Source organism: Melitaea cinxia, chromosome Z (assembly GCF_905220565.1).
Source record: "Melitaea cinxia chromosome Z, ilMelCinx1.1, whole genome shotgun sequence".
NCBI lineage: Eukaryota > Metazoa > Arthropoda > Insecta > Lepidoptera > Nymphalidae > Melitaea > Melitaea cinxia.
This window is the reverse complement of record NC_059424.1, coordinates 8071660-8143748: the sequence shown is the minus strand read 5'-3', so window position 1 is coordinate 8143748 and position 72089 is coordinate 8071660. Positions and strand designations below refer to the sequence as shown.

The following is a 72089-nucleotide window of genomic DNA, read 5'->3' as shown; positions in this document are numbered from 1 at the left end:
ATACACAATCCAGTATAAATACAAATATTATTCGCAACGGAAACTTAATCAAGTTCATACAAGCACTCTTGTAGTCGGTGCAATAAGTCCGATGAATGGTAATAATGCTCGATATTTAAAGCATTGAAAAATTTCAGTAAAGGATACCAAATTCAAATACACTATAAATAAAAGATATTTAAATTTCTCATAAAAGAATTCTTTATTATATTAAAAAAATACATGACAGTCACTGCTATGTATCGGAAATATGCTATACTAATTGCAATGTATATTTTTAGAAAGTTGGTTGGTTATTTAATTTCGATAAAATCAATTATTGCATTATATAAATTTGAAGTACGTAAGATCTGGGCTCGTGTGTGATATCAAAGCTAAGATGATCCAGCGGATAAAATACATAATATTATCTACCTAGCTTTCCCCGGTTCATCCCCGCGCTAGCAGCGTGGAGTTTTCAAGACTTTAATTTATCTTTTAGATTCATCTAATGTTCTGCGGTGAATATTAAAGGAAAAAGTTTTCATAATTTAATTCTAAGGACCAAAAGCTTATACTTATTTATATATATTCTTAAGACAAAAAGCTTATATACTTTTTATAGCCCGATACGTCTATCGAAATGGAATAATTTCGGGCTTCTACAAATACAAACTGCTGCGTGTATAGAGTGGTAAATACACGATGATTAAGCACTTTATGCTACATAGTATACTATGTATAGCATTCCTTCATCAGTAGAGCATTGGTAACTTGACTTGATGAATTCGTTTCTACGTGAAATGACACGACGATGACATTTAACCTTAAGCAAAGCTGGCATATTAACCAAGAGGAAATATCCGAACATCATACACGGCTTACATAGTGGTTATGATGCTATAAGATCTAAAATATGTTATTACGATTTGATTACGTTAAAAAGATTTTTATTCCAGGACAGTTTTAGCCTACAATAATTTAACCACAAAGACTCAGGTCTTCCACATTGCCTCATCAAAACATATTCATACATTCTTAATTTTAAAGTATACTTTCCTACTTTGACAATAATATGACAAATACAATCACATCGTCAAAATGTGTAAGATTCTTATTATTTGTGTGTTTTAAAATCATAAATGCCCTTTTTTCTTTCTGAGATATTTGTGAAGGTATGTGTGAAAATATGTAACTCATACATGACAAATAAAATCGATCAAAAGTATGTGACATATATAGTAAATTAAAATGTTACGGTTTTCGATATTCTCTATACTAAACAATCTCTTCCTCTAAAAGAAGCAAATCGACAATTTAGTTTTAATTTATTTAATTAGTTTTTAGGTACTTTAAAAGCCATTAACTAACATATCTCAGTCATTGGCTAACTAGCTAATTATTGCTAATTTAGTGATCTGAATTTAAATATAGAATATGATATGTTTGCGGCGTTTTAGACGATAGCTGGCAATAATACAGAAAGCCTATTTAAAGCCTATATATAATCGTAGATAACTACAAACTGATAATAAACACATCTTGAACTAAAATTATTTTAAAAATGCTGTTTTAAAATATTTTTGTGGTTTATTAATGTACTTTCTTAAATATAATATCTCGTTTAAGATAGCTATACCGATCGATCGATTCAGCCTGTAACATTCCACTGCTGGCTACTGCCTCTTTCTCTGTGTAGGAGAAAATTAGAGCTTAATCCACCAAGCTGCATCACTGCGGATTGGCAGTAAAAAAAATACAATTTTGTTAGCTGAACTAAAACTATGTCTACTTTCCTAACTTAGCATTTAGATCGTTGTGTTATTTTCAAATTTAATAAATGAACTGTATTTATATTGCAAACCTTAACAGTTCTAAATCCTTATATAATATTCTGCTACGGTTCTCCAGATCGATTAACTCGGGACGTCACAAAAAGGGTCGAGGCGCACGTAAAGATCGAAAGGAAATGAAAATACGCTACATGAATTCGATTGGAGAAATAAAAAAGGTACTGCCTTTTTGAAATCTGTTAAATAAAAAACAACAAATACGTTTGGTGGTACCCGTTCGAAGAATGAATGAATAATTGAGTTTTTATCGGATAAAACAATACTTAATAATTTTGCAAATAAAATCTTTGCTTTAAAATAAAACCTTTTTTAATTTAAAATATTATTTTTGCATCAGTAGGCGCTATGAGCGGTAGTAAGATGTTAATGAGGTTGTTAGGTAATTATGTTTTATGAAATTAAATGTTGACGCAGTGATATCATCTGATAAAAATATTAATAACTACACTGTTCCACATTTTTACTGTTTTTACTTCAAAAGAAAAATAAAAATCCCACCAAAAACATTTTCATGTAAAATGTTGCCAAGACGAGATCATATGGCTTGCACTGTCAAAAAGTTATCAGATCTCATGTAGAGCCAAGCTTCTAACTCTACACGTCCTAACTCTACAAGCCATAACTTCACAAACTCTACACCTTAGTCGAAATATGTGGCTTGGCCGTTTCGCTACCTTCACGTGGGCATAAGGTGAAAAATTTATTCACTGTTTATTACTTTTCTGTTATACAATAGTTCTATTAAAGAAAAAATAAAAAGAAGAAGAATAATTGATATACATATAATACAAATAAAAATAAAAAGAGAAAATATATTTATATAAATGAGACAGGAAAGTCGTCATCTACAACATCGGCAGCCGGTAGTAACGAAACGGCCAAGCCACATATTTTGACTAAAGTGTAGAGTTTGTGAAGTTAAGGCTTGTAGAGTTAGGACGTGTAGAGTTAGAAGCTTGGCTCTACATGAGATCTGATAACTTTTTGACAGTGCGAGCCATATGATCTCGTCTTGGCAACATTTTACATGAAAATGTTTTTGGTGGGATTTCATTTCTTTTTGTAAGTTGCTTATGACAATATTATAGCTGCATTTTACCTCCGACACATTTTATACCATAAATATCATCCAATCTTCACCATAGTCGGTTTAAGCACGCTGTTTTTGATTTTATGTTGAACTGATATGCAAACGGACCTCCGCCAAAACTTAAATACCAAAATTACACAATGTAAATTTTCGACCTAAACTAATAACCGATTTTTATTTTTTATGTATTTTATTGTTATTATCTATAACAAGGAGTAACTAGGAGTCCCTATATCAATTTTCAGACCTCTAGCATCAAAATTTGCGGAAGTCTCATACAAACTTCCATCCCCTAGTTTAAGGGGTTGGGGGGTAAAAGTTCCAAGTTTTAGAATTTTTTTGTTGTTTGTGTACTAATACTAGCTTACATACCAAATTTCAGCTTTCTGGGACTTCAGGAAGTACTCTAAGAATTTTGATGATCATCAGTGAGTGACGAAATCGGGGTTTTTTAGATATCAATAAAATCTAAAGTATAAGAGCTATGCAATTGAAACTTTATATGTTTAATAAGTCCGCTATTGTCATCATATCCCCAGAATTTTGTTTATCTGGTATAATCCAAACCCAAGTTATGAGGGTTCAAAAAAACGACGAAGCGCTTCGAGAAAAGATAGGTAGTGCTTTTCTTTTTTTTTTTTTTTTTTTGTCTCGTCTTGGCGGGCGCACTACCGTGCCCCCAGATATATAATGATTTTACAATTATTTTCACATATCAATAAAAGAAATAACGAAATGCATATATGATTTCATATAAAAATGGACGTTACCTAAATAAGTTAAGCTTCCTTCATAAATGTAATCTTTGTAAAAGATTGAAAAAGCTCTCAACGAATTTAACTTTAGCGTTTTGTTGTATGCAATGTAAAAAAGTGTACGCACATTTTGATTAAGTGTTTCAGAAATAACAATTTCTCATTACAATAATTTTGAATAGTAAAAATAATTTTAAAAAATAAAAAATAATTAATTATTAAATTTCTGTGAGCTGATGATGATGATGATGATGAAAAATTAATTACAACAAGTTACGATATTTATCAGTCAAAAAATTAACAAAATAAAATTAAAATAACTTTAAAATTAACTACGGGAAACAAATAACACTATCTATTTATTACAATAATTATATTTATTTTCCTATATTCGTAACGCAATTCTTGTTTTTTATACCTTTTTACCGCCTCCGGTGTGGTGTAAAAAGGTTTGATACGGATGTGTTTGTTTATTTATATTTATCAGTTTCTAGGGAACGGTTCCACTGGTCGGAATAGTTTACGATATTTTATTAAGGTGGATGTCGAAATAGACCATAAATATCTGCCTTCACTTTTAGATCCAATTTAGGAAGTACGTATTGAATATTTACTGCAGTAAAATAATAAAGTAAGTACATAAAATGTTAGGTTATATCTATGAAAAGCATACATACGAATGTTGGGTTTTTATAATTTTATATTGAAAAAATGCTTCGTTCTATTCTCTGCTGTCAATTTTTTTACTTTATTTTTTATATATCCGTTTAAAAAAAATTCTAATAATTTTTTAACCCGTGAAATTTCATATCGGCATTCGTATGATTTCGTTACTACTCGTATAAGTGACTCTTTTAGCATGATTTGACAGTTATAAAGAAAGTCCTTACTAAACCGAGAACTATTTTTAGATTGTACTAGAATAATTGTGTTTGCAGGAAAACGAAGAAAAACCGACTTCAATTATATCGACAAGTAGTACAACGTAGGTAGACAAAAAAAATAGTCAAGTAAATACGCATTATCAAAGATTACTCCAAAAGTTGTAATCAGATCTCGATGAAATTTAAATGTGACCACATGATAAACATCGGCTTTCGATTAAATTAAAAATCATCAAAATCAGTACACCCAGTAAAAAGTTATGCAGATTTTCGAGAGTTTCCCTCGATTTCTCTGAGATCCCATCATCAGATCCTGGTTTTCTTATCATGGTACCAAACTAGGGATATTTCTTTTCCAACAACCAAACCAAAAGAATTATCAAAATCGGTTCATAAACGATGGAGTTATCCCCGAACATACATAATATGTATATATATTATTTAAAATATATATACATACTATATTATTAATGACTTTAAAAATACGAGGAAATAACAAAAAATAAATAAATAAATAATCAAATCTATCAGCATATGTATATTTATTATGCTCTTTGATTTTATCTAATAAAGATTGAGTTTACTGGTTAAGACGATGCCCCCAACAAACTTAGGATATTTTTACATAGCGAAAATCATCGAATTACTGTAAGTGGTAGAGGACTACTAACATTTCTTGCAACCAGACTATAGGTAGGTTTTCAAAATAAAACTGCCTGAAAAATCTTTAAAAGATCTCTTGTTATTATCAACTTTTCTGTGTCAGCATTAATACTATCGACACCAATATCCAGAACAGTCACCAGAGAACTAATCAGAAATTATGTCGTTTTAATATAAAAAATATGCGTATTTGAAATAAAAAACACTTAGAAAGACAAATTTATAATTTACTGATTTGAAATTAACGGAACTGGAATATGTGTTGACAATTGCGAATGCCAATCACACCGATATTGGGTCAAACCTGACACATTTATTTTATGATATCTAATATGGTTAAGTACTTGTATACAATGTATGGTATTTTTTATCGGAAAAGTAAAATGACTAAATATATTAGATCATATTTTTTGTTCAAAATAATTTAAAGTCAACAAATTATTTTCATAAAAATATTTCCACAGCCGTTGTGTTTTAATTAGGACGTGAATGCCTTTTATTTTTTAGAAGGCTTTGTAATTAAAATTTGTAAACAGATCTCACCATTTGTCATCCAGTACGCTGCCAGTTTACCTCGAAGTATCTCAAGTTTTATAAAAAAAAAAAAAAAAAAAAATTGCCGCTAAAAAAGTATGTCACTGCTTGTGTTAGTTGGCACTCTCATTTCTTTAAACATTTTAGACACCAAATTACTAACGAAAATTAACGTGTATGTAATACAAATGTAGATTTTACGTATTGTGTAATTTACGAATATTTTGAAAAGGAAAAAACTGATAATACAATTGAAGCGTATCTCATGAGTCAATTTATAGTTTCTAGCTTGCGAATAGGTTGTTATTTTCAAATACATCGGAGTTTAGAGTTATATAAAAGTGTATATTTGGAAACACGTCGTTGAGTCATCAAATTTTATCGCAGTCGATTATATTTTATGTATAATCTAATATATAAAATTCTCGTGTCGCGGTGTTTTTAGTTAAACTCCTCCGAAACGGCTTGACCGATTCTCATGAAATTTTGTGTGCATATTGGGTAAGTTTGAGAATCGAACAACATCTATTTTTTTATACCCTTAAGTTATAGAGGGGTGGATAAACGAGGTTAAAAACATATATAGCAAAAAAATGTTTGCGGGGTCAGCTAGTATATATATATGACTCATGACTTCATGACTGACTGATGATTTCATGACTTTCTTATATATACATATGTATAAAAAAGTCATGAAATAATAAAATATTATTAAAAGTGAAAGGTACAAGACAAAAACTAAGACAATTTTGACAAAGGTTTAACTAACTATATTGGCGACGGCTGATAAAAGAGAATGGGTAAAATAACATAATTTACCGCCCCTATATAAATTGAGATCAAGAAAGGGAAATACAACTGCGAGTATTATGACGCAACATACAGCGTTTTAACATTATTGTTTCGCCCACATGAAAACTTTTGTATTGATGTTGACGAAACTGTGCAATTTCATGAACATTGATTTCATGAATATTAATTAAAAGCTTTAACGTTTTCATTCGACATCTGCCCAGGTAAACTGGCAAGCTAAACATAAATAAAAGTCAAAAACAATGTTTTTGGTTGTTGGTTTACCGAACCTTGAAAATCTTCAGACCTATTTTCAATCACGGTTGCCATAATGGTTTAGACTGTGGCACAATTAATATAATATTCTTAGCTTCTTTTATCACCGTAATAAAAATAGTATACTAACAACCAAGACTAACAATTGTTATCGCAAACCGTAATGTAGTTTTAATCTAACACGGTAAGACTTCTATTCTTAGATACTAGATTTATCTCAACACATTTCAATACTAACTGCTTCGAACTCCGTTGGTATTTCAATTTCAACATGCTTTTCAAAACGAAAGGTTTTCTGACAAAGAACGATTCTTAAAATAGTAAAAATTATAAATAAATTCTAGAAACTCATTAAACACTTGTATGGCCTATATAAAAGTTTGCGATGTGCGGGGATCGAACACATCACAACAACACAGCCAGTTTTCCATTTATGTAAGGACTTTGCTACGTGTTAAAAAATTGCTGCTGGGTTAGAGAGACACCCACAACTCCTAACACGAGACACAAGAGAGAGAGTAAAAAAATCCTACAGAAACTTAATTAATTTTTTTTTTTTTAAACTCACAAAATCAACTACACTAAAGCAAAGCTATTACCTAAGAACTACAACGACTCACCCACAACAAATCGCAACTAGATCCCAAGACGGCGAGAGAATCCAATCCAAAAAAGAGAAGAGCAAAAAAGGCCCGCAACACACGTCCTGAGCCTTATATACAGCAAACCCAGTGTGTCGCGACACAACTACCCCCTAAGGTGCACCGCAACGTAATACGATACGAGGGTATTCCAAAAAATTAAATCAGTCGCCTAGAAAAAGTAAATAGCAACGCTAATGCATAACTGTGCCACTATACATCAGCAGGAACGAAACCAGGCGCTATTAAAAATATATGCTACAACTTGGAGACCTACTTTGTTGTTATAAAGCTTAAAAATGTTTAGAACAAATAAAATTATTAGAATTCTGCTTTTAGATTAGTAAAAAAATACATAGACATCTAAGTGTGAGTAAATTTTGAAAGTAATGACAGCTTTAATCATCGCCATAAAAAGCACCAAGTTCACTCTCCGTGCATCGTAATATACTCATAGTAACCATTTCCTGCATTCACTTGTCGTTACTTTTATTAAAATCGTTTATATATCTTTCTTAGAAATGAAACTAGTTATAGGTAAAAGTTTAATTTAAAAAGTTTTCATTTCTTTAGCTTATGACCATAAGTTTAGCAATAAAATTGCAATGTCGCGTAATTGCTCATCAATCTGACGATATCGCCGGTAAAGCCACTTACTGGTAATAAACGACCGTTTTATAGATTCCCATAAAATAGATACTTCAAGCCACAGCTAATGTGGTTAATCTAAGCTCGGGGCCTCATATTCGACAAAAATTACGTAAATAAGTCGTTTATACTTTGTCAATACTCAAAACTTTTCTGTCACTTGCGAATTTGGTATGCAGCTTCCTTAAGATTATTTCAAATAGTTTTATTTTAGTTAATTTACCAATAACATAAATACTATTATACTTTACAATAATTTACGTGATCGTGTTTATATTAATGTATTGTTGGGTATTTTGAAACAATAGCTTAACATTTAAAAAAAAATGCTTAACGATCACCATCTGGGATCGACCGTACTTTGCACCACTACGAATGAACGTGTATACAGCACACGCATAATATCCGAACGACGACACTTTTAAAAACTTTTTTTTTATTGTATTAGTTATAGTTAAGTCAAGGTTTGTATAAAAAAATGGATAGATTGGTAACAAAAAATGTATGAAGTTCGCAAAGTCAGTTAGTAATCTATATTTTCAGACTGTGTGTGCTTTTATATAGAAGCATACAGCATACATGGTAAGTGGTTACCGTAGCCTATAGGCGTCTGCGACACCAAAGCATCGCAAGCGTTATCCACCGACCCTATACCATGTCTAACGGTTAACAGTTAATGTTTTTGAAACCAAAACGTAGCGCTAACTACTGTAAATTTTAACCATTGAATGATTAATTTAAACATATTTTTTGAAGTGAAACTTCATTAGGTGTATGAGGTGTAAACGTTGATAACTGTTACTGATAGCCTATCAGTAACATATTTATGGGATAAACTCCACCAACAATCGGCGAAAATACACAGTTTTATTTGCATTTTTGCCTTTTTAAAACTTTAATCAATACAATTAAATAAATTTTAATTATATTTCAACACAGACCGTAAAGGTTTTTTATAATACATTTTACCATTCGCGTTGTATGAATAGACAGCTTAATAATTTGACATCTATTAGCGTTTAGGTTATGTTTTGTTTTCTAGTGGTGGAACGAAATTACTTTCATCAGAATTTGTTCCGATTTATAAATGATTTCCTGAGTGAGGTCTAGTTTAACTGTGTTTTGACATCATTAATCTAATTTGATATTCTATCAAATTCATCACTCACATACATAAACAGATAAACTTATTCAGTTGAATTAATTAAGTACGTAGGTAACTACGAGTATATCTTGAGTATCTAAGCTGTTTATATTCGCGTTAACATCCCTCTATAGCTCTTCTGCTACTTATCACTTTAATAATTCCACGTCTTCTATCTTTACTGTTCATGGTCAATAACCATCCTATCGTTCATGCCACGATCTTATATTTGATTTATATAAGATCCACCCTAAAATATTGTATTCACAAGAGCAATAATTACGACAAATTGATAAACTTAAAGTAAAAATTGTAATTTAACATATTAAAAATCGGTTAAGCACCCAGAAATGTACGTGTGTTAAAATGAACTTATACTGTTTTACCTCAATGGTGATTGATTTTTTTTTCAATAAATATGCCTCTTAATATTGAGTTAAACAAAAAAAAACTGTATGCCTACCCGTGATAGCAAAAGTCTCGTTTAAGAAAATTCCCGCCTAACACAATTTAGTTCAGCACAAGTTACTGCGCAACTGTTCCAATAAAATGTTTCTTGAATTGCAACCTTATTTAATCATGCCACTAGAGCCACGTTAAATCTATTGACATTGAAAAATGCTCAATATTTCTCAACTCAACTTTCGACTTTATATAATTTCAAAAAATCTAAAACCGATTTGGATTTACATTGTTGATCATGTCTTAATTTAAAATGTAAAAAAAAAATTGTTTGCAGATTTTTTCGCTGTTCCACCCTCGCTAAAATCGTTCCTTACAAAGAACTTTGTATCCTTTTGAGAGAGCATGTGAATATAGCACCCTGCGGGTGCAATATAACAAGGTTGCTGCATATTGACAGAGCATCAGAGATGTTTGTTGAAGCGCGCGTTACCATTTTACACTACTGCGAAAGAGATGTTCATTCTTGCATAGAGTTCAGACCAGCTCCAAAAGTGTTTTGAGTAAATTTGATAGCGCCGATTGTTTGAGTCACTGTTTTTTATTTTAACTTACTCGCAACATTTCCTGTCCTAATTCAAAATGTGTCAAATTTTACTAAAGAACAAGTTTAAATTATTTTTATTTACTAATAGTTACATGATCCTTGTCTATTGAGAATTATTATATAATATGATATTTTGAATTTATTTATCTTTATGTGTTCTTTTGTTTAAACATCAGTCACAAAGGGGAACATTAATTCATATAATTATAAAAAAAACTAAAAAAAACACGCTTTTATAAAGAAACCAAACTAAAAAAGAATAACCTAACAAATCAGTGTATTGTCATCGGTCGTCGACAAGTCTACTAAACTTAAATGAAATCAATATGTTCGAAGTGGGTCAAAATGAAGTCCAAAGGAGTCGGTTAGAAGTATACAAAAATACAGGTGAAGCTAATAATAAAATAAAATAAAATAAAAAACGTGTATTTTGTTATAAATATTGCTGTCAATTCGTCTCGTTCTTCTAGAACTTCTTCCCCTTACTCGCTTTTAGTCCACCTACGCTATTTACTTTTATGCATCTATTTCCTTTTACTTATTACCATTAATTCAAAGTTTAGCATCATAATTCTTGCCAATATTGACACTAGGACTAGAAGTAGTAGAAAATGAAATCTTACGAGTATTTTTATTAATTGACTTCATCAATATATACATACATTAAAAAAATACGATTATTAATGGATGTCGATACAGCTAGATTAGTTTATTTCAGGTACTTCCATAGTATAATGTCCTGTGGCATTCATGTGGCATTATGCTATGTAGCAATGCGCCTGATATTAATGTCATTCTAATTCTGCAGAAAAGGGCTATCCGTTATATTTACAAAATGGGATGTAAAGAATCTCTGAAAGGGAAGTTCAAAGAAATCAACATCCTGACCTTTGTATCGCAGTATATTTATAAAAATTTAATGTACATACGGAAAAATAAGCATTTATTTGTTAGTCGTAGTGATCGGCATGCCTCAAATGATGTAACAATCAGGAACGACCACAAATTAACACTTCTTAAATGCCGGCTCAGAAAAAAAGATCGTTCCTTTATAGGAATGTCTATTTTAATATGTAATAAGATTCCGGCTGCAATTCAATCTCTACCTTTACTGAAGTTTAAAAAATTATTAAGTGAACTTTATATAGTAAAGTCTATTATAACAATGAATACCTTGTGAGTTAATCAAGCACTCAGGCTATGTCTATAAACCGACCTGTAAATAGATACAGTTACAAATATTGGGAGCAGGTTGCATGTGGTGGGCCCGCGACATAACATTTTTAATATATTAATAGATATAAATATCTGTTAATATATTACAAATGTTTTATATATTATTTCAAAAGGTCATGTTCTTTATCTATTTGTAAGATATTAGACATAAAAAAAATGTAACAGAATGATCAGGAGATTTATCATGAGAGGATGTCATGTCAGGATGTATTTACATTACTATGACATATAAGCTTTATATTATATAGGTACATAACTACATATGTATTTTCAGTTCAGTTCAACCTATTGCAGTCCACTGCTGGACATAGGCCTCCCCAAGTTCGCGCGAGACATCCCGGTTTCCGCAATCCTCATCCAGCCCACACCGGCAATCTTACGTAGATCGTCGATCCAACGGACAGGAGGACGTCATATGTATATACATTAATAAATATATGAAGGGGGCATACAAATTCAGAATCGTTCAACACATTTAATATCTCCCCAACTTGTATTGGGCTATTTTACAACAGAGCTTTACATAACAGCGCTTTAATATTGCCTTTCAACTCAGTAATAGTCGTTGTTAGACGATCTTGTGGAGGACTTATCTTAACGTTTCGTTGCCGCACTTGCCGACTCAAAACGCTTTTGAAATACGACTGAAACGATGAAATAACTTGATAAAATTAATGCACCGAAAATAATCTCACAATGACTTATTTCAGTAAAGATTTTAAAACAATAATCTATCGATTATTTTTATTTACGTAACCGATTTATTGATTTAATTTTTTTGTGACAAGTGGCAAGAATGATGACTGATATGACATTTTTCAAACTAATGAAATATGATTCTGTTGACTGTCCGCTTGTTGCTTGTGCTCAATGCGGATGCGTTTTGTATATTAAAATAAATAATAATTTTGTTAGCAGAGATGCAATTGAATTATATTATTGCAATTGCGTAGGGAAACGCACGTTAGATAAGATAATAAATACGTAGTATAAATGTTATGCCAATCTATAATGGTTAAAAGATACTGTGGAAAAAATCTCTTTTATTTCAAAACGCACCAGACTTTTTTGTCAAACTTAATAAGCTATATTTGAAACACACCTGTTGTTATACTCAATATCTTATTATTATAAATTATTACATACTTGGTAGCTATTTTCGGGTAGAACAACGTCTGCCGGGTTCTGCTAGTAAGTATATATATAGTATACCCTATAGTATACCTTCGCTCCGTATTCAGTGAATACGAGAGACGAAACACTAATACCCCTATACACTACACCCCGTTTCTTCATACAACATACTTCGTTGTGATCAAATGTGATTACGATATAATGAGCGACGATAATCACTAGATGTTAAGTGACTTTGTATGGCTATTAGCAAATTAAAGAAACAAGCGCTTCCGAAATCTGAAATATTTGTAAATGTATCTCAACTACGAAAATACAGAATGAACAAATTAAAAGATTGATAAAAAATGAATTAACTAATATTTTTCATTAATTCAAGCTTAAACTGTAAACATATTTGCGATGAAACTTGCTATGTAAATATTTGAAGAAGCATAATACCTTTCTCAATGTTTCCACAAAATTGAAACGCAAAAAGTAATACAAAGGAATACTTCTTGTAAGAAGGAAGACTTCTTGTATATTTGTCTTAAATAATAAAACATATTTAGAGTTATTTTTAAAATTTTATAAGAAGCTTCACATTTTGTCTTCCTACAGCTTCTTCTTTCTACATTTTTTTTTCACAAGTTTAAAAATAGAGGTATCATAAGAATTTAATATAAAGGCGTTTCAACATTTTTATTATAAAACAATTTTTGACTCGAGAACAAAATTTTTACATAAACTTTATTTTTATACTCTTTTAACCTGTCTGCTACTGTGCCACTCGTGGAATATTTAGTTTTTAGTACAAATGACAAAGTCCATGCTACATAGACACTAGTGCATTATTATAAGCCCCTTGTGATATACGCAGTAATTACTGAACTTGAATTATTGACATATGGCAATATATTTTACTCAATACATAATATAACTCCACATTGTATATGGCTAGTATTACGTGGTCGTTTCATACAACTTCATATTACACTTTTCAACGTTTTGTTTAGATATTAACTTTATGAAATAATATAAGTAACATTAAAGGACGTTAGGTAGCATCATTTTATTTAAAGTTAAAATAAAGTCATATTAATCTAAACAAGAAAAAAGTTAACATCATAGAAGAATGTAGAATAAAAAGTTATTTTAATAGTGTCGTGTTTCTGCCACTCTCTAACGTTATGCACCTTATAAGCGTAAAATTTCTTAGGTATTTGATAAGGTTAACACTTAAAACTATGTCAACGGATAATTTTGTAGAAAATTAGTTTCATCTTGATGTCGTCCGTAAACTATTTGGCTAAACTGATAAACTTCTAACAAAAATATATATAATATCTTAGGTAACATATTTAAAACACAATTTGTGAGGGTCAATATTACGATTTGTTATTCTAAAAGTTAAAAAACAACCTGAGACCTATATTATTGTAATCTGTTATATTTATACTATTTACTTGCAGCCTTTTATTTGTACATAGTATTTATAATTGATATATTCAGTAGTAAAAGGTGTTTTCGCATATTTATTACAAGATTGATTGATAATTCACAAACCTATTTTTGAAGAAAGATAAAAGATATAAAAATATCTAACAATTCAGCTCTTTTAATAATAATAATAATAATAATAATAATAAATGTATTAACAACAATTATTATAAGATAATCTTCGTATTGTACGCTTCCTATCCGTCGCTACTATATCGTGTCCTGTGCCCAAAGGTTACATTGTTATCGCGTGCATCACCCTAAGTCATCGGTCATGAGACTGTACATCCCGCGAAAGTGTGGTGGTCGAGGCATGTTAAGCGCTAAGACCATGCATAACCGCGAGGTGTGCAGCCTCAGGGCCTACTTTGAAATGAGGCTGGACAGCACTTTGCATGGTGTCGTTGTAATATGTGACAAAGGACTGACCCCCCTATCCTTGGCCACAGAAAATTTACAGAAATCGGTCGTACTGAGCGCTTCTGACCGTATGGATAGAGAAGGAGTTCCATGGACGATTCTACAAGGCGCTTCACGCGCCGCACGTAGACAGTAGAGCCTCCGTGCAGTGGCTGCGTTTGGGTAGCCTTTCTGTTGATAAAAGTGATCTTTGATTTAGTGTACAAATATGGAGTATTTGAATGGGAACCCTTCCATAACGGGCGTCCCATTCAAACTCTTATAATAATTTGTTCAAATATTTCTTTTATTACGACAATATAATATTATTTCTTCATTAATATTAATATTCTGTTATTTTTTGTTACAGTTACAGAAAAGGAAATAAGGCTGTGGTAAGATTATGCTTTTTTTATAACATTCTTGTTCAAACTACTTTTTATATCATTACCACAAACAACTGATGAATGTATTACTATACGGGTTAATTGAATCAGTTTAACTTTTAAGTAAGCATATGTAGAAAATATATCTTGAAAAGTATTGAAATTAACGCGTAACAAAACAATTGTATATTTATTATTAATGATTATAAAAAATATTACAAAATCGAAACCTTAGCCCCATTTACAATTTAAAACAATATTTATATTACGTCGGTTTTTGTTAGTTTTAATGTTTTAAGGTATGTTTTCCTCTTACATTTATTACATTAATTGTAATATGAACAGTCCAATCCCTACGAATTTAATATACACCATGAATATGAATTACGTACAAAAAAATGCTTGAAATATATTCGTGTTATTAATTGCTATATTTTTTCCTTTTTAGGCATAAAGGCTTCTTAAAGGATTGCCCGAATGGCTTGCTCACGGAACAGGTGTGTTTGTATTAATATTCGTAAAATATATGCAGGAATTCGGTTACGTTATTATCTGCTATCCGAAATAATGTTCGTCTACACAGAACATTCTCGTAGTATTTCTTAAATACTTAAATTTCACTGTTGCCCGTAATAAAATGTATTATATTATTATTTTAATTAAAAGCTTTTGTACTACTATTTAAATAAGTTCATGTTTATTGATTGAAAGCGCCATATTATAAAATATTTTAAAATTTTGTTTTATTTTATATTAAAATATTAATTAATTATTCACAGAGAATTAGTTTATTTTATGCCTATTATTTTTATTAATATTACATAAAATTATTTATTTTCATAAAAAAATAATTAGAGAATAACAATATCTTAAGAATATCAAACCGCTTAGTTTCTCATTATTTATGTTCTTTATTTCAGGGCTTCATTAAGATTTATAAGCAGTTCTTCCCTCAAGGTGACCCCAGCAAATTTGCTTCGTTGGTCTTTCGGGTTTTCGACGAAAACAATGTAAGTAACTACTTTAGTCATCGAAAACCAAGCATGCCCATATACATTTATAATGAAATGTCCATAATATCTGTATCTTAAAAATATATACACGCTACACACGTAAGTACCTAAAATGTCATACATTAAAATTCGTGAATGAAAATCTTGTTAAATACATATTATAAACTTATCACCACACTCACTACAGCCTTTTACAGTCCACTGCTGGACATAGGCCTCCCCAAGTGTTTTGCCCATAGTCACCATGTTGGGCAGGTGGATTGGTGACCGTACTTGTCACCGTCTTGTACCGCCTTGTCGCACCGAAGACGCTGTTGCCCATCTTCGGCCTGTGTATTTGAAAGCCAGCCGTTGAATGGTTATCCCGCCATCAGTTAGTTAAGTTCTAAGGTGGTAGTGAAACTGTGTTATCCCTTAGTCGCGTCTTACGACACCCACGGGAAGAGAGGGTTTGGCTATATTCTTTACTGCCGTAACCACACAGCAAATCAATAAGTTCTAGTATGTTCTGTATGTTTATGTAGTCTAATATGTTCTATAAATAATGTCTAATAATAATGTCCTAATTTTTAAAACTACGCAACGGATTTTGATGCGGTTTTCTTTCGTAAATAGAGTGATTCCAGAGGAAGGTTTACATGCATAACATATTAGCGGAACACTGATAGTTGTAGAGGTTTCTAACATGATGTCGTAAATAAACACATTTGGTTGCGCGTATATTACATATTATATTTATTTTATTTTGTATTTAGTATCAGCATTGCACCCGTGCAAAGCCGGGGCGGGTTGCTAGTATAGTTATTAACAAAACTTAATAATTATGACTTAATCCCAAGTACGGAACTTAAAAAATTTGTGCTTTATGTACCTATTTCAAATTTTGAGAAAGGCAACAAGTTCCCTGGAAATAAGTCGAAGTTTCAAATGATATAAAACATACGATTTGTGTAGAATTCACGTAACTACATTAAACCATATTATGGTTTTTCTTATCGTATCGTATTCGGCTATATATGTGCTTCAAACGTTTAAATAGGTAATAATAACTACATGTAATTGCAATAACTGCATAAGATTTGCGAAGATGCAATGAATAAAAGCTAGTTCTCAACTGATAGTATATTGAACAAAACAAGGGTTTTTATAGCAGGTTTTCAAGTACACTACAAACAAGCTGCTTTTATTTCATGCAAGATATTACTAATTTTGTACTAAAACACGGTTTATACCTATATTATTTTCAAAAGACATTCTAATAATAAGAATTATAAACACTTTTTAATATCATATCAAAAATCAACCGTGCCAGCGGTTAAAAAATGTTAAGAATTCCCTAATGTGTGTGTAACACAAAAATAAAATCATACAAACTAAATTTTAAGCTAAGGTTGCATTATATTAGTAAAAACCACATCTAAATCAGATAAGCCGTTTCTGAGAGTAGCGTGAACAAACGCACAGACAAAACTTCTGACAATCATTGTTGTGGTTGCTATTTGCGTTTATAAAGGTCCCAATAATATTTTTTCTCACATATTTTAAATTTACAGACAGCGACCCGTTACATTTTTATTATATGTATTGATGATCTATTACACCTACAAAAGCCCTCATTTGAAGAAACGCAGTTAGAAGTCGAACGCCTTATATACATAGTGTTTTTTAATTATTTATTTATTAATACTTTATTGCACAATACATTAATGAATTGTACAAAAGGCGGGCTTAATGCTAAAAGCATTCTCTACCAGCCAACCTTAGGACGTACACACCAGACGTTTGTAGGTGTACAATATTGAGTATTAGTAAAATTCACATTAAGAAAAAAAAGGAAGGAAATATAAGGTAACGTTAGTGGCAATCGTTATATTATATACACGAGCCAATAATTCATATATATACCATAGAGTCTTTCATAATACTTCCGTGATATAGATGAAGATTGATATATACCTTCGTTCTTCTTCTTCGTTCGTATATTCAAAAAACGATCCGTTTTGCTTACTAAACGTTAAATTTTAAAGATGTCGTTTTCAATGTATAGTCATGTCTAAATTTCCGTTAATATTTCTAACAACTACCGAAGTATGTATTGTCAGTAATTTACATAAATACATTTTGTTAACAGATTACTAACAATTACTTTAGTGTGTAACTATAAAAATATTTCCATAGGTTTAGATGAATTAGTAAAGTTAGGTAGTTGTTAGGCAACAGTTTACGTTTGTTTAATATTCATGAGCTGATAAATTCAACGTTAACCACAACTACGTTTCGTTAGGCTCCAAATTCAGATTCACATACGACCTCGTTTTGAATGAATGACTCGTGATGTTACTTTAAAATTAGTACCTGGGTGACCGAGCTCAGCTCGGTATTTTTTAGTAAATTATGAAGGATTAGTAGAAGAGAGAGTTAAAATGATTCGGTGCCGGTTTGCATGAAGTCTTTTTTAACCGCCTACAAAAAAGGAGGAGGTTACTCAATACGACCGTATATTTATTTTATTATTTTTAATGTGTTCAGGGATAACTTCGTCGTTTATGAAAAGATTTTGATAATTCTTTTTTTTTGTTGAAAAGGAGACATTTCTGGTGTGGTATCATGATAAGGAAACCAGGATCTGATGATGGGACCCCAGAGAAATCGATAAAAAAAATCAATATTCTTGTAAATATATATAATATTCTTATATTAAAATTATGGAAATAGCTAAAATATATTAAACATGAGTAGCAAAATCGGTCAGTTGTCGTACTTTTCTAACTGAAAATGCTGCGAAGCTGTCTCCACCATTCAAGTCTGACAAATGAGAATTCCACTGAAGTTTTGTGTCCAAATTCATCCCTAAGAAAACTGTAGTATCATTGACAATAAGCCTCTCGTTATTTGTTTCGAAATTATAATTCGAATGCTTAACATTGGGCAACGCAAACACAACGCACTTAGTTTTTATGACATTCAAATCCAAGTTGGTTTATCAACCAGCGTTGTCCATGTTTTCTTAACATTTTTTTTTCAAATATGCCGATTTTAGTTAAGTAAAAATGAACTATACATACTACTGCTTCATTTTTTCACGTATAATTTCAGTTATTGTATACCACCATGTATGATATCTCTACATATATATTATTGCCCTTAACGGAAGAACGTCAGTTTAATAATACGTTGTATATCATTCGTACTTGAAAGATAAAATGGACTCATTTTTATATCTTTAGGAACTTCGACATAATAACATAAACCTGCAATGTATTTCTTTTAATATTTTTTGGCTTAATAAAGTAAATTTCAGTATTGTGAATATTTTTATTGGTAGGTAGTATTTTATTCGCCATTGTAATATTTCTGCAATTTTATTGCCAAATTGATTAGAATCTTAAACATAGCTTTGTGTAATATTTTTACCAGTAAAGTGAAATTGTCTACTAGAGATTGCTAATACCAATTAGACCGCCTTTGTGCACATATCTTGTGTATGTTCTGTATTTTCCTTTTTTATTATTTGCTGTTATTGAAGTGATTGCAATAAAGTTTATCTATCAGCTAGCTTCGCTGTAAGTTTCTAAGAATTCGTTGCTTCATTTTTTACGTGATTTATTAAACTATGAGCATATACAACGAAATTAATTCATTTATACTACGTAAGTAATAATTACTACAAGGCCAAATATTTTTTCTAGTACGAAACTGATTCCTTATTGATATTGATCTGAATTATTTTCAAGAAGATATTTATGATACGGACCTCTGGTAACATAACCACTACAAAGTAATTGTCGACATGTTTTTCTTGTTATTCTAGGACGGATCTATCGAGTTCGAAGAGTTTATTAGAGCTCTCTCGGTGACGTCACGGGGTAATCTAGACGAGAAATTACATTGTGAGTACACTCGCATTGACATATATTTTCTATGTTTGCATATGAATAATGAATAATTATGTTTTAGAACAATTTATAAATGTTTTAAGTGATATTTTGTACCAAATAAATGTTGCTGCTGCCATTTTATTTTTTGAATGTATACATGAAAATTATATAAATATACATGAAAATATTTAATGTAATTATTTAATATTTAATGTAAGAAAAAATTGCATTTGCTAAATATTCACTTCTTGTATTCTTCTCGGATGCTGGCGTAATCAAATCACTTTCTAAAATGCGCTACTATTCCGTCCTGTGGGTAGGAATTCTAGATTACAGTGCTATATTGATATGTTACAGGGGCATTCCGCTTATACGATGTTGACAACGATGGATACATAACACGAGATGAAATGTACAACATAGTCGACGCAATCTACCAGATGGTCGTAAGTTAATCTGTCTTCAATATTATCCGAACTGTAAATGGTTAAACATCAGGATGAGTTATACTCATAGCGTGAATACTATATAATAAGACCTGTAAAAAATTATTTTATTAATCATAGTAAATCATGTTTTAAAAACAATAGACCAAGAGCCCCTGAGGCCAATAAAGTGTAATAAGTACATTTATAAAGTGAATAAAAGAGATGAAATGAAGAATCTCATGATTCTCACGATCATTACTCAACTCAAGATTTAACTCGTACCTACTCGTTATACATAGGTATACTTATGGTTTTCCACTCGAATTCAAAGCCAACCTCAATGTTTGTGTTGCCACTTTTCGAAAATGTTGAAGTGATTTCTAATATTACTTCGAACAAAATATTAAAAAATTACGTTTTCGAAAATGATGAAAATTAAATGGTATTTTGTACGAATTTGCTACCTGTTTTCTCCCAAAAACAATATGAGTCGAACTTTATATTTGGTCAATGTTTCTACCTGAGTTCAGAGCACGCCCTGAGAAACTAACAGCCTTTATAAAATGAATAAGGAATGGTCCTCGAGGGCTCTTGATCTACTATGTTAACTATGTTTTAACAATTTTATAGTAAATAAAACAATTAGTCATTTAAATAATGTAAAAAGAGGCTTTGTACTTTCTAACGTGATTGGGCCTAGCAAAAAGTGTGGTTTGCCTTTACAGGTTACAACATAAGTTTCATCTCTACTATTATGAGGAGAGTACAAACACTGTTTTGAAAACCTTCCATTACCTGACTGTAGTAATAATTTGAAATGGCGCAAAATCTTTAGGTGCAACGGCAATAAATGTGCCCACATTTTTATAGATGATAGACAGATGATTGATGTAATAGATGTCGTGATGTAGAATTTCTTTTGATGTTAATTACCTAATAACATATCTATTTATAGAAAGCCTAAATAATTATGCAATCAGGCAATAATGTAAAAAATATATTAAGTATTCTCTATTACATCAATAGAAACGTTTGTAAATATGCATAATAAATAATTTCAGGGGCAAACACCACAGCCAGAAGATGAGAACACTCCACAAAAGCGCGTCGATAAGATCTTCGATCAGATGGACAAGAATCATGATGATCGCCTCACGCTCGAAGAATTCCGCGAAGGAAGTAAAGCTGACCCTCGTATTGTCCAGGCATTATCTCTGGGAGGCGATTAATCGACGATCATCCTCTCCCCGGATTTCTCATTATTCCCTGAAGATTAAAGCACCTCTTTCAGTCTTCTATTAATGTTAAAATCTTGTTTTTAAGTATTATACGCTGTGTACAATTTCCCATTAATTCTTAATTAATTTCGTATTTGCCAATATGAACAAAAATCAGAATTAAAATAGTCTTTTGAAAAAATTACCGAAACTTACACCTAGCAAAAGCTATAAATATGGTAGACAACTATGGTACCTATTGAAGATAGGTATTTTAGCTGCTTCAAGATAAAAATTTAGGTATGCGGCACTATGCCAATTGGATGACCTGTTCTTGAGTTTACATCTTCACGAGCCAACAACCTGGATAGTTTACTACTTAGAAAATATATTTTTAATCAATTGTGTTTTCTTTGGCAACGTTATAAAAATTTTAAAACTTGATTTTGATTAATTGATTATCGGAGGTGATACACCTGTAAAAGAAGATAATGAAATCATTGTTAAATTATAGTACCTAATTATCTTATTATAAGAATTGTACAAGTCATATTTTAGCCAAAAATATATTTTTAATTCGTCATGAAATATAATAATTATGTAGTGTAATAAAAAAATGATACAGAAAACCTATAATAATCAGTTCCAATATACTGCATCGTATATTTCGTGTTGGCAAATTTACTATATAATGTCTATGTTTTAATTTCCTTAAATACATTTCGACCCCTATGTCTAGTTTTGCCGAAATAATACCTTTCCAATAATGAGATAAAATTCGTGCGAGAGTGTGACCGTTGATAAAATTACCAATATTAATACTACAAATCATTAGATTTGTTTCGATAAAACCTTAAGATACAGTAAAAGTAGCACGACATTCACCGATACCACCGCTCAGTACGAAGATACAAAGTTTTCATGATACCATAAATGTACGACAACAATTAAAATCACGAATTATATATAATCACTTAACGTAATAATTTTTCAAATATTACATGTACACATAAATCTTCGTGCTACAAATCAAAAATATGACGAGTATTTTATTATTTCTATATAAACTATATTATAATCGATAAACATTCCCTGAAACGTGTACTTCTTAAAACCAAACAAACCGATCACAATCGTTTCTGGTTATTCATCTAAGAATATTTTGTTGTTAAGCGATTTTTTAAAATAAAAATTGTTAATTGTTGATTAATACTTAGGTTTTAAAGACTTGGTCCCATTATCGTTAAATTATATTGGGGACAATATAAAGTAAAAATAATAAATTTTCGCGTATAACAAATGTTTTGGGTTTTTACAGCCCCATAGTTAATAAATAAAATTTTCTCAAAATGCTGCGTAGCATCAATACCATAATTGCTAACTAGCTAACAACTTTCGATTTAAAACAATATGTTGAAATTGTAAAAATGATTAGTGATCTTTATTGTTTTACAACACGTAGTACCCACGTGAATGTGGGTAGAAAGACTAGGAAGTCAGTGGAAGTCAATAAGACAATAGCTGCACATCAAAAGTAAAAAAGCTTTGTAATTACTAGATGTTGTTACTTCTTATCTACTTCTTACAAATAAGTTTAAGAATTCTAAAGCTTAATGTGACATGTGACAACGCATTTAACTTCAACTTAGTTAAGCCTTTTTGAACACTTAAACTTCATTCTTCTTCGGGTTTATAATGCCGACTCTTGTTTGAAAATAATTAGGTGTATTTTAAATATATATAACTACATATATTTGTGGCATTTTATACTCAGTTTATTCATCTTTAAAAATATAATGGCAAATACTGATATTTTTTTGATTTCTAATAGAATGTAAAGTGCTTTTCAACATTGACAAATATTTTCTGAAAAAATATTGATTTCGTTTAAGGTACAAAAGGTTCTGCACTGGTCAAATAAATATAATATGTGGTTTATTAAGAAAAATACTATCCATAATACCGCTTTTCTTTTGGAATTTATATAAATAATAATTTAAATAGTGGAATATTGCCCTTTATTTGTCTCAGCATATTTTGTAAGTAAAATGTCTAAAAACAGTAAAGAAAACTACAATAATGAATTTTTCTCGAAACAAGGAAATCATAAAAATCTAAACAGAAAATAATACACCCATCACTTGGAAATTTAAATGTAACAAAGCTTATATGTTTTGTTTTTCAATAAAATTTTCTTATAATCTTTTGTGCCTTAAAGTACTTTGGTAGAAGGGATAATATAAGAATAAGCCATTAATCTTAATGGAAACCGGTTAGATATTACTGTGTTGGTTGTTTCGCGAGTAAATTCTTTCGTATGAGTTCGTAGGAAGTAAGACACGTCCTAGAGATGGACTAGAGTAAAATTATTTGGGCTGTGTATTCCATCTAGAATTTAAGTACTTGAAGATGATACAATTCGACTTAAATACTTATACAAGAGGGTCCGGTAAAGTAGCCCAGGTGGGTAAAGTGGTCACTAACGTTTCTTTTTGAATTAAACCAATGAGTACCATCTCTTGACAATGCACTGAAATATTCGTTAACCGACGCCATAGTGCTCAAGTAAACATTAGCACGCTTAGTTTGCGAAAACATTTTTATTGTAAAAAAAGTGTTTTTTTTTTGTCTCTGATCCAAGGTGAGTGTAATCCAAACATCATATTAGTATAATGATCACTATAAATTAAAAATAGACACTCTACCGGGTTAGCCCCTAACAAACTATTCATTCGTTGCAAAATATAACAACATAACCTCATTTGTTAATGTGGTTCTTCTTTTTAATTACGTTCCGTTTTGGATAAAGTAGTATCCTGTCAGTAGGTAAAGTAATCCAGTGGGTCACTTACCCATCTTGTCGCTTAATTTTACTTGTTTTAGATAATACCAAATACGTATCCGCCCAAGTCTCAGCGGCAGACATGAGACCCAAAAGCGATAGAAGCAGATATAAGAGCTGTAAGAAATGAGAAAATGGGCTTTCTCAAAGCTAGAAAAACATTCAATGTTCCTCGACTGACTTTCAAACGTCGAGAAAAAGAAACAAACCAATATCCTATTTAAAAAAATTGATTTCTCGACGTCCTATTTTTAGCCCAGAGCAATAACAAGAATCAGTGCAGCACATTTTAGTACTTAAAGAGCGATTTTACGGAGTGGATACTACCATCCAGAGAAATGCTCTAAAATTTTTGCAAAAAAAGGATAAGAAACAGATGGGTTCTATCACCTCTGCAGAAAAGGGTGTATTAAGAAGCACTATATTTCCCCGTAAAAGAATGAATGTGTCTTTCATCAAGTCAGATCCAGTTGGACGTTTTTAGGGACTGAAAATTTTTAGAAATTCGCAAAGCCGCCTGAAGACGATCCAGCTCTTCTGATTTTAGATGGACATAACACACATACAAAAATTTGAATTTCATTGAACTGGCATGACAAACTCACATCCATTTTATGTTTGCCCCCACAATGCAACCACAGGAACTGCAACCTTTAGACGTGTCTTTCATGAGGCCGGTGAACAAGTATAACATAAGTGTAGCTGTGAAATATCTTTGCAATAACCCAGAAAGAGCAATAATTGTCTTTCAATTCAGCAAACTCTTCGGTAAAGCTTACAACGACGCAACACAAGAGGCCAGAGCCAATAGACTGGATAGTCATAAAGGATTGTGCTTTTTTGCCTGCAGACACAACAGATTTGATTCTCCCATAACCAGAAACGCGACAAAATGACAAAGAAAATGAGAACCCTGTTAGAGAAGAGTCTCCATCAGTTCTGGACTTCTTGGAGGAAGTATTAGCAGCTATGCCACTAATAATCGATTCGCAAGTAAAACAACCCTAAATAAGCCTAGTGATTTTTTCACCAGTGGATTCGCTGGTCAACACAGTTCTTCAGGAAATACCAGCAAAACCCACACCAGTGTTAAGCCCACATGCACTTATTTCAATGCCGCCTATATTGGATCCACAACCGAAAACACCATTCGCAATTACACCTAACTACTTATTTCCGATTCTTAGAGCATTGTCTAAAACCAAACTAAATAACAGAGAGCGGTAGAGCAGTCTAACTAACATTCCATATAAAAGAGAATCGCAAGATTCATAAAATCACAGATAGAACAAAAAAGGGCACCCAAAGAGTAACCGAAGATGACAAAACTGGTAAAACTGCAAGGGCACCCAAAAGAGTAACCGAAGATGGTAAAACTGCAAAAAGCTTAAAATTAAAATTAAAAAACGTGCCAGTGATGCAGATAACGATGATGTAGATTTTTTTTTTAATAACTAGGTCGGCAAAAAAGCGTACGGCTCACCTGATGGTAAGCGATTACCGTAGCTTATAGACGTCTCCAACATCAGTAGCGTCGCAAGCCTGTTGCCAACCCTCTCCCAATTCTCTCCGGGAGCTCTGGTCACCTTACTCACCAATCAGGAACACAACACTGCTTGAAAACAGTTTTATTTAGTTACGATCTTCTGTAAAGTCAAGGCTACTACCCCAGTCGAGCTGATCCATATTTTGAGTAGGATATTTTCTGCTGTGCCCTACCTATGTTGAATAACAATTACTAGATAATGTTCCTCGAGTCTTTCACTGCGGGGAAGTTTGGTCTAAGTCAAGATAAAAAGATGGTTAGATACAGTGTTCTGTTTGTAAGCGATGCGCTCATGAATCATGCTCGGACTGTGATGACGAAGATGATATAATCCTTTGCGAATTTTATTTTTAAGACAAGTTATTACTTATAAATAACAATTAAAAGGCTGATCTAGTACCTCTGCTCAAATGTGCAATTACTTAAAAATGTGATTAAATTGGTGATTTTAAAGATTCTATGTAAAACTGCAATAAAACTTAATATCTAACAAAATAATATATAATAACAAAAATAATGTATTATTTAGACTAGATCACTTTATCTATGTCACTTTAGATTCATGTAGACCACTTTGCCTGGACTGGATAGGTAAAGTGGTCACTTTCCTGAATCTGCTTTAGAGAGAAAAAAATCTAAAATAACAATAATGTGTTAAAATTATATGTACAAGACGACTTAAAATAGCGTGAAAAATGATATTTACAAGAGTAGCAGTCATTCAAAGCTTAGAATGACCACTTTACCCAACCTTACCCTGAAACAGATTTATATTATGATAATTATCAATTCATTTTGCTTATAATACAAATATTCAGTATTGCCACTAACCTTTATTTGCTTACAGAAATATCTGTTTATAATTCACAAAGAAGTAAATGCGTAATTAGTAATATTTTATACAATAAACTAGTTAACGTATATAATGTTTGTGTAGTAAAATATCATAATTAATTTGCATAAAAACCGACTTTAATTTTAAACTCGTTTTTAAAATATCGTAGCTAAAATACTTCACTTAAACTGTCGAAACTTTTGAAAATTTTACTCTTCCATTTATTTTCGTAATGGCAGCGAACTGGATAACTTTAATTAATACGTATAATTAATATAATTATTAGTCAACTCTTAGATAAGTAACTCAAGTTAACGAATGGGTATAATGTTGGACTTACGACTTCTTTTAGCAACGCGATATGCTTTAAACGTAAAAATGGTTTAAAAAAAGATGTTAAAAATGTTTTCACGTAAGCCTAACAATATACGAATTTTGTTAGTTTAACATAAGATTACTTTATTGTATATCAGTTAGGCTTCAATTTTCTCAGAGGAGTTACATCAAGGCGACTTGTGGTGGAAAATGCAATTACACAAAAAGTGCTATGAATTTCAAAAATTAAATTATTTTGATATTAGAAAATTAAATAAAATTTCAAGCAAGCCTTCAACTTTTTTTAAAAAACTTAAGAAATCGTCCTTAAAATTATCAAATAAATGTGTTGTATGTCGATAGTTGCTATCTCTTTATCTCTGTTTTGATGATACTTAACATTTTGAAACTCCTGATATTTCGATGACTTTGCAGACACCATGATGACTGTTAAATTGTTATGTATAGCCATTTTCCACGTCGCGACATTAAATTTTTCCTCCTACCCGCGCACTCATAATATACTTATGGATATTTACATTAATCGTTTTATTACTGTTAGATGTAGATAAATGTTAGAACCGTTGATGATATTAAATCAGAACTATGTACCTAAATGTTTAGTATTTATACTATTTATTAAATAAAATTTCGCGTTGTCTAACAAACATAACTTGCTTTAAACTAAGAGTTTGCTTATTATTTATTAGTTTATAGCAAATTTGAGTAGAAACTTACAAAAATAAAACGAGTCAAATAAAAAAAATAAACATAGATTTATTTTTCATCGCCACGTCAACCTAAAAATGTCTTATAATTAGATAAGATAAATTCTAGGGATATGAAATTTTCTATTATAAACGTGTTTTATTTGAGCATTTTTTTTATTTTTTATTATTATTTAAACTATAATTTATCGAAACAATAGCAGAGAAAATCGAAATATTTGTAAACCAGTGAAATATTGATATAACGGTTCCAATATTCAAAAAACTATATATAAATAAAACCGGCTAAGTGCGAGTCGGACTCAGGCACCGGGGATTCCATACAAACAAAATTATTAAAAAAAATTAATTATATGGTGTAACTAAAAATGTATGCTTTTCACAATTTTTTCTCTATCTGTGCTATAAGACGTTGCATCGTACCAAATTTAAAGATTCTGAGTTCACGGGAAGTACCCTGTAAGTTTTGATTCCCTTGCGAGTGTCGAAAATTTGCAGCCTAAACGGCTGTATCTTTTGATTGCGTTGACTTCGAAGTTTATTTTATTAACAGCTCCAAGGGACAGAGGGGTAGAGCTGAGTATTTGATATGAATATCATCTTAATACCTCCAAGCATTCTTGAGAAAAAGGGTCTTAACAGACAGACGGACAACAAAGTGATCCTATATAAGGGTCCCATTTTTAATAATAATAATAATAAAAAGCTTTATTGCACACAGCTTTATAATATATAACAATTACATAAGAATAAAGCTTAAAGGGAAAAAAATATCACATCGCATGCAACGGACGATCTTATCACTAGATAGTGATCTCTTCCAGACTACCCATTTTTTCATTTTAAGGTAAGGAACCCTAAAAATGGTGTCGTTTCTATGGAATATGGTATAGTTAAGAATATTAAGCACAAATTTTACATAAAAGTGAAACTCTCTCGTCTCGAGACTATGTGGGTTAATTTACAGTTTTTGAATTCTCAGAAATCGTTAATAATATTTATCTGCTTATCAACTCAACTAACCAACTTTTTATCTATTAAATTTTGTGAAATTAATTTTAAAGTAAAATATTGAAGAAATATTAAAAATTGATTTGAAAATTTTTACAGTTCGTCACTAAAAGCTGACCTTCAAATTTGCGGTTTCTTTGTGTGTCCTGTCAATGACTGAGTCACCTGAGTTTGAACTTAAGTCGGTTATTTATAGCCTCTTTACTTCTAAACATTTTTTTTCATTTGTACTTACTACTACTTCATTTTTTCACGTATAATTTCGGCTATCGTAGACCGCCATGTATCTCTGTATATCGCTCTAATACCGAAAGTACGCCAGTTAAATAAGACGTTGTATACATTTTTATTACACGATATTTTTTTGTTAAGTATTGAAATCATACGTCGAAGCAATTTTAGTCACTAAAAATAATATAGCTAATGTTATTATGCTATTGTAATATATAATTATCGTACAGAAAAATAACATGCAAACAGCATGATCGACTACACTTGTATATTTTTGCCCAGCGCTTGTACGAATCATATTAACGTATTAATAAATTTTAAACACATTTGCATTTAAGATTGGATTCCGAATGCACCATAATAATGGTGATTAGTTTTAAATATTGTTGATGTACAAATCATTTTAAACATAATTCGAAATCTCTACATCGCAAGCTATGTTTGTACAGCACGCGAGAGATAGATTTAAGAGTAGGTTACATACTTTACCTATTCATTCCTATTTCAGTTCGCTGCCTTAAACTTAACCGTTTAATAATGTTATGTAGGAAATTTCTATCTCAATGTAAATAATAAGTAATATTCGCCTACTTTAATACATACTACGGAAATATTCACTTTTAATATAAATGATTAATAATAAACAAAGTTGAAATAAATTGTGTTTTATTTGAATACCTGCGTAAAATAATATTTTTTGTATGTTTATTTACTACTAGCTATTTTTGTAGAGTACCAACCAATGTGTAATACCTATTAATATATTATAGGTGTAAAACTATTTTTGAGACAAAATAGTTTCAGGCGTTTAACTAACATACAAATAAAAATTAAACTAAACATTTAAAAAAAACCCGATACAATAACCTGAGTTGCCTTTAAAAAGTAAAAAATAATTAAAGAAACTCAATCTTAAAGTACCTAAGTAAGTACGACTATAAAATACTAGTTAAAATAATTGTGTTTGCAGACAAACGAAAAAAAAACCGACTTCAATTACATCGACAAGTAATACAACGTAGATCGACGAAAAAATAGTCAAGTAACTACGCGTTATCAAAGATCACTCAAAAAGTAGTTATCAGATCTCGATAAAATTTAAATGTGGCTACATGATAAACATCAGCTTTTGATTAAATTAAAAATTATCAAAATAGGTAAACCCAGTAAAAAGTTATTGCGGATTTTTGAGAGTTTCCCTCGATTTCTCTGAGATTCCATCATCAGATCCTAGTTTTCTTATCATGGTACTAAACTAGGGATATCCCCTTTTCAACAAAAAAAGAATTATCAAAATCGGTACATCCAGTAGAAAGTTATGCGGTATAATACAACGTAGGTCGACGAAAAAAGCGTCAAGTAAAAATGCATTATTAGATATAACTCGAAAAGTATATGAAAGTAGTACAGCTATTCGCCAGTATACTCATAACACTAATCTGAGTTTAGATCTAGTGGAATTTGTTATCAGAAAATTTCGAAATTTTTCAATTTTTTTTTTTTGGTAGGTTTATTTTAAAAAATTGGCTTGTCGCTTTTTTACGTGGTTCCAAAGTCAACAACTATATTTTTGGGGCTAGAATAAGTGCAATAAAAATAGTTATCAACCACAGAATACGATTCTGGATGAATAATAGCGATTTTTTACTCACCGAAGAGGTATAAAAAGCATCCAGATTTTTTTCTTCGGGTTTCCAGGTTTTGCGATGAAAAATTCTTGTTGTCTGATACTCAGAATAATGGTCCGAATTAATGGTTTAAATTAAAGGATAGCTGTCCCTTACATCTTGTATGTAATAGAAGTCATTCTCGCTGATTATTGAGAGATATACGAGATAGTCATAAACGGAGAATTGCGAAAATTGAGAAAGACGTTGCCAGTCGCTACAAATTATCATTCAAAGAAAAGGTAAGTAAAAATAGTAGTAAAGTAGTAAGTAGTAATTAAAAATTCCGTGCTCCTTTCAATCGATCCGAATTTTTAGTTGCGATAAAAATAATGTGGTTCAAATATTTACAAAATATTTTTATTGTTAAATTTTGCCGCCCCCTAAAAGGTGACGCCCGGGGCGGGTCGCCCCTGCCATCAAGTCAGATTAAACTCTTCTTATTATCTTGATGTTGCAATTTTCAATTTGGAACAAATGGTATTTTTTTTTTAATAATGAAAAATAGTTCAGGATTTTTAGGCAACCTATTTTTAATATCTATATATATATATATATAAATGTCGTGTCACGATGTAAGTAAGCGATAAACTCTGAAACTACAGAACCAATTTTATGAAATTTTGTAAGCATCTGTAACTTCGTCCTACTTGGGAAATAGGGTAATTTTTATCTCAATTGTTGATCTCAATATTTGTTATTCCAAATTAAATGTTTATTATACAACTTTAGTGTATATTTGTCGGTTAGTTCTATAATACCCTAATAGATGGCGGTTTGAGATCTAAGTTATACAGATATCCGTTAGATGGCGTCGTATTTCTAGATTATAGATGGCACGTTTATTTATAGAATTTACATAAATTTTCATGCTTATTATATAATTGACTAGTCATGTCACGAATTTAGAAAATATGAATTATATATATTAATTGTATCAAAAGGATTAGTAAATCTATTATATTTACTGAGCCATAGCAACGCGTGGCTGGGTCAGTCGTACAATAATTCCTTTTTTACGCAACTTAGTTGTCTCTATTTTTGTCAGCTCTTCTTTGTTAAACTGTTCATCCGGTACCGGCCATGTGATTGCAGCAAACATTACAGGCGCCTTTTTAAACGGTTTTATTTAGCTCACCCCGTTTGTTTTATTTATTTTTTATTATTTATTCTTGGGTCAAATTTAGTAATTCAAATTTCACCCTCTTCCTGTCAACCGATTAATCTGAAATTTTGTATACACTTTGGATTTTGGTGACAATACAATTATGTTTATTCATTATCATTATAAATTCAAGATGGCCGCCGCTACAAAATGGCGGATAATTTATGTTTTATTAATCCCATCAATATGGGTATCAAATGAAAGGGCTCAACAAGCAGAATACAATATACTATAAAAAATTGAAATCCAAGATGGCGGCCGCTACAAAATGGCGGATAACGTAGGTTTTATCAATCCCATCAATATGGGTATCAAATGAAAGGGCTCAACAAGCAGAATACAATATACTATAAAAAATTGAAATACAAGATGGCGGCCGCTACAAAATGGCGGATAACGTAGGTTTTATCGATCCCATCAATATGGGTATCAAATGAAAGTGCTCAACCAGTATAATCAATGTACTATATAAAATTAAAATCCAAGATGGCGGCCTCTACAAAATGGCGGATAACTTAGGTTTTATCAATCCCATCAACATGGGTATCAAATGAAAGGTCTCAACAAGTAGAATACAATTTACTATGCAAAATTGAAATCTAAGCTGGCCGCCGCTACCTGATCGCTGTCTGATAACAATTTTTTATCAATCCCACCAATATGGGTATCAAATAAAAGGGCTTGACAAGAAGAATACAGTGCACTATACAACCTCAATATTTAAGATGGGCCTTGCAATAATGAAGCACTAAATGAATTAAACAGAATGCGAAATAAAAACTAAAAACTAGAAAATAAAAATAGGTAAAAAAACTTTTTAAGTTAAACGGTTTTATGTTAAACATACATTGCAATGTTTAAGATAAATGTACTAAAAACCAAAAAATAATAAAATAGATACAGTCGTGGGAATTATAAACATATGCATAGACTAGACTAAAATAAAACCGTGGGGCACGTCAATTGTCTACAAATTATCGACTTAATGTGCGATAGAAGAATCGTTTAATTCGTCGTTAAAATAGGCAGTTTGGCCCGCAGACGGTGAGGAAATTATCACACGTCCATCTTTGTCGGTTGAACAACTGCATAATTATAGTGTAACATTACAAAACAAACATTTTAATCAACGATTGTAGACAATTGACGTGCCCCACGGTTTTATTTTAGTCTAGTCTATGCATATGTTTATAATTCCCACGACTGTATCTATTTTATTATTTTTTGGTTTTTAGTACATTTATCTTAAACATTGCAATGTATGTTTAACATAAAACCGTTTAACTTAAAAAGTTTTTTTACCTATTTTTTTGTTTAATTAGGCCTACATTTTCTTCAAATAACATTCTCTAAGCTACCGATTATTTCTTAATACTGAATAATCTGTACGAAGTCGGTTAAGCTGAATTTTCAATTAAATTACGGATTAGTATGAATAAACATAAAAGATCTTTGTTTGTTTGTTGATTTGGTTACTTAACGTTTAAAATATACTAGACTAAGATCCAAACTAGACTTGATCTTCACCCATCTGCTTAATGGATATATTAAATAATTATCTTCTTCAGAATGCTAATATAAATCACGAAAGAGACGGCTGGAATATTCCTGGCCAGCTTATATTAAATTCGGTAACCGCCATTTAAACCAGATTTGAGCAGAAAAACCTGTGTCATCATATTTGCAATAAAAAGGCGCTAGTTTTGATGTGTGATTTACTTATTAAACGTGTGGGTGAAAGTAATTATAATAATATATTTATACACCTGTTTTTACCTGCCAACCTAGTAGTGAAGATAGCAAAATAATTGACAACCCCACGTTTACATTTTCAACAGGCTTTATACTTTCGGTAGGTATTAAGGTTATGGCGCGAGAGCTAGCAACGTCAGGAAAACAAAAATTTCAGGTAGGCCAATTTTTAGATATGTTATCTCTCTCACTCTCCGGAACATCATACGGGCGATCTGGCTAGCGGTAGAGGTTGCGTTCATCAGTGCAAATCGTACCTGTATAGGTAAAAAAATTTTAGAAGATGGCGCGGAGTACGGCCTCACCACGGGCCAAGTCTGTTCTTTCCTTGACATTTTTTAACCTTTATGTCTGCATAAAACAATATTTATTACGGTCACAGCACTGGTATGTGGCTGTTGCGTTAGCGATTGGGGATTCGATCCCGCACATGACAAACATTTGAATTGGCCATACAGATTTGCCGTGGTCTGGATGTTTGTGCAGTCCTTGTGGCTCCCCCACCGTGGCTCAGTGAGCGCGTTAAGCCATCGTTCCCGGTTGTTATCATGTTAGTACACCTGATAACGATCGTTACTCAAAGTAGGGAATTCCCTAATAAAGCGGATATATTTATCCGCCATCCTACATTTGACAGCGTGGTGGATTAAGCTTTAATCCTTCTCCTACATGGGGAAAGAGGCCTAAGCCCAGCAGTGGGATATTACAAGATGTAAATAAAAATAATGCTGATAAAAAAAATATACCTATTTACTAACAACGTAAATTGTTTACGTTTTCGTCATGACTGTCCTTCATTTTCTTGAATTATCACTCAAAAAATAGCCAAACGCGCCTTAAAACAATTATTACTCTAGGTACCAATATTTTTTATTGCATTCAGTACAAACATTTTGTCGACTTGACTTAGGTCAAGATAAAGGTCCCAGATTAGGTCTCTGGGTCTCACCCTGGACGGGATGTGGGCTTTCGGGGCTCATTTTACCCAGCTAGCCCCGAGAGTCGTGGAAGCCGCCGCCTCACTGGAGAGGCTGCTACCGAACGTGGGTAGTCCGAGTGCCCATTGCCGTCGGCTGAACTCCGGGACCATCCGGAGTATTAATATCACGGTGTATTTATAAATGTATTTAAGACACCCGGTAAAAAGAGAAAACGAGTAAAACCAGTCACAGGCTGTAACTTTTGATCATTTTGATAAGAGGGTGATACAACGATACATTCACAATTTTCACAAAACTGAAAACGAATTACCAATGAGTGGACAGTGAATAATCGACACAGTAATTACATATCATATTTTTTCTTCGATTTCCTTAAATTATTCCAGATTTTCGAGAGTTTCTTTATTATTATTACACGATGCAATTATTCGCTTGCTGAAAAAACTTATACTAGAATTTAGTTAAGATATTTGGATTTCGCTGGCAGCCACAAAGATTCGTGGAGCATTCTCCTTAGCAAAACAAAAGTTGTCTACAATAGTGGCTGCGCAAACGACAGCCGACGCCGCGTTGGCGCAACGGTCACAGCCATGCATTGTACCTGTTGCGCTGGCGGTTGCGGGTTCGATTCCCGCACATGACAAACATTTGTATTGGCCATACAGGTGTTTGCCGTGGTCTGGGTGTTTGTGCATTTCTTGTGGGTCTCCCCAGGTCTGCCTCGGAGAGCACGCTAAGCCGTCGGTCCCGGTTGCTATCATGTACACCTGATAGCGATCGTTACTCATAGTAGGGAATATATCCGCCAACCCGCATTGGAGCAGCGTGGTGGATTAAGCTCTGATCCTTCTCCTACATGGGGAAAGAGGCCTATGCCCAGTAGTGGGATATTACAGGCTGAAGCGTAAACGACAGCCAGTTTTGTTAAGTTTATGTGCGCGACCTATAACAATATTTCAATACTACTCTAAATACTGTTATTATTTTAGATAAAAAATATCTCTTTTTATTTTTTAAATAAATAATATACAAAAACATGTTACACAGAAATGATAATTTTTTGTTTAATTTTTTTGTAAATTCGAAGATTCAAGCACATATAAGGACAAACTGTAAAAAAAATATTTGTTTAATTTTTAGCAATCTTGCAATCTTTTAACAGTCTCTAAAAATATATTTTGAAAGTAAACAAGATAAAACTTTTGCAAATTGCGCATAAATTTATAGAATAAACGCATTGTGGCGCAGTGATTATATTGGTACAAATATATAGGGCACCTCTTTACAGATTTTATAGACAATAATTGTAGGAATACATAATAATTATAATGTTATTACAACACGCTCTAAATGTATGCTAAGTTAAACTGTATAATATTTAAAATTACACTGCCTCTCATCACAAAATTTCTATTTTACAATTATAAGTTATTGTACTTTTTAATTGAACTGTTGATAAAATCTTTATTTACAGATTCCATATAAGATCCAAATCAATGGTACAATTGTAATTGTAATAACAAATGGTACGAAATATAAATGAAGAAACTTTTATATACATTTTACTTATCAATATTAGATATTTAATGGCTTTCTCCTATTAAAATTGAAATGACTTGATGATGAGACTCATTTATTAAAATTACAAAATTCACAGATAAAACAATTATTAAGAATTCAAATAAAATACTTAGATTATATTTTTAAAAAGGTTTCGTTGCTAAATTACACAACACGTGCATAGTAATTTATAACGCGTACAAAAAAGCAATTGAATAAACCATTTTGCTTACTCAGGGATTACATTTAAAAAAATACTAGTGTTTCAACTCTTGAGTACAAACAGAACAACAAAAATAATCACAAAATTTTTTTTCTGTTTCTACTGTCCAAGTATTTCTTTCAAAGATTTTTTCCTCAAGATACAAATATAAGGTTTAAGTTAAATAGCATCAAATTAACTGTTATTAATGACGTATAAACACCTATTACACAAAACAAAAATAAATAAAATATCATTCACGTTCGAAACCCATCAATCACAATCAATTTAATTTGTCACAATATTAAATATGTCTACATCACTCATATATTCAGGAACATAAAAATTAACTAACCTGTAACTATGGCCATAAAATAGTATACCTACATAATTTACAAGGCACTGTAGTTCATGAATACAGATTAAAACAGAAAATCATGCCGGACACTGTCTAAGGTATTCCGAGTCAAAGTAAGCTACGGTAACAGTAATGTCATCTCTAAACATGCGACTGACATCAGGCGATAAGCTCAACAACTGCGCCAGTCTTGAGTGATCGACGCCATACTCAGTACCTCCTATAGCATGTCTAATAAGATGAGTAGCAGCATTACGGTCTTTCGGTTTGCTCTTCAAGCTTTCTTTTCTGTGCAATAATAGGTCATTTAAATCTCCCAACTGAATATTCTTCTTTGGAAGCATAAGGGGATTAAAAAATACTTTTCCTTTCATATGTTCTCCTACTAATTTAACAGCTTGAAGGGGTGTCATCATATCCCATAAACCATCTGAGGCAATTATTAAAAATTTATCTTTCGGTGATAGTCTGTGATAAAATATATCAGGCTTAGCTGTGAGGTATGGCGGAGTGTGATAGTTTGCAGGTATGGCTTTTGGGCCTATCAGAGGAACCGCCAGTTGCGATAATGTTTCAATATCCCATTTATATCTATAGTCGCCTAAACTTCGTAGCGGCGCTAGCTCTCCTAAAAGTCTATCTCTTCTTATAACAGTATTACGCTCCTCATCAGGGTGTTCGTTCCAAACCCTTTTGAGTTCATCAAAATTTTCGGTATTGTGTTCTTTGGTAATTTTTTTCGCAAGCCATTTATTATCATCATCCATAGTGCCTATAACAGCATTGCAGTCGCCAACATTAGCTACATACATATGAGGTCCATCTATGTAAGATAAACAAGCAACAGCACCCGATAAAGCCACTGATAAAGTCTTGTGGTTAACTGTACCGTTTTCTTTGTACATATCTAACACTTCTCTTGAAAGATCACTATCTAATTGCATAATACCATCAACTAATGAAGATTCAATATTAACATCATTCTTAGCAGCTGCTAGAAGTTTATTCAAATAAAGATTAAAACTATTATCATAGACTAGTTTGAGATCCTGCACAATTTCGGCCTGAAAGGAAATAATAATTATTATTATTTTGTGTACATTTTTATTATAATTTAATGAAAACACAATTATTTATTAAACAGTAATGTTTTACTTTATCCAGTAATTATTAAAATAGATTTAAATAGTAAAAAGACTTACTCTATCATTATAAGTTTCTATCAATGGCTCACGAGGTTCCTGTTCCTTATACTTTTGTAAAAGATTTTGAGGTAGAAGTGCGGCGGCAATATATTTAAATAAACGCTTAGATATTACTTGAGCACAAGCAGGGCCACCGTGTCCATCAAAAACTCCCATTAGTAAACCTGTACCAACGAATAAAATAATTTAAATTAATAATATCATACACTTGAATGACAATGATCATTTCTCGTATTAGAAAATATATCAACCTATCACAGTGGAGTAGTGTAGTAGATTAAGCACCAACCCTTCTCGTACATGGTGAAAGAGGCTTAGAGGGGGACAACACATGCTAAATTAATCAATTCACCAAATTAAATAACAAAAAGCTTATAGATGTTGTATATCTCACTAAAATTTGAAAAGCTAAGCGGTGATAACTCTCTAGCAAAAACTTCATAGCAGATATTTACATTGAAGGATTTATAATAGGTCTTACTACCTATGAAATTGCCGTTTTTGATGAAATAAGTTAACGCACTTTTTTTTTATTATATTATTATTCAAAGTAGTACCCGTGGAATCAATGCATTTTTGCTAACATAGTGGTAACTTATTGATGCCTTTCTTGAAAAACTCTGCTGGACGGGAGGCAACAAACTCTTCAAAGGAATTTTGTACTGCCTCTCGGCAATTGAATTTTGTAGGGGCAAGATATGGTGAGTATGGTTGATGACGGAGAACTTCCAACCCCAGCTCTTGTAACTTAGAGACCGTCTGCTGTGCAGTATGAAGTCACACGTTGTCGTGCAGGAGCAGCGGAGCCGAACGATTGACCAAAACTAGTTGAAGACGTGCGAGCTTCCCCATTACTGTGTTTAGTTCTTCACAGTACACATCTGCAGTAATGCTCATGCTGTTTGATAAGAAACTGTGATGAATTACACCGCCGCTAGACCATCAAACATTGCATGGCATTGTTTAGGTATAGAACCTGGATCTAACAAACTAGCTGAGCGCTTGCGATTTCGAATAGAATCCATTTTTCGTCACAAGTAACAATGCGATTCAATATGCTTTCGTTTGTGTGTCTGTTGAGCAGTGCAAAGCACGTCTCGACGCGTATTTCGCGCTGGCGTTCATTCAATTCGTGGGGCACCCATTTGTCGAGCTTCTTTCCCTTTCCAATTCGACATAAATGGACCAATATTGTTTTAGTGCTAACTTCGAAAGCTGCTGCTATCATTACAGCCTATACAGTCCACTGCTGGACATAGGCCTCCACAAGTTTACGCCAAAATAAAACGTGAACTCATGTGTTTTGCCCATAGTCACCACGCTGGGCAGGCGGGTTGGTGACCGCAGTACTGGCTTTGTCGCACCGAAGACGCTGCTGCCCGTCTTCGGCCTGAGTATTTCAAAGCCAGCAGTTGGATGGTTATCCCGCCATCGGTCGGCTTCTTGAGTTCCAAGGTGGTTGTGGAACCTTGTTATCCCTTAGTCGCCTCTTACGACACCCACGGGAAGAGAGGGGGTGGCTAAATAAGCTAAATAAGTAAGCTGCTGCTAATTTAGCTGTAATTTGAGAATCATCGGCCTCCACAATTGCCTTTAATTCGTCATTGTCGACCAACGTTTTAGGGCCGACTACGTGGTTCATTTCTTAGGTCAAAATTTCCGGAACGAAAGCGAGCAAGCCAATAACGGCTGGTATTTCAATTCAAAGCGATTGTGGAGCACTTTGAATTCGTCATTGTCGACCAACATTTTCGGCCGACCACATGGTTCATTGCTTAGGTCAAGATTTCCGGAACGAAAGCGAACAAATCAAACAGGTGGTACGATCTTTAGTAGTGTTCGCACCGTAAACGTCGTTGATGTTGCATGCCGCTTCTGCCACTTTGCTACTGCGACGGATCTCATAGTCCATAATCACTCGAATTTTTAACATATCCACGATGACGAAAAACGTACAAATGCGATGTAAACAAAACGCTAAGCTTTAAACAAATGACTAATTATAAAAAAAGAATTCTATATTCTTAAAATAAAAATAATTTAAAATTCAAGTTCTTAGCGATATTTATTTTTTAGTTTTAAAATAGCCAGTACGACGAAGCGGTAATTTTATAGGTAAAGAGATAATACATTACTAGCTGACCCCAGAAACGTTGTTTTGCCATAAATGTTCTTAAATCTTAACCAGCCAGTACGACGAAACGGCAATTTCATAGGTAAAGAGATAATACATTACTAGCTGACCCCACAAACGTTGTTTTGCCATAAATGTTCTTAAATCTTAACCAGGTTAACATCCCCTTATAACTTAGGGGTATGAAAAATAGATGTTGGCCGATTCTCAAACCTACCCGATATGCACACAAAATTTCATTAAAATCGGTCGAGCTGTTACGGAGGAGTATTTTAACTAACATTGTGACGCGAGAATTTTATGTATAAGATTACAAAAGTTAGATCAAGCGACATCGACAGGCGATTGTTCGAGCGACATCTAGTGGGCAGTGGTGCTTCTAATGCTATGAAGTTACCGCTCATCGGCGAATGAGAAGGCGACGGGCGGGGAGGGGGGCTCACCTAAGTTCATACGATTCGTTTTTCTTTGTTTAAAAATTTTAATTGTAACGTTCATAATTTATCATTCATTGTTCATTATTCATTATTATTTTGGTCAGACAATACACAAAATCCTTATCATACGAGTCGTCCTTTCATTTCAAAGTAAAAGAAAACGTTAAATTTACTGGTTAGTAGTAGTACTATTTATTCGTTTTTTTTTTTACATTTTGACACTTTACATTTATATAAATTTTAAAGAAATAAAATAATTACTACTTAGATAGAACTGTCCTTAACCGCGCCGTGCAACTTGTAAATAAAAGAACACTCAGCAAATTATTGCAAACATTTTTGTACAATCTGTATTAGTGTATGTTTTGTAAGTTATCCTTAAAATAAATAAATAAATAGTTTTAATATCGACTGATCTTAAAATCACATACAACACGAGAGATATGAATTACGAACAGGGATTGAGATTAGAGGTTAAAACAAAATTAGCTCTCTTATCAAATATATTATTTTTATTTTGTCACTAGCTTATGCACGCGACTTCATTTGCGTGGATTCCGCTCCTATTGGTCTTAGCGAGATGATATTAGCCTAAAGCCTTCCTCGATAAATGAGCTATCTAACACTGAAAGAATTTTTCAAATCGAACCAGTAGTTCCTGAAATTATCGTGTTCAAACAAACAAACTCTTCAGCTTTATAATATTAGTATAGATTATTTCGATGTCATATTCTGTTGCTAATAACTGAACTGAAATGTATTAAAATAAAAACGTGTGAGCAGCAGCAGTCATTAAATATACTGCATCGTGTATTGTTAAAAAAACACAGTGTAAAGTTTTGAGAATGCGGTTGTGATATGAAAATATATATAATTTATTTTCTTATACTTCTATTTTTTTCTACTTTGTGCAAAAACATACAAATGACACATGAAAATATGACAAAAAGAGAGACCTTCAAAAGAAAATATCTTGCCTGATCTTTAATTTTATCTTCTTTTAATAAATAAGAACCTATCCTTTGTAAATATGATTTTATATAATAAAAATATTTCTTTGCAATTTTCAAAATCTTCCAACACCAACGCCGTGGGCGCTTTATGACGGAGGCGCCGTGGCGCACATGGCGGGTGCATGGCCTACCGTCGGGGCGTCAAGGTAGCATGCGAAAGCGATCCCGTGGCGTCATCCGGTTTTGGTGGGTAGTCGGGTTGACATAAGAAGATAAAATTTTGTATTTAAATATGTCTAGTTAGTTTATTGTATAGCTGCGAAGCCTGGACTCTAACCCAGAATGAAGAACGTAACCTTTTAGTCACCGAACGAAAGCTTCTTAGGAAGATTTTTGGTCCTACCAAACGAGAGGATGGAAGCTGGAGAGTCCGAAGGAACGTCGAATTAGAAAAACTTATGGCCGAGCCAAATATACTTGGAGAAATTAAAGCACGCCTCCGTTAGGCTAGGCCGCTAGGTCATGTAGAACGAATGGGTGAGGAACGGGGACTGAGGAAAGCTTGGCCGACCATCGGACCGACGCCCGGTTGAACGACCTAAGTATCTCTGGCGCGATAGAGTTGAGGTGGACCTGTGAGCGTTACAAGCCAATAATAATTGGTAAGAGACTGCTCAGGACCGGGCAAGATGGAGAGTTCTCGTCTCGGAGACCAAGACCCACTTTGGGGTTTCAGCGCCAAAGGAGTAGTAGTAGTTTAAAAAGCAAATAAAACAGTGCGTGCGTACAAAATACAATTGTCAGAAGTGAAACTTCTTTGGCAAACTAATTGAAAAAATAAATAAATAAATATTTAAAAACTAATTGAAAACTAAGGTGAAGCGAGACACGAGGCGGGTGACGCCTGTACCGGACGAAGAAGGCGATATCATAATTTATATAAAAATGTTGCATATCAAAACGTCACATTCGTGACGTTTCATCCGTAAAATATTTACTCTCATATGCGCCTGAAGAATTTCACTTAAAAAAATTTTGTTCATATAATGGACACCTTATTGTACAAAATACAAGATAAGTAAGAATGAATGATAGGTGTCTATATTAGAGCTATGTTAGAGCAAATTAGATTTAATTTTAAGGTGTTTGTTTATCTATATGTTTCTTCCCCTACAATGCAATATCTGCTCAACAAAATGGAATGCAGTTTTCACAGTTATGATCCTACAAACCAAACTTAAAATCTGATGTATGTTTCACATACTGATAGCCAAATACACGCTATGCTTAGCTACAGATGCTAATCGCATTACTTTTTATTTTGTTGTCACATTGTCATTGTAACAGTACAAAGTTTGTGAAAATAAAGATATTGTTATTGTCGTTATGGTTATCTCAATATAATCAAAAAATTTAGAAATTATTCCATAAGAAAGTACCTCCAACAGGGGTTCAATCACAAGGTGGAGCTTCTTTCTAAATATAATACCTAGCATGTCACCAATGACCAAGAGGGATATCGTGAACTTGAAAGGGAGTCCCAAACTTGAATAAAATTAAGCTAATATTATTGATAATATGTTGGTTACTGTGTATGTGCCATTAAAGATAAATATTTAAATATTTTCACCAGATGTCATCTTGCACTGTGCTTCACATCTGGTATCTTCAGTAGGAGAATTTGAAGGCAGCTGATTTGAATCATAGGACTTAACAGATCCGTAAGAGAAATCCTTGTTGAATTCATTTTTACGTAGAATTACTGTAACCTGAAAAAAGATTTGCATTATATTAATTTTGATACTTATATAATGTGTCATCATCATATGCATAAAAAAAAAATCTTGGTTTATTAACCGACTTCAAAAAAGGAGGAAGTTACTGTATATGTTATGTATATATATGTATGTTCGGGGATAACTCCATCGTTTATGAACCGATTGTGATAATTCTTTTTTTGTTGAATAGAGATATCCCTAGATTGATACCATGATAAGGAAACCAGGATCTGATAATGGGATCCCAGAGAAATCGAGGGAAACTCTCGAAAAGCCGCATAACTTTTTACTGGGTGTACCGATTTTGATGATTTTTAATTTAATCGAAAGCCGATGTTTATCTTGTGGTCACATTTAAATTTCATCGAGATCTGATTACAACTTTTGGAGTAATCTTCGATAATGCGTATTTACTTGACTATTTTTTCGTGTACCTACATTGTATTACTTGTCAATATAATTGAAGTTGGTTTTTCTTCGTTTACCTGCAAACACAATTATTTAGTTTATTTATTATATCTGTGATTTAACATTTTAGTGTCAATGCTGATTTTACTATCGAGTACTAAAATAAATATATCAGGAACCTCCATTAATTAAAGACTGTTTCTGATAGTGAATTTGTCTCGAGAGTCTTGTTAAAATTTATTTCATAGGAATTTTCCCTCCAACTACTCAATGTCCCTGATCAAAATATTCAGTGTGTATAAATTGAGCTATTTGGTTCATATGAGGAAATTCTCGCTTCATAATCATTTCTTAGTAGAAAAGAGCATAAGTAAACCTTTAAAAAAGTCTTTACTTATATCCATTAATATACAATTTACCATTAAAGTTAAATAATTAGTTACTGCTACAAACCAACGCTTCGGCCTGTAATATGCCACTGCTGGGCATAGGCTATATTCGATATACATGATAACAATCGGGCCCAACGGCTTAAAGTGCTCTACGAGGAACGATGAGGGAACTGACAAGGACTGCATAAGCACCCAAATCACGGCAAACAAATGTTTATCTATGTGGGGATCGAACCCGCAACCGCCAGCGCAACAACCACAAACCAACAAACACAAAAAGTGATGTGGCCGTTGCACCAACGTGGTTACTACAAACCAACAAATATATTGTAAAAGATTTTATACAGTAAATTATAATATACATTAAAAAAAATATTATTTAAATTTTTACATATTGGTTTTATATAATAACTTTGTAGTTATTAGGTTGTGTCACTTATACAAACAAATAAAATAGTAAATAAATAAATATTGGTGATTAATATGGAATATTTCAATCATAAGTAGGTTATCATCCTCAAACTTACTTCTTGTGGAGACAAAAGTACTTCAACACCATCATTTTTTACTTGTCGTCTTAGGTTTGAAGAATGAAAGAATCTAGAACTCAGGTTAATACAATCTATTTGGTTACGATCATCTAACACACAACTTTTATACCAAATATTGGATAACTTTCGTTTAAAACTGCGATCTATCTTTAGATAGGTACTAACGAATACATTTATGTTGGAATAATTCATATTTAAACCAGAAGTTAGTCGGGCATGTTATGCAATCACGAAATAAATATTATAATCTAATCCGTACGATACGTTTCTCAGTTATTTAAAGGATTTTTGAATTAAGATGAAAAATAGTTAGGTATTTATAATAATAAGACTGAAAATACATTCAACGATCAATTTTTTTGCAATTCCTCATTATCATGATAAAGGCAATTGTTATACAGCCAGAAGCACAGATAATTAAGATGGTTTTTTTTACCAAAGAGTAAACTTATGCAACATAAACGAATTATACTGTAGAAACTTAAAAAGCACGGTGTAGAAAGAATTGTAGATTGTAGATTAGATACTAGATACATATTACAATACAAAAGAAAAAAATATATACAATAAAAAATTTACTAGACTAAAAGATGCTTGTTGACATGAACAGTGTTAGTTTACTCTTCAGTTCTCAACAATACGGGAAATTTAAAAAAAAAGAGGGTGCTTTAGACCCAAAGAGCAACATGGAGTAGCAACATGGGAGTAGCCATAGCGTTCTTTGATACAAAACTATTTGTCATTTTTGGCGGTTGGAAATCACACATACACGCACAATTTGTCTAATTCCCATACAAAAATAATCATCAGTCAATACGAAACTCACACATACTAAATTGAAAACACACTTACATTTTTCACACATATATAATAAGTAGATAAGTACATTCTGAGTCATTATAATATAATGACATGACAAGTTGCTTACAGCCGTGGACCGTGGTTGTAACAATTGTTGATACGCATTATCGATAAATTCAAGTACTCGGTTAGGGAAATTAGGTTATTAAAGTGATACAAAGGTAAGGTGTTATTATAAATATGGACTTTATTTATTACTAGCGACCCGCCCCGGCTTCGCACGGGTGCAATGCTGATACTAATTATAGGTACTATAGAATGTCTTTATTTATAATGTGAAGCTAGCTTATGACATGGTTATTAACTTAATAACAACAACATTCAAATATGCGTCGTTAGATTACACGTTGTTACAGAATGCGTTAAAGAAATAAAGGTTCACTGCTCGTTCCCCGTAGGTGATAGCGTGATAATATGTAGCCTATATGTTGACCCGACCTCTTAATAATATTCGTGGCAAATTTGAAGTAAATCTATGAAGTACTTTTTAAGTTTATCCCGGACATACATACAGACAAACAGACAAAAATTCTAAAAACTATATTTTTGGCTTCGGTATCGATTATAGATCACACCCCAAATATTCTTTAAAAAAATATTCAAGTACAGTTTTGACTTTCCTATCATTTTATTATATGTATAGATGTACTACAATAACTATCATGTCAAAAATAAAATAATGTTTGTATCATTTTGAAAATCTGTGACAGTTGTATCTATTACTGGTTTTTAAAATGGATTAGTTTTCTATAAATATGACGAATACATTTTTGTGGGTTTCCTTTCTTCATCAAGAAAGAAATGCTCGTGTCGGTATATTTTTCAATTATTAATCTTGCCAGTTCCACACTGGAAAGTCAGAGGTATTAAAATGATTTGAGCAAATGACGTTATTTCTTGTGGGCGTCCAGGTTAGTCTGTGTTTTGTAGCGACAGGCACGTGGTGTGAAGAATCACCATCGAAAAGGGAGGATCCTCCAACCAGACGGGTCTTGTATCTGGCGGGTTACTGGCCACAACGGGTGTTGTCGGGTTCTTGTATATATACTCAATCACTTTGAAAACTCTGATAGCGCGATGTAGCACACGTCAGTTTTTCTCTAATTACGTAGTTAGTATGTTGCGCAATAGATGTCGCCACACTGTTATTACAAAAAAATTCCCATGTATGCCTTAAATCTGAATCTTAAGGAAACTTGCAAAAATTAATATAAAACATTATGGTCGAAGTTCACACTAAGTAATTCTAGAAAAATGTGTATTCTATTTAATTTAATGAAATTTTATTATAAAACTGTGTATATTAAAATAAAGCTCGCAATATTATATTATAAATAAATCAGAATCTCAAATATGTCTGTCTCCTCCTTTGTCTTTGTCGTTTTTTATCGATAACTATATATAAACAAACCGGTAACAAACACTATCGCTTGACGACAACAAATTCTCGGAAATAGGCTCGGATCAGTCGCTCGACCGATTCGCATATTGTATGAGCGGCCTGTGTTGGTAAACAAATCCGAAACAACACGACCGATAACATTTGTAATTTTTAAATTTAAAAAAGGTTTAAAAGAAGTATACAATAATAATGTGATTAAAAAATACTTACATATAAAAGGTACGCTTCAGCCTGTAATATCCCACAACTGGGCATAGGCCTCTTTCCCCGTGTAGGAGAAGGATCAGAGCTTAATCCACCACGCTGCTCCAATGTGGGTTGGCGGATATATTCCCTACTATGGGTAACGATCGCTATAAGGTGTACATGATAACAATCGGGACCGACGGCTTAACGTGCTCTCCGAGGCACGGTGGGGAGACCCACAAGGACTGCACAAACACCCAGACCATGGCAAACACCTGTATGGCCAATACAAATGTTTGACATATGCGGGGATCGAGCCCGCAACCGCCAGCGCAACAAATACAATCCATGGCTGTAACCGTTGCGCCAACGCGGCGAGTATGAAAGGTAACGCCATCTTTAAGTAAATATGACGTGGCAGATCTCTTTTTACAATAAAAAACAGAACAATTCGTCATTTTTTGAAGGACGTTGATTAAATCGTGCAGCTAGATTTAGTCTAATGATCAGTGCGGCTGTGACTAGTTTTATTGTACGCATAGGACCCTTTTAACTTATAGCTTGACAGAGGGGGACCGCCTGTGCATGGCTACTACCCTTCATGTTGCTTTATGTTAAGACCACACGAGAGAAAAAAAACTTCTTTAGTTCCCCCTACAGTAATATATGAAACGTAACTTTCACTCTTTTTATCTACACAAAGTTATATCTCTCTTACAACTTTCATTCACCTCACCCGATCACACTTTCCGTAACGCTCTTGTCACGGATTCACCAGCTTACTCCCCAAATCAAGCGTGCGTAAGAATGTTTTACATCAAAAACGAGTGTCTTTAGACGACACGACTAAATTAAAACTTCTTTAGCTCCATCTAATTTATATCTTCCTCTCAACTTCTGTTCGCCTCGCCCGATCATACTTTTCGTAACGCTCTCGTCACGCATTCACCAGTTTTACTCCTCAAGTTAAGCGGCGTAAAGAAGTTTTACTTCCAAAGTCACTGATTTGTTGACCCACCCTTGTATATTAAAATTACACACAGACTTGGGGGGGGGAATAAATAGAACGCACGACCTCTGGAGCTGCAAGCAGGGTCACTGCACACTGCGCCAACAGGCTAGTCAAAAGTAGTCATACAAATTTCACCTGGTCAGCTAGTATAATATAAAGCAAGAAACAAGAAACAATAGACTAGGAATGAAAAAGATATTGTCGATATTCATTAGTATAGTTATTGTTACGAAAGTAATAATCATATATAAGAAAGATAAATCAGAAAGTAGACCTTTACACAAATACAATAAAATAATATCTTTTGGTATTTATATCTTAGAATAATTGTGTTTGCGGGCAAACGAAAAAAAAACCGACGTCAATTGCATCGACAAGTAATACAACGTAGGTAGACGAAAAAACAGTCGAGTTAATACGCATTATCAAAGATTACTCCAAAAGCTATAATCAGATCTCGATGAAATTTAAATGTGACCACATGATAAACATCGGCTTTCGATTAAATTAAAAATCATCAAAATAGGTACACCCAGTAAAAAGTTATGCGGATTTTTGAGAGTTTTCTTCGATTTCTCTAGGATTCCATCATCAGATCCTGGTTTCCTTATCATGGTACCATACTTAGGATATCTTCTTTCCAACAAAATAAGAATTACCAAAATCGATCCATAAACGACGAAGTTATCCCCGAACATACACAAAAAAATATATATATACTAGCTGTGCCCGCGGCTTCGTACGCGTTGAAATCAGTGTTATTGACAGTGTTAATTTACAAAGTTTTCCCGGCAAACTTCCAGTGAAACTCTCATAAAAATCGGGTTAGCCGTTCCGTAAACCTTCCTCTTGAAGCCCTCTCTCCATTTGTGAAACCACATGAAAATCCGTTCAGTAGATTTTGAGGGAATCGATCACAAACACTTTTGGGGACTTTGTTTTATAATACACTGACATGTTTGTTATGAAGATATGCATTACTATTAAGATGTTGAACGCAAATTATTCTTTGTTGTAGCCACTTGAAATGTTTATCACACTAAGTAACTTTTTAAAAGGCACAATTTAGTATAATTTAATAGTTATTTTTATAAAACCTCTCTATACACCACATTTTTAGTTTTAATTTCAGCCTGTAGTATAAATAACCTATCAGGCGAACTTATAGCTGCTGCATATGTTTTATACAAACTATCAACCCTAATTAACACCCCCCCCCCCCTTAGTGGTGGAATATCGCAAAATCCGTTCTTACCGGACATTTACTAACTATAATCTACCTCCCTGCCAAATTTCATCTTTGTCCATCCTGGATGGATGGACCATCCAGCGGTTTTTGAGTTCTCGTGATGAGTGAGTCAGTAACCTTTCTCTTTTATATATATAGATTACGATGCATTATTCGGACACCTCCTCACCATCTATAGACCATACATTTTAAATTTCAAGTATCTTACTTACGTAAGATAGAAGATAGAAGATATACGGTCGAATTGAGTAACCTCCTCCTTTTTTGAAGTCGGCTAAAAAATATAAAGTGTGAAATAAAATTCAATATTATAGAACTACCTTCGTGTGCACATCTGACATGTTTTTTGGCAGGCAAATGCTTTTACTGGCCAATTCAGACTACCCACTAAAACTCAGCGGTGCCCTCATCACCATGGCGGGGTGCCATGGGATTCTTTGCATGTTACCGCGGCGCTCCAACGGCTGGCCCGCCATGTGTGGGCCGCCTTTGTCCATAGAGCGCCAACGGGCACTCTGAGCGCTCTATCACCCCGGCGGCGAGTGGGAGGAATAGTGGTCCTCTTTTCCCACTCTGTTGCGAAGGGTGACGGAACGTATAACGACGTCTCCTTCCACGCCAGACATTATAATTGTGTTTGCAGACAAACGAAGAAAAACCGCCTTCAATTATATCGACAAGTATACAACGTAGGTAGACAAAAAAATTGTCGAGTAAATACGCATTATCAAAGATTACTCCAAAAGTTGTAATCAGATCTCGATGAAATTTAAATGTGACCACATGATAAACATCGGCTTTCGATTAAATAAAAAATCATCAAAATCGGTACACCCAGTAAAAAGTTATGCGGCTTTTCGAGAGTTTCCCTTGATTTCTCTGGAATCCCATCATCAGATCCAGGTTTCCTAATCATGGTGCCAAACTAGGGATATTTCCTTTCCAACGAAACAAGAATTATCAAAATCGGTTCATAAACGACGGAGTTATCCCCGAACATACATTATATATATATGTATATATATATATATATACGGTCGAATTACCTCCTCCTTTTTTTGAAGTCGGTTAATAATGTAACTATTCTTAATTAAACAATTGACTGATTAAAAAATAAAATGCTCTTGTATAATTTTAAGTCAACTTTGTTATGAATAAGATAAACATGGCACTTTTAACTCATTCAACGTTTTCAATAATTAAAGATCAAATAAAGTAGTCGCTTTTTACAAAAGTCAAAAAATGATAATCTGAAACGACCTAACATTGTGATAAAGAACGAGTCTAATCGATAAAGTATAATATTAATATTCAAAACTATTTAGTGTGGCAACATAAAACCAGAATATGGCACTATGATATGGCACTTGTACAAGAAAGAAAGAGAACGCATGCGCAATGCGCATTTCGGTTTCGGATTCGTCATTCATTTTTATGGTGGACGACGTCTCCATAATCTTTACATTTGGCTGTTAATTTTGCTTACGAAATACAAGATGCCGAACCAAGTGTTATCGATAGAGCCGCAAAATGAACTTAAGTTCAAAGGTAAGTGCTTGTTGTTTTGTTTTTCGATACCTGCAACTGCCGCAATATAACTAGGGCTGTGTAGGTCGTGTTAGCTGCTGACAAATGGAGTTTCTATTTCCAGATATCGGCATTTTGTCAGGGTGCGGTTTTATATATTTCGTTTTGATTATAGTAAAAAATAAGTTACAATGAGCGGTAAAATTAGCAAAATCGTGTAATTATAAACAAAACCACAGTAAAGGTGACGATCTGGAAAATATCTTCACCTATCTATTAGGTAGTACTTCCTTCCAAACACGTACGCGACAACTAATAGTACATTGATATTAACACTATTTATTATACGTATATATATATATTTATTGTGATGAGTAAGTACGGAATTCTGGGACATATTATGTATATACCTTAATTTTTTTGTCTTTTTGTTATAAGATAATTGCTCGTCATTTATTTAATCAATAGTGAAAATAGTGATTCGATTATAAAATTTAGGATGACATTTTTTCAACAAAATAGCAATTTTTAAGAATAATTTAGATAATTTTTAAAGAGCTGCAATTTGTTCTAGACATAACTAACTTATGCTTATAAACATGTCAGTGTTTTTAGGGTAAGAATTCATCATATGGAAACAAGTCTCTTCAAAGATATATTGTATATAGTCATGCATTTAGTATGTTATTAAAGACTTACATTCTGCCTTAAATTCTTATATGCCAATGCAACAAAAGTTAACATAAATAAAAATGTTCAATAGCATAACATACCTCTTATCAATCTCTATTACTATATTGATGGCTTTGGCTAAGCATTAGCCTGTCTAAAAACGTTTTTTTACCCACTGCAAAAAGAGGGAGCTTCTGAATTTTACTGTCTTTTTTTATTTTATGTATGTCACCACAGCTTTTTACTGGGTGTACTGATTTTGTGTGTTGTGATGTGGGGCTTTTAATGTAGTCCCATTTAAATTTGATCAAGATCTGACAAGTACTTTTTCACTTACACTCACTTCAGCCTATCACAATCCATTGCTAGACATAGGTCTCCATGAGTTTGCGCCAAAAACAATGCAAACTCATGTTTTGCCCATAGTCATCACGCTGGGCAGGCGGGTTTGTGACCGCAGAGCTGGCCCGTCTTCGGCCTGTGTATTTCAAAGCCAGCAGTTGGATGGTTATCCCGCTATCAGTTGGTTTTATAAGTTCCAAGGTGGTAGTGGAACTGTGTTTTCCCTTAGACGTTACGACACCCACGGGAAGAAAGGGGGTGGCTATATTCTTTACTGCTGTAGCCACACAGCAAGTACTTTTTAATTTATCTTTAATGATGCCTATTTACTTGACAATTTTTTCATCTACCTGTGATGTATTATAACCTTGTAACTTTTTACTGGATGTACTGATTTTCATGATTCTTTTTGAATCGAAAGCTGGTACTTGTCATATCATCTTTTATATACTTTATCGAGATTTGAAAATTACTTTATTTATCTTGTAAACAACAAAAATCAAAAGAATAACATATTAAAAAAAAGAACAGTGTGCAAAGGCATTCTAATTACTACAAGAGTGATATTTTCTAGAAAACTTTTGGGCATATAGTACATGAAAGCGGTAGGGAAGTGTACAAAGAAAAGTGATGAATAGTGTCACCTAGGACAATCTCAATTAGCGAGTGCAATCATTATAATTTATTAACACTAAATTAGACGTACATATATAACATAATATATACATACATATACAAACAGATATTTATAAAAATAAACATAACACTATCTACATCTACAATACCCATACAACAGATATTAAAAGAAACTGAAATATTTCTAAAATAATGCATAATATTTATAGATATAGGACACATAGATTGACACTAAAGTCGGTTTTTTCCTTTGTAAACAAACACTTATTTTTGTTTTAGCTTCATTACTCTCATGATTGATCTGATTAATAAAATGTGTCACTGTTTTATGCAACTTTTTGTATAAGAAATGATAAATATATATTCAGAAATTATTAAAAATTTCTTAACAATTTATAAGTTTGCATTGTTAAAGGAAAAATATTCTAGTTTCTAGTAAATTGTGCAGAATTGTAATTGTGCAGAATGCTTTATTAAAGACTAATAATTGTTTTATAATCTTAATTAATAATTTTGCATCTTTTTTTAATTCATTTTTTTTAATTTCCACAAATTGTAAGAAGATTACAAAATTATAAACAATTAAAATTTTTCGTAAATTTTTTTATTTTGTTATACCAAGTTGTTTACACCTAAATTTTTTGAAAAAAAATGTTACCCTACGAAATTATAATGATACTATCCTAAAGTATGCAAAAAAATACAGTCAGAGCCTATTATTTTGATATATATAAAAGTCAACAATTTTTTTTTAAATCGATTAAAAATAGTTTCAATGATAGGTATATGAGATGTATACATTACGTAAAGTAGAAAGTGGATCAATATTTTTTGGTAACAAATGGTAATGTACTTGAGGAAGTAATCATTATTATTGATTATTTCAGTTGATTTTTCAGGCTTATTTGAGCTGGGCTACACAACTTACATGAGGTTGACAAATCCCTCGGAACATACTGTCTTGTTCAAGATTAAAACCACAGCCCCTAAGAAGTATTGTGTTCGTCCCAACTCTGGTGTGCTGGAGCCTAATTCCAAAGTAGATATAGCAAGTGAGTTTTTAAATCATTACTTTATATTATTCCACAAATTCAGACTAGAACATAGTGATGTTAATTTTTGTTTCTTTTATTTTCAGTTACTCCACAACCAGTCCATGTGGACCCCAATGAAAAACATAAACATAAGTTTATGGTGCAAAGTGTGATTGCACCAGAGGGAAAGACTAACATAGATCAAGTGGTATGTTACATTATTTATTTATTATAGCTATATAAATAAATTCTTTGTCAAAATTTAATTAATTATGTATATGTGTCTTTCTTCTAATGTGTAGTGGAAGGAAATAAGCCCTGATCAGCTTATGGACTACAAGTTGAAATGTGTGTTTGAGACACCTCGAGGTGCCAATCTTAATGTAAGTATAAAGTTTTAATTATTCATATATTTATTTTATGTAATAATTATATTGTATACACCAGTATTAAAAGAGAACATTTATTATTATTTCTAATTCATTTAATTTATTGTCCTTTAATAATTAACCTTAAAACAATAATGTAAATTATTTATTATATAAATTTGATAATCTGTACAAAATGAATATTAATCGTAATTTACGAATTATGTTTGATGTTCTTTTATCTAATGTTAAAATTGGCATCTTTGTCAATTGTCAATAATAAGTAACAGAAATGTGTTAGATATATAGGAATATTGAAAACGCGCGTTGAGTGTGAAGCGTTTAAATATTATTATATAATTTTATCCCTGTTATACAAAACCTTTACAATAATTTAATTTATTTGATATTAAGGATGCTGGAGACAATGTCGCCCAAAATGAAATCAATAAGAAGAGGGTTGCTGTAACCACTGCCGAAGATACTAAATCACTAACGAAGGTAATAATAGAAAATAAAAAAGCACTAAATGTGATGACACACTAACAATCAAAAATGGCATGAATGTATGAGTGAACATACCTTTCATGTGACACAAGTTTATAATTATTACACAATACTATGCTTTACTTGTTGTGCTGTGCTTTTATTTTGTGGCTTTATTTGCTCGGATTTTGTTAAAATTTTATTTTGTATAATAATGAATAGAACAAATTATATAAATAGATATATTAGCTTATGAATTTTGCACATGAAAAAAATCAATGGTGTTATTTTTTAAATAATTAAATTAAACATGTTATCCGTCACACATATTGGATTGTATTTAAATAAATAATGTTTAAATAAAGTAATTAAATAATGTTTAAATAACGCCAAAAGAAAACACTATAATGATATAGTTTATTTCTTTTCTGGTTAAATTAAAATCTAGCATAAAACTCTTGCAACATAGATCTAGGATACTTCATTTTGAGACAAAAATATTTTCATTTTCTAACTGGTTTCCACTCATTTGTATTGGTGTTAACATTTCATCAGTCTTTTGGAATCAAAAATGGCTTAATTGTAAGTCCGAGCTTGGCATGTTGAATGTACATTCCAGGATGCGGTTGAAGGCTTAATCCAGAATGAAGCAAAGCGGAAGGATGATGAACACACGTCAGGATTAAATGCGAAAACGGTACCACGCTTTCATTATATCTCGCTAAAACAAATAAAATATGGAGTATATTTTCGGTCTATTTAATTAAGACTACACAACTTTATTTAACCTTTAATATAATAACCAAGAATTGGTTGTAACCACAGTATTACAATATTCAATTTATTTAAATAACATTTTCACGGATTGGTAATTGAACAGTTATGGAAATTAAGTATTTAAAGGTTATTAAATTATTAACTGATAGGTATGTATGTAAATAATCAATTTACTAATAACGACGCCGCGTTGGCGCAACGGTCACAGCCATGCATTGTACCTGTTGCGCTGGCGGTTGCGGGTTCGATTCCCGCACATGACAAACATTTGTATTGGCCATACAGGTGTTTGCCGTGGTCTGGGTGTTTGTGCATTTCTTGTGGGTCTCCCCAGGTCTGCCTCGGAGAGCACGCTAAGCCGTCGGTCCCGGTTGCTATCATGTACACCTGATAGCGATCGTTACTCATAGTAGGGAATATATCCGCCAACCCGCATTGGTGCAGAGTGGTGGATTAAGCTCTGATCCTTCTCCTACATGAAAGAGGCCTATGCCCAGTAGTGGGATATTACAGGCTGAAGCAATTTACTAATTATATTATTGGAACAAAATATTCATAAAATTCTTTTATTGTATTGGCTATAGAAAAAGGATAAGGTTGACGTCAATTGGAAACATTAATAAATTCATTCTAAATATTTAATTCATCGTTATTAAATTACGAAGTCTTCATCTCATGTTTTGTATCAAAAATAAGATAAATACTTGCTTAAAATGATTATTTTCTAACATTTTAAACAACATATAATTTAATTAGGATAGTTTATAGTTTATTATAACTATAACTAATACAGAATAGAAATAAAAAAAAAGTTAATAACAAGCTACCAAATAATGATTGTATCAGGTGATATATTAAATATAATTCTATGCTTATTTAAAAAAGTTGTATGTGTAACGGGTATCCCTTAACCTCTTCGATGATATCTATTTTATTTGATCAGGGTAGTTAGTTACAATAATAAAATCGCTTGGTAGAAATGCATGTTCTTTTTTATTTGCATATTTCAAACTGGGAGGTAGTAAAGTATTTTTTTTATTTCTTTTATTTATATTTCCAGACTACTTTTCCAAAATCAGAAAACCTCGAAAGCGATTTGCAAAAGGCGACGAATGAAGTCATTCATTTGAGAGAGGAGGAAAGCAAATTACGACATGAAAATCTGCGATTAAAAGTGAGTTTCTTCTTTTGGGTTACATTCTTATATTGTCATTGGGTGATTATTTAATGAAATCGCAAGACGTGTCGACTTTTGCCACTTGCTTACACTACATGTACCCCGAGTATCTTCTATCCTGAATGGCGCTTTGTGACATGATATCTGTGAAGTCTATGATTTATTTATTTTTTATTTACCCTCTGTGCCTACGTGTGTAACCGTGTTCGGGTACACATTTGAGAAAGTAAAATTGTTACATTGACATCAATAAAAATATACTAATGCAAGCTACTACGACACATACTACTGGAACCTAAATAAGGTTTCAGTAGTATGCTTCTTATAAGGTATATTAAAAGCATACTTCTTAAAATTGATTACTCTAAAAGACATGCTTATTTTAACATAAATTTGATTAATCACCGCTCAAACATGCTCATGACAACCGGGATTTATTTTTATACATTAAATATTGAAACCGATTTACATTGTAATAATAAATTTCTATACTATCCACAATATGTATTAATTTGTAAAATAAGTACACTGATACATAAAAACCACACGATCTTATTGTTAGTGTTTTGACCTAAACATGGACAGACATACTTGAAGTGAACAATTTGAGAGTTTCCTATTTATAAACTTAAAATGATTATAATATATAAAATTGCGACTACTGATACGTATGGTAAGATTATGGTTATACATATTTTTATTTCTCACTAAAGTAGCGTTCACATAAATGAGAAACCACATCAAGTATTGACATTTCGACACCAACAATTTATACTACGCCAATTCGACTTTTCGATAAGTTTGTTTTTTTAATGCGAACTTGATAAAATGTGTTTTTTATGTAATAAAAAAAGTGAAATTGCAATGAATAAATTAACTATTAAAGATACCAAATTTCAAAAGGGTTTCTTAATTAATATAAAAGGTATCTCGGTTTTCCCTTTTATAAGCCTCTATTGTAAAGTTCAATTTTAAGAGTTAGCTTAGTATAAATTGCTGGTGTCAATTTAACAAATGCAAGTTCAAACATTTTATCTTAACAAACGCAAAAAATCGGTAATCGTAAATATATATATATATATATATATATATATATATATATATATATCAATAGCAAACCACAGAAATAAGCATTGTTCAAAGACCACATAAAATGCTGAAAGTGGCAGACTAAACTACATAAATTTTTTTTAATACATAATATTTAAGCAATTTTTTTCGATACCATTATATCTCTCGGTGATATGTTAATGCTGTAGAAACCAATGACTTAATTTGTATATATTACTGTAGAACAGTGTTATTTTGAGACAAATATAGAGTTTAAGGAAAAAAACATTATTCGACCATTTTAATTAATGTGTCATTGTTTGTGAGGTCACTCTAATGCTGAGCGCCTACGTCATTATATAATTTTAATGTCAATCATACAAATTTAAAATTTAACCAGTCTGAAGTATATTAGGTATAAAAATCACTGAAATATGTAAAATTATAAATTGTAACTCATTCATAACATTTCGAGTGTCCCTACCGTACAGTATCGAAACTGAAAATTTTCTATTTTTTTTATTGCATGAAAAAACTACTTTTTAATGTATATTTTCAAAAAAAAAAAGAGAAATGCTATAAAATACACATAAAATCACATTTTTCATGAGTTTATACTCAATATCGATACTTAACAAATCATTCAGCGAAAAAAATGTAAAGTGCCCTTTTTCAATTTCGATATACGTAGGGACAGTCGATTTATATTAGCTAAATCAAAAACACCTTTAATGTGGGTTACACTAACAATACTATATAGCCTCATTATAATTATAACTGTAATAAATACAGCAAAGCGAATAAATTTTAATTATTCTATTATTACTCAAATCGCATTTTATATTAGTATTTTAACTATTTTCAATCCTGACTCTTTAAAAACAGATAATACTGTTTTCAAAACAATTCATTGCTTATAACCTTGAACTCTTATTAGGAGTGGAAGAGCAAATTTATCTCTATATAAAATATATTTATATCTGTTTTTTTTTTTTTAATATTTTAATTACATTGCTTAACTGTGCTGTGCTGTGCTTATCAGTGCGAATTTCCAAAGCGATATTTGTTTACTTTTTAATTGACTTTAAAAAAAGGAAAAGGTGCTCTATTCGCCTTTTTTTCTGTTACCTCAGAACTTCTTACAGAACTTACTATTTATTTAAAATCGAAAGTCGGTTGTGGTTCCGTTTAAATTAAATCGAAATCTGAGAAGGACTTTTTGATTTACTTCTAATAAATGCGTATTTACTTGACTCTTTTTCGTCGACCTACGTTGTATTATCCCTCATAAGTTTTACTGAGTATCCAATTTTGATAGTTCTTTTTTATTCGAAAACTGATGCTGGTCATGTGATTCCATTTAAATTTGATCGAGATCTGCTGAGTACTTTTCAATTATCCGTAATAATACGTATTTACTTGATTATTTTTTCGTATCCTTGCGTTCTATTACTTGTCGATGTAATTGAAGTCGATTTTTTTTTCGTTTGCGAATAATGATTGAATTAAAAATTGCTGAATCGATTACATAACTGCTTTGCGCACAACTGTAAACATTGATGCTTGCTGTGCATTATATACATACCATCAAAGCAAATTATGAAAGGGAGTCAAGTCATTTGAGAATCTATTGGTTTGTGATTGTAAAATGCTGAAATGAAAATACAATAGGTTACGAATTTTTAAAGTTAAACTATATTAACTATATTTTTACCTATTAAACATTATATATTTTAGTACTTTTATTTTGCTCGGCGACTTTTTGTTATATTAATAACGTGTTCTGCTTTTATTTTACTACATTTTTTTCCATTTAATATTTATAATCATTGTTATAATTGAGCTTTTTTTTGAAACTATCATATTTTACTATACCTAACTATCATTTTGATTAATCCGAAAACTGCTGACCTTTTTTATTTATTTTTTAATTAGACAGTCTGTAGTGACCCTGGTTTCTGCTTCGAGGGTTGTGGGTTCGATTCCCACCCCGGCCCTAGGTGTAATATATATTATATTTATTTATATTTATGTTTATCGAAAAAAAAATGTAAAAACAGTCGCCTGTTACTTTTAACACAAGCATTAAGTTGCTTACTTTAAGAACAGATGACCGTGTGTAGACCATGTTTGTAATATTTATTTATATATTATAAATTACCTCATTATTACATTACATTACGAAGCTTTTTTGATCAAAAGTAATAATAATAATAATCAAAAGTGATATTTATATAACAACTGGTGCCACGTAAAACCGCGAAGATAGTCTTGTGTGTAATAAAACTATGTAGGTCACAGGTTGGATTAGAATTATGTAACAAGAATCGGCAGTTTATAACCGATAGCCACAGACTAGACGCCTTGACAGTACCAATTCTTATAAATGTCGACCGTTCAATATTCATTTTTATTTGATTTGTTAACAAACTTAGTGCTACTAGCACTCAGATATTTATGACTTGTTTATTTCTTATTTAAGAGTGTCTTACTGTGTGTATATTATATACTAATATACGTAATATTATATATATATACATATACTGAACGAATTATTGATTTCGAAACCCAAAACAAAGCAAGCCTTATTTGTTATACTGCGTCGCGTACATATACGCCTAGTATGCTAATGCTAATACATATATTAACAAGCAATTATTTCTTTAAATAATTTTACGATAGCGTGGGCTAATGTTCGATTATTTATTTACATAAAAGAAATAATATCTTAATATACATAAATTACACATCACGTTGTTTGTCCGCGATGGACTTTTGCATACCGAGTGCAGTTTGATCCAACTTGAAAAATAGGCTATATCTTATTTTGATATATATGTATGTAATTATTATATTTGAAAAAAATAAAAAAGGTGGTACGAAGTTCGCCAGGTCAGCTAGTGAATTATAAATATCAGCATAAATATCAGCTAGTGAATTATGAATTATAAAGATGTCCCATAAGCTCATTGGAGTTGTACCGGGCATCAGTGTCGTCGAAATTATTATTAGGAGGTTCACAGTCGACTTAATACATCATTCGACCATCACTACCAAGGCATATTAAAAAAGGTTTATTTAACTTAATGCTAAGAATAGCAAATAATGTATTGGAACGAACGGTATTGAAATAAAAGTATTATTAACGGCAGTTAAAACAAGTGTCAAAATATTCCAAAAATTATTTCCATTACAAACACATATTAAGGTTCGACTGAAGTTGCACTACAATATTAATATCAATAACATAAAATAAATATACAGAACTATTTCTTTGTTAAGTTATAACTAAACATTCGTTGGACGGACTACGCAATAAAAACGCCAATATTACCAAGACTATTTAATAATAATAAGATTTTCTTTTATAGCATAAACTTTCTTATTGTTAGAACTATGTAACACCAAAAAGCCTTAAAATATTGATATGCAAATTTACTACACATGTCAATTTCATGATTTTTGAATTTCAAGCAACGGTGTTTCGTATTTCTTGTAACCTTTTATGATTACTGGTGACAAATTTTAAACACGATTAACGTAGGATAAATATGTGATTCCATATTGGCTTGAATAACCAGAATGTTTTATATTATGACTAATACCACCCTCAAAGTCACACAATCTGTAGTGGCTGACGCGGGCAGGGCTCCATAAGTTGGGACTGCTATTATATATTTGGACACATTTGGTCCATGGTGACGGTTTCGACAGGGGGATAGAGATTTAATTCTATTCGAGATAAATCTATTAATTAAACGTAACATGCACATAAAATAATACAAAGATATCTGACAATTTAAATTACTTTTTATACATATAAATGTGTTTCTATTTTCTATGACTAGAATAAATTTATAAGATTGTACTTTCAAATCTATAAAAGTAATGTAAAAATAAGTATGTAAAGCGATAGTCTATTTACTTTGTAATATTAAGTAGTACATCAATTACTTTAAGTTAGTATATTTATGTGGTATTTTTGTATTGCATACTATGATGGTTTCTTGAAAATACACTCTTTATATATATTTGTGTGGTTTTTAAATTAATAGCCATTAAATTGCGAACTGGTGTATATAGCACTAAAACATCTTTAAAAAATATTGTCCAAAATATTTTAATAAATTGTAACAACAAATATTGTTAATTGCCTCCTAAAATGATATAGAATGTGTGACTATACTATCGACGAAATTGTCGGGTGTTATGCGTTATTTCCGTATCGATTAATAAAATAATGTAAGAGGCATTGCGTAAAAAAGGTTAATACAAACATACACAAATAAAGTTAATACAAATTAAAACATATGTGACAGTGTCTTTTCGAAAATTTTCCTACTCTCTCACAAAAGAAAAAAACATATAACAATATTGGTATGTTTCCAGGAGGAACTGCTTCGCTTGCACCAGTCAGGTGGAGAGGCGCGCGCGCGGCCCCACTCGTACGGGCCCGAGAAGACCGAGCAGGTCTCGCTCATGCCGTGGATTGCCACAGCTATCGCCATGGCTTTGCTCGGCATCGTCATCGGCAAGTTCCTCATGTGAATCACCAACGCCACAACACTCCCCAACCCTCACACAAGGCAGCTTAACGTTTTTCTTACTAGCGACTTCTCCTTGTCCGTACCCGTATAGTCTCCGTAGGTATTAAACGAACTTACTGCCTTCCTAAGTTTCTTGTCAAGTGACGGATTGTTTGGAGCTTTTGGTGACAATTAATTTATAGTTAAGTTCGTTTTTATTTTATTTTTTCGTTTAACACGATTATTATTTTATTTTATGTTTTCGTTGCTTTTTAAGTTGTTTCAATGCAATTACATTTGCAAGTCCTTTTTTATTGTATTCAATTGTAAATTTTTCTTATAAATAAGATTCGTGATGTAAACATGAACAGTCCATTACAATAGAAATTGTGCAAGTGTGAGTGGTACGTTTTATTGTTATTAAAGAGCCGTATATATTTTTTTTTAATTCAAATTAAACAATTTTTTTATAATAATACACTTCTTATATAGTGTTATTCAAAACCAAAATTAAATATATACATTAAAAGTATGCTACAGTCGAACCTCGATAAATGAAAACTCAAGGGAATAGTCTAAAACCAAGTTATATCTTACAGAGCTTTAGTAGATTTCTGTCAAATTTAGAGGTCTTTGAAACCATGCAAATGTTTGCAATTACGAACAAAATACAAAATTTACTTTAAAAAATCCATTTAATTCTATTGCGTTTCTGTTTTATCTTTTGCATAATATGGTTTTTTTGAGCACGAAAAATTTTGTCGATTTTATAATTCAATCAATTTGGTAAGTTATTCGAAATATAAGAATTAGTATGCTTAACTTTCTATTACAGAGGTACAGTCAAACAGAAGTTTTATTTACAAACATTCATGAGTAAAAAATCACTTGTTTATACAGGATCATGTTTCACTTATTGGGGTTTTAAAGAGCTAAAATGATGGGACCTGGAAAATCACGATCACGATTTTGTCTGTAACATCCCAGCAGAGGGCTTTGTTCTCTGTGTTCTCCACAATATGACAAATATAAGCATATGCTTCAAAGTATTCAAAATAAATTCTGTAAGCTACTCAAATATAAGTTTAAGACATCTCCACCTAGAACATTAATAGCTCTTGAAGCTCGACATGAACACCCAGATATCATTTTTCTGTATAAGATTTTAAACAACCAAATTTAATCACCATATTTATTAAATGAAATATCCTTCAATTGTCCTATATATAATCCGCGATCAAACCGAACTTATACATTTGCTTTTCCATTCTGCAGAACCAATTATGCTTTAAATCGATTTGTCGTTAGGGCATGTAGACTGTATAATAATAATTATAATATGCTAGACATTTTTCATTTAAATTTAAAACCTGATATATTTAAAACTGTCATCAAGCAATTAAAATAAACTGTGATTGTCACAACATACTGTTACTGTAATTCTTGTATCGTATATATTGTGTTCAAAAAAAAAAAAATTAAATTTGTAATGTTTGTACAATTTTACAGTTTGCCCAATTAATTTTTGTCAGAAGTAATAAGTGAAAACTTAATTGGCTTATATGAATTTTCTAGTTTGTAAGAATCATATGTGTAATTACAAGCTGTATGTTTTCTTCATAAAAAAAATAAATACAAATAAAATGTTGGAGAAAGGATCGGAGCTTTAATCCACCTGGAATTTTGAAATTCACTTGTTCAGGTTTGACTGTAGTTGTTGTTCGTCTAAGTTCAAACATTTTTACACATACAATGTAATATTAATATTTAGTACTAGCTGACCAAACCGAAGTTGTCCCTATCATGGAATTAATTGTAAAGTTATTTGATTAACTTTTTAAGAAATTATCTGATGGGTTCCCTTATTTTTTGTATTTCGTAACTTTCTAAAAAGTATTACAAAACTAAAAATAAGTAACAGAATTGATCCGGCCAGATTAAATTTTTATTTATATAGAACATTTCTTAGATAACTAGTATAGAATAAGACAGTATTGATATAACATTTTTTATAATTGATTGGATTATTTCAGTTTTTATAAATCTATTGTTAAAACAATCACATTCCTTCACAAAAAATACTAATAAGCACGTGTCACCAGATATCTGGTTGGTCAGCCATAGCCAATGCACCATTTTACTATAATTATGTCGTTCATACATTTATAACAATTTTATACCAATTTGTGGTAATAATAATTAATTCTGAAACCTAAAAATATACAGTATCGCTATTTAATTAATATTGGCATTTTATTTCTATTACAAATTTAATAACAATATTTACAAAGCCATATTTAATAAAAGCTCAATAATTTATCTTTCGGCATAAAGTTATAAGAAACAAAACATAAAACAATAACATTACTACATTGTAAACTACGGTATAATAAACCAATTATATGCATTTTTAATGATAGTCAAATTATTATTCAGAATTTGTATTCTGTGTTGAAAAGCTGAGCATTTTAATAATCTTCAAAATTCTTCAATTTATTTATTATTTTTTACAAATTCTATTGAAATGGACGGTGAACAATTTGTCTCTACTATTAATGTATAAAATCATCCTGGTGTCGCAGTTGTTTGAGATTTGCTCCAGAAACTATTAAAACAAAAATATCTTTCATTAATTATGTTCCTATTTATTTAATACTTTTAGTAAAAACATTGTTAAAACTATGTCTGTTCAATAAGGACTCATGACGTCATATTCATTAGAATATTTATAGTATATTAATACATTGTAGTTTATAATAATGTTTCAAATTCCTTTTTTTAATACAAATTAATAATTCTTTTTAGATTTCTCTACAAATAGATTTTAAACTTTTAAAAACATGTGTAAAATTGATGTTCTTATTGATAAATTATAATTCAGTGTATTGTATTGATGTGATACAGTTTGATCAATCTAGATCATTTAAAATTACAGATTGTAAAAGGTATAGAACAAGTTGGATTGTGTGCATGTGTATCCCATGTAATAAAGAATGTTTTAAATATTACCAGTATGAAAACTGCCATAGTCATTAAAATCTTCAAAGAACATTTACAGTAAAAATGAATTGACCGTGCATCATTGACGGTTGTAATCCATGCCTCGTGACTAACGCATTACTTTGACGTTCATTATCTCAAATGAATGCGACAATTATTCTATATAATATAAAAATGCATGTCAATATAAAATACTAATTGTGAAATTGTTTTCGTATTGATGGTATGTGTAAGTATATAATAAGTAGATAGTTGGAGCCGTGAATTTTTATTTATTACAACAAACTTATGTTTCTGAGAGACATTTTATAAAACCACAGAAGTCGCGTTACATGCCAGGACTGAGATCTGATTGTCGGCTACTCACGTTTCCAATATATTTTAAATTCATATTGTGTTTATTTATTATAGTTATATAAAATATTTTGTTCACTGAGTTACGTTTCTTTATCCAGTTATTTGATGCCCATTCGATTTGCCCAAAGAACAATTATATATGTGAAATTTCCTAAATTGTTTGAGAATGAGAAAGTCTCTTAAATTGAAATATTAATTTATACCTCAAGTAACAACTGGAAATAACGTCTTAGCAAAATTGAAATTTTGATCTGTTACGAAATAAAATGTTAATGTAATATGTGGTGTCGTTCTATAGTGTGACACTTAGATTTTTTACTGTAATATATTTAAATTCCACCTATGTAACGGAACTTAAGACAGTTTTAATAGATGTCGTTGGCTATAATAAACAAGCCAGTGAGAAAAATCGCTTGAAAGCATAATGATAGTATTATAAGCGCCTCTTGTGGTATTAAAATATACATTTTCTTTTGGTGGTGTCAAGTAAGTTAATTTTATGGGAGATGATGTATTGGGATATTGCCATTTGCGCATAATATGTAGGGATTTTTTTTTTTTTACAATAGATACAATTAAATTTCCGTATGGTATTGTTGTTATATTAAACTATTATGCTATATTGTATCGTTTTCCGAAATAAATTACTTAATTTATTTGGAATGTGTTGTCAGAAGTTTATTATTATTTCCTCTCATAACAACCTTATTTAAAAAGCCTGTTTAACGTCGAAGCAACAATGTGCGTCATAGTGGCATACGGCTATGTCGCACATTGTGGTAAGAACCTTGCGGCATGCCAACACCTTGCGTCATGTGGCAGACTGCCGCAGCTTGTATCCAAGCACAATGGATTCCGGTGCGACATTTTTGATGCGTCAAACCGGTTTCTATGTTATGATTTGATTGTATTTATTTATTTTAGAATTTATAAAATGAGATAAATCGGTCATGGAGTGTTGTAAAGAAGATTATTCATAATTTTTTACTTTTATTTTTTTAAATTTTATTATTTTATATATTTACTTGTATTTTATTTATTATTATTTATATTAATTATATATTTATTTTCTAGATCAACCATGTTCTGCGGTGTCTGTAGAAATTCTACCTCATCTCAATCAATCAAGTAGCTAGACTATAATTTTTTACAGCACGACGCTTAAAACTGTTGCCTTGGCATAAAATACGCTGCCGCGTGCTCCAATAGCCGCAATCTGTAACATGCCACAAGATGGCGCACGCCACAATATGTAGCATGCCACAATGCCGCACATTGTTGTCACGGCGTAAAACAGCCTTTCGACGTACATGTTTATACGTCAAATAAGAAAGAAGTTTTCGTTGCTCGTTTGAAATCCACACAAAATGAAACTATTATTCCGATTTTTTCTGTAGGAAACTCCTTTATATGAAATCGGGTAAAAACTATCCTCGAAACTATTAGTTGTGTATAGTTCGCGTCATGTAAAAAGAACGCTGAAAGAAACTGGAGGGGGTGCGTTTGCGCATGGGTATACTCGCGCACAAAAGTACTACTGTTTAATTTTTTAATTAGGCTTTCACTCGCGGCTTCGTATAATGGTTATTGGTAGGTACATTTAAGAATACTAGAAATACCATTGCGAATAATTCGGACTAAATAAGTATAATAATTATCAGTTTACAAAATTACATTTTTTTTTAGACAAAAGCAATAACAAATTTTTTAGTTATTGAAATGTATTCAAAAATATTAATTATCTGTACTCTCGATATTCTTATCTCAATAGTTTTTATGTGTTTAAAAGATGGATCAAGTATACTCTGGATTTGCTATGCGCGTACACCCGAAAGGGACAAACATAAAGTACATAAGATACAAGGGTTGCCAGCCTTTACCAAAATTACCCTGCATTTTTCATGAATTTTCGATAAGGCAGTAATAATAACAATAATATTATTATAATAAGTAAGTAATAATAACTACCACGACAATTCGATTATTCACTTACATTGCGCAAACGCTTTTAGCGCGCCCTCAAAAGTTTTAAATAAAATAAATTAATTGAAAAAATATAAAAACCCGCCTGCGTAAATACTGAAAAAAAAAGTTCGATTTTAACAGTCAGGACCCATATAAAATAAAATCAATCTATATTCTTTCTAATAGTAATAATCGGTCCCGACTGTTAAAATTTGTTTTTCTCCTCAGTTTTTACGCAGGTGGGTTTTTCAATTTTTTAATTATTTTATTTTATTCTGCTTTTGAGTTTTGATGTTCGCATGAAATACGACAGTAATATTTTCTACGATGTGGCCTGAAAACTGTTCTGTTCAACTCTTAGTCGAACTTGGGAGTTGAACGGAACCTCTTTAGTGTAATTTCATGAAAAAAAAAAAAATGAAACAGGTAACTCCAAATTTTAACTCAAAGTTTTTATTGGTCTGCTTAGTAGACCTTGTTGGTGGAAAGTGTCCGCGACCCAGTGTACACACCGTCTTCACCACCTTGTCGGTTATCTCGTCCACGTCGCTAGTAGTTTCCAGCGAATCGAATCGGTTTTGGAGTTCCAATTGGAACTGCTCGGAGCCACATAGTATTTGGGGCAGCGTATGTCGGAGAGTAGATTTCATCAAGCGGGCCCGCTCTTTTCGGAGGCATATATTCAGAGTGCCCCGTACTAGCCGGTGGTCGCTGCCGGTGTTAAACCTGTTAACCACTGAGACATCTCTGAATATATGCCTTTTATCCACTATGATGAAACCTATCTTGTTCCTCGTCACAGTATCGGGGCTTTGCCATGTCCACCGCCTTTGGGGCTTCTTCTCAAAAAAATGAATTAATTATGGAGAAAACAACGCAACGCAACGCAAAAAACGCAAAAAAAATGCGTTGAAGAAATAAAGGGTCACTGCTCGTTTCCCGTAGGTGATAGCGTGATAAAATGTAGCCTATATGTTGACCCGACTTCTTAATAATATTCGTGCCAAATTTGAAGTAAATCCATGCAGTACTTTTTGAGTTTATCCCGGACATACATACAGACAAACAGACCAAAATTCTAAAAACCATATTTTTGGCTTCGGTATCGACTGTAGATCACACCCCAAGTATTATTTTAAAAAATATTCAATGTACAGTCTTGACTTTCCTACCATTTTATTATATGTATAGATAATGAATCACTCTAAGTATTCAACACAATTTTTCTTTCTTTGTGATATAAGTACGATTGGATTGAATTTCACATTTAATTTTCAGTACCTACATTTTTCCGTGAATAATGTACCTATCTAAAGTTATATCTCTTTAAACTTTAAACTTTCGTTACTTGTAAAATTTAAGTATATTTGACGAACATTTTGTTAAGTTCATTATTCTTGAGTTTAAACAAAGACAAATTATAGTTATAGAGTAATTTGACTGAATAAGTATCATTTATCATACAATTTTCGCACCTTTGCACAATGTGAAAAAGTACACAACTTAAGTTTTTTTCGTACATTACTTTTAAAATTCAATATTTAACAAACAAAAAAAAAAAAAAAACAATAATGTACATATTAATTGTGTTTGCAGGCAAATGAAGAAAAACTGACTTCAATTATATCGACAAGTAATACAACGTAGGTGGACGAAAAAATAGTCAAGTAAATACGCATTATCAAAGATTACTCCATAAGTTGTAATCAGATCTCGATGAAATTTAAATGTGACTACATGATAAACATCGGCTTTCGATTAAATTAAAAATCATCAAAATCGGTACACCTAGTAAAAAGTACTTTCTCTGGGATCCCATCATTAGATCCTGGTTTCCTTATCATGGTACCAAACTAGGGATATCTCCTTTCCAACAAAAAAAAAGAATTATCAAAATCGGTTCATAAACGACAGAGTTATCCCCGAACACACACACATATATATATACGGTAGAATTGAGTAACCTCCTCCTTTTTTTTGAAGTCGGTTAAAAAGAGAATGTTTTACTCTAAAAAAAGAAGATACCTACTCTAATTAAACCTAGCCCACTTAGTTCAAGGCCAAGAATTAATTGAAATTTTGTTTTTGCTCTATTAAACCAGTACCTACTACCTACCCATTTCTTTTAGACGTAAGAATCTAATCATGATGTTACATAATTCTCCTGCAGGGCTATATATAAATGACAAAAAAAACAATAGGTACACATATGCACATTACGTTTATTTAAAGAAAATAGCTAATACAATAATATATTTTACCAACAATATACACATTTAAATAAACTCTTAAAACGATAAAATATTTCATATACATAGGTTTAAATAACGATTTATATTATAAGCTTCGTTACGACATTCAATATTTGTTTAATAGAGATACATATGGATATTAAAACAAAAATTCACAATTTTTATTCTTATAGTAAGTTATTATCACAATCAAAAATAATATAAGAAAAAATTATTATCAGAACAAAAATGTCAACTTAATAAATAATTAGAAACCGTTCTACAGGCTACAGAATGAACATATTAAAATTCTCAAACAGTATTTTACACTGCAAGCGTTTATTAAAATATTTGTTTTGTTTCATCAACAGTCTTCCAAAAAATTAAAGTTTTACAGGTGTTATCTTCATTTTGTAAGTAATGAATATTGAGTTGTTGTACTAATGTGTCCAGCACATCATACATTACTCAGTTCACCTCTACACCTGGTGCATTAGTCTAGATTTAAAATAATAATTAATCCAAGCACTGTAACTATTTAACAATCTATACTTATACATATTCAATTCAATTTGTCATGTCCTATTTTAGTTTTTTAGATACAATAGAGTGTAAGAACACTACTTAGGACGATATTATTTTAGGTCCGAAAATATTGAAAAGAAAGATCTAAAAGTTTTTCGATTAATTCCTAAACCAATCAAAAAACAACGTCGACACATTCTTTTCATTTAATTTTTAATTTAAATCTATCATATAATAACCGTGTGAATTAAATCTTTAAGAAATTATTAAATATACCTTAAGAAATAATACAGTACCTTAAGAAATAATACAATAACTAAATAAATAAAAACTTAATAATGTTCGGTGGGACAAGAATGTTTTTATACATGTAAGTTACAAAAGTAGTGCTATCAAATAGCTTTTTGTGACAGCAAATAAAGTTTAGTATCTTTAAATAACTACTACCGTTCAGATGCTAGCAAAAAATTATACATTATATGTTCACTTGTAGACATTTAAAAAATCGTATGAGTAGCCTGATCAAATCTCATTGCTAAACTAACGGTAAGTAAACCACAATGGCAAAGTTAATTATTAAAATAAATTAAGAAATACTTTTATTGTTTGAATGCTTTCAACAGATGAAAATTAAAATACCTTACTACTACATATTGAGTATACAAATTACAACTTTACATGCATGCTTGCTATAGCAATATACAAAAATAATCATGGCTTACATTTTATATAACAATGGCCGATGCAAACCAGAAATGTAAATATTGAATACTGAAGAGCATCATTGAGATCATCAAATAGTTTGTAATTCATAACTATAGCGAAATTAAGAGATTGGTTACTTACTACACGTGGTGATATTATACAACATTATGCGCTACTTTAAGCAGTGAAGATTCGTGTCAAATTTCGAGCCAAACAATAACATCGACTGTAGATCGACGATATATCAGGAGAAAATTTTTACTACAAGTCACCTCTATTTTTGCTTCATTCCATTTAAAAGAAATACTGACTTGTGTGATAGGCAATCTTATAAAATAAGAAATAATTTAAAATTACGTTTAAGAACAATGAGCAAATAAAACAAGCTCATTATTAATATTATTAAAAAGTTATAAATTAAAAATAAATATATATACAATACTTTAAAACACGATCCGATTATTCTGTACAACAATATTATTTATAGCCTAAGTCGAAACCACGTTGATATTACTGCACAGTAAGGACATGTAAAACATTTTACTAGTCTCTCTTCAGCCAATTAATTAAATAATAATATATTTTGGACTTTTATAATTATTTATACACATAATACAAACTACTTTAAATTCTACCATGATAAGAAAAAAAAATCTAACGTCTTTCCTACCAACCTACGAGAACTACTATCAGTATTTATAAGAAAACATTTAATTAATAAATGACTAGTAGGCAAACAGAATGTGCGATCTAGAAAATGAAAATAGTAATTCTTCATATGGAAAATATGTCACAACGCTGGTTTTTCTACGTTTGGCAAACATTAGCATGAAAGAAATCCTAACATTTTAATAAGTAATTCTTTATTTAAGTCTACTCTTACTACATAAACACATGGAATACGACAAAAATCGAAAACTTAGCACATTTACAATCTACGAATCTCACTATCATGATTTAAGGCTTTTATAATTATTTATACACGTAATCCAAATACTACTCTAAATTCTACCACGACAAGAAAATACCTAACGTCATTCCTACGAACCTACGAGAACTATTACAAGTGTTTATTAGTAAAGAAATAATTATTATATTTGTATTTGTTTGCAAAGAAAAAAAGACAAACAATTTCAATTACATGAACAAGTAAAGCAACGTTGGTAGGTAGACGATAAAATAGTCAAGTAAATGCGGATTATTATAGACAACTCAAAAAGTACAAGTCAGATTTTGATCAAATTTAAATCGAGTACTTAGCACACTAAAAAACTACGAATCTCACTATTATAATTCAAGGCTTTTATAATTATTTATACATGTAATCCACATACTACTCTAAATTCTACCACGACAAGAAAAAATCTAACGTCATTCCTACCAACCTACGAGAACTATTACAAGTATTTATTAGTAACTATTACAAGTATTTATTAGTAACTATTACAAGTATTTATTAGTAAAGAAATAATTATTATATTTGTGTTTGTTTGCAAAGGAAAAAAGAAAAACCATTTCAATTACATGTACCAGTAATACAACGTTGGTAGGT

General features: G+C 31.7%; 3 protein-coding genes across 3 annotated transcripts; 2 read left to right on the top strand and 1 right to left on the bottom strand.

Moving 5' to 3' along the window:
- Positions 1–14490: 14490 nt before the first annotated feature.
- Positions 14491–22170, top strand: LOC123668566 (frequenin-1-like). Its single transcript, XM_045602298.1, has 7 exons — positions 14491–14644; positions 14887–14911; positions 15351–15399; positions 15823–15912; positions 19727–19805; positions 20151–20239; positions 21283–22170. The coding sequence occupies exons 1-7, from the start codon at positions 14491–14493 to the stop codon at positions 21448–21450; spliced, it is 654 nt and encodes a 217-aa protein (XP_045458254.1). The 3' UTR covers positions 21451–22170.
- A 14319-nt stretch (positions 22171–36489) lies between these two features.
- Positions 36490–44653, bottom strand: LOC123668565 (pyruvate dehydrogenase [acetyl-transferring]-phosphatase 1, mitochondrial; the record flags this gene model as incomplete). Its single annotated transcript, XM_045602297.1, has 4 exons — positions 36490–37655; positions 37794–37960; positions 42951–43089; positions 44426–44653. Coding segments are annotated over 4 exons (1521 nt in total), but the record flags the coding sequence as incomplete, so codon positions are not given.
- A 5885-nt stretch (positions 44654–50538) lies between these two features.
- LOC123669007 (vesicle-associated membrane protein-associated protein B) lies at positions 50539–63410 on the top strand. The gene is made up of 7 exons (XM_045602684.1): positions 50539–50707; positions 53224–53388; positions 53475–53578; positions 53673–53753; positions 54153–54239; positions 56062–56175; positions 61618–63410. The coding sequence occupies exons 1-7, from the start codon at positions 50551–50553 to the stop codon at positions 61774–61776; spliced, it is 867 nt and encodes a 288-aa protein (XP_045458640.1). The 5' UTR covers positions 50539–50550; the 3' UTR covers positions 61777–63410.
- Positions 63411–72089: the final 8679 nt, after the last annotated feature.

Bases quoted from the DNA above. Each gene is read 5' to 3' on its own strand.
- LOC123668566 (XM_045602298.1), top strand. From the start codon at position 14,491: ATGAGGCTGGACAGCACTTTGCATGGTGTCGTTGTAATATGTGACAAA. The intron at 14,912-15,350 runs GTAAGATTATGC...TTTCCTTTTTAG, and splicing joins GAAAAGGAAATAAGGCTGTG to GCATAAAGGCTTCTTAAAGG. The intron at 15,913-19,726 runs GTAAGTAACTAC...TTGTTATTCTAG, and splicing joins GGGTTTTCGACGAAAACAAT to GACGGATCTATCGAGTTCGA.
- LOC123669007 (XM_045602684.1), top strand. From the start codon at position 50,551: ATGCGCAATGCGCATTTCGGTTTCGGATTCGTCATTCATTTTTATGGT. The intron at 50,708-53,223 runs GTAAGTGCTTGT...TGATTATTTCAG, and splicing joins AAATGAACTTAAGTTCAAAG to TTGATTTTTCAGGCTTATTT. The intron at 56,176-61,617 runs GTGAGTTTCTTC...GTATGTTTCCAG, and splicing joins ATGAAAATCTGCGATTAAAA to GAGGAACTGCTTCGCTTGCA.